We start from the raw sequence: 72,089 nt of genomic DNA, 5'->3' as shown, positions 1-72,089 counted from the left end.
TGTCGACAACCGCGTTTTGGGAAGCGTCACGGAATCCGTGCGGTGTTCCCGACTCGGCTTTGACCGCAGCGGCCCATGTCCCGGGCGGCCAGGCGCTCACGCGCGCTTCAGGACAGACTCACGCGGAGGGGCCTCTCACGGTGACGGTAGCAATGTGCCGCAGGACCCCCTCCTCCCAACGACGTTCGTTGGTTCCACGAAGCCGGTCGCTAAGTGATTTGGTCGTTAAGCGAGTGTAGAAAATGCGCGTTAAAGGCTTCAATCGTTCCATCGAGAGTTACCCCCTTTTGCACCCAAAAAAACGCACTTTATAATATTTAAACAATGGATATTAATATATAAATATACTAACACCATTATAAACACATAATATTAAAAGAAACACGGTAAATCAATGCATTAATTAGTATTTACTGTACCTACAACAGCCCGTCGTTAACAGGGGAATTGTCGGTAAGCGAACACATTAGGCTCTATGGAGGCACTACACTACTATACACTACACTACTATACACTACACTACCATACACTACTATACACTACACTACTATACATTACACACTACACTACTATACACTACACATTGGGCTCTCTGGAGGCCTGTCGTTAAGCGATTAGTTCTTAACAGGGGTGGTCGTTAAGAGGGGTTCTACTCTCTACTCCTACACACTACACTATACACTACTACACACTACACTATACACTACTACACACTACACTATACACTACTACACACTACACTATACACTACTACACACTACACTATACACTACTACACACTACACTATACACTACTACACACTACACTATACACTACTACACACTACACTATACACTACTACACACTACACTATACACTACAATATACACTACTACACACTACACTATACACTACTACACACTACACTATACACTACTACACACTACACTATACACTACTACACACTACACTATACACTACTACACACTACACTATACACTACAATATACACTACTACACACTACACTATACACTACTACACACTACACTATACACTACTACACACTACACTATACACTACTACACACTACACTATACACTACTACACACTACACTATACACTACTACACACTACACTATACACTACTACACACTACACTATACACTACTACACACTACACTATACACTACTACACACTACACTATACACTACACACTACACTATACACTACTACACACTACACTATACACTACTACACACTACACTATACACTCCTACACACTACACTATACACTACTACACACTACACTATACACTACTACACACTACACTATACACTACTACACACTACACTATACACTACTACACACTACACTATACACTACTACACACTACACTATACACTACTACACACTACACTATACACTACTACACACTACACTATACACTACTACACACTACACTATACACTACTACACACTACACTATACACTACTACACACTACACTATACACTACTACACACTACACTATACACTACTACACACTACACTATACACTACTACACACTACACTATACACTACTACACTATACACTACTACACACTACACTATACACTACTACACACTACACTATACACTACTACACACTACACTATACACTACTACACACTACACTATACACTACTACACACTACACTATACACTACTACACACTACACTATACACTACTACACACTACACTATACACTACTACACACTACACTATACACTACTACACACTACACTATACACTACTACACACTACACTATACACTACTACACACTACACTATACACTACTACACACTACACTATACACTACTACACACTACACTATACACTACTACACACTACACTATACACTACTACACACTACACTATACACTACTACACACTACACTATACACTACTACACACTACACTATACACTACTACACACTACACTATACACTACTACACACTACACTATACACTACTACACACTACACTATACACTACTACACACTACACTATACACTACTACACACTACACTATACACTACTACACACTACACTATACACTACTACACACTACACTATACACTACTACACACTACACTATACACTACTACACACTACACTATACACTACTACACACTACACTATACACTACTACACACTACACTATACACTACTACACACTACACTATACACTACTACACACTACACTATACACTACTACACACTACACTATACACTACTACACACTACACTATACACTACTACACACTACACTATACACTACTACACACTACACTATACACTACTACACACTACACTATACACTACTACACACTACACTATACACTACTACACACTACACTATACACTACTACACACTACACTATACACTACTACACACTACACTATACACTACTACACACTACACTATACACTACTACACACTACACTATACACTACGACACACTACACTATACACTACTACACACTACACTATACACTACAATATACACTACTACACACTACACTATACACTACTACACACTACACTATACACTACTACACACTACACTATACACTACTACACACTACACTATACACTACACTATACACTACACTATACACTACACACTACACTATCATACACTACACTGCCATACACTACAACAGCCTGTATCAGCAGTTTCGCTGCTGTGTTTTTTCACCTGAAGACGATTGCTCGTGTTGCGATCGAAACGTCGTGATCTATTTTATTTTCTACCTACGTGACTTTACCGAAAGAACCAAAGAGTATTTAGAATGTCGCTCGTTTAGAGTATTTGGCTTCGATAAATGTCCACGTGACAAGCCACTTTGTTGAGCGATCATTTGTGGCTAGTTCGCTTATGAAAGCGAGTTCTGTAGCTCAGTGTGCCTTTCCTGGTGAAATAAAAAGTAGTGTTTTTTAGTATGTACTGTATTTTCAAATTCTTTCGCACCGCGCGTAGCCAACCGTGCTAATCGGACATGCACGACCACCTTGAAAACTTCACACACGCACACACACAGCATGCACGGAGACATGCCAAAGCCAAAGATCCCCCATATAGGCCAACATGCTTGCGGCAAGCGTTGTTAGCGAGCACCTGTGAAGTCCAACATAACACACGAGGAAGTGGGTGGCACAACACTACGCCCGAACGCCTTTGTCTCCCCACTGCTCATGTTTACACACTGCACCATCGGAGATGCTGCAAAAGCTTGGCAGGTCCCTCCTAAAAAGGCATTTGAGAGTCAGCGAGGCTTACCTGGGTAAACCAGCGTAAGAAGAACAACAATAATAATATAATGCCGAGCGAAGCGCAGTGATCAACAACGCTGCTCGCGTATGGCAAGTACTGTATGTACAAACCTCACGTATAAGTTCAAGTCTGCGAGCCGTGCGATAGCTTCGGGGGTATCGCGACTAATACTGCCTAGTGCGGCGGAGAGCGGGCGTCAGATGATGCAGTGGTTCACGATACGGTGATTCTATTGTCTGGTTCGGGTGGCCGCAGTCGCACCGTGTGGGTTGCCTTTAATTCTCCACCTGTGGAGGAGGAGGAGGAGGTGTGTGGGGCGCAGCAGCGACCGGTTGCTGTTCTGAAGCGGTGGATGGAGCACCGTTAGTTTTGTTGGCAGATCAAAGCCGTGCGGGGCAACTGCGGGGTCGTCGGTGAGGCTTCTATTTGGAACCTCCGCGGGACTCCACAGTGCTCGCCAGCCAGAAGAGGACGAAGAAGAAAAAAGCTCTCGCTGAACGTTGCCCGGCTCGCTTGCGTAAGCCTGGTGCACGTCAGTGGGTGACCCAGACGAAACAAGCCCACCGCCCCCCCAGGGTATACTGCGCGAGGCGGTGGAGCCCACGCGTTGCTCTGCCGCGCTGCTGTGCGCTGCGCTCGTGGGTCTCATTTCACCGCTTCATCTCGCACGAGAGTGGCTGTCGCCCTCGTCGATGCCGGACGCTTTGTCGGGAGGAATCAGAGGGGTTGAGATGGGCGCTCCGCTGCCAACAATCCGCGTGGATTTTTTCTTCTTCTTTTTCTTCGTCTCGGCAGCGCGCTGCTGACGACGCCCGTCGTGCTCAACGGGGCCGTCGAGAGGGAAGCGTCGCGGACGAGGCAGATCTGCACATTGCACGGAAGCGACGCGGACAACAAAGAGCAAATAAGTCGCAAATGTCGAACGCCGATTGACATTTTATGGGATGGGTGACGAGAGAGAGAGAAAAAAATGCAAAGTCTGGTGGTTAACGTTGCCACTTTCGCTTCGCATTAATTCCCGTTAATATTTCATAATCTTTCTTTTTAACGGCCATTGCGAATGGCTGCGTGGGGGCATTTTCTCGTTGGCAACGAGTCCCCCTGCGCCTGCGCCGATGGCTGATTTTTTACAGCTTCGAATTTTTCGGCTGCGTTTTTGTGGACAATTTTTAACGAGATTAGATTTCCTGTTCACAATTCCTCACCTGGTATGCAGTAGGCACATAGGTTCGATACCGACCCTGTATATTTGGAGTTTGCGTGTCTCTCTCTTCGTGGCCGCGTGGATTTTTCTCCGGGTCCTCCGGTTTTTCTCTCCACATTTAGAATCATGGTCACGCGTTTATATTATTTGGCTACCGCTATAAATTTCCACTTGATAAGCCATCTTCGTTGAGCTATCATTTGTGATAGCCAGGTCATTTCTGACAAAAGCTACATAGCTCAGTGGGCCTCACCTCGTAAAGTAAAATAAAAATTGTTTGGTTTAATAGAAGAGCTACGGGCCCTGGAACTGCTTCTTCCACCCCTGTCAGTCCGCAGCAATAAAAACAAATAAAGTCTCCATCTCATGCAAATGAGCTCTGGACCACCCACGGCTCGCGAGATTCCTCTCGGAATACTCTTAAAGGGGGTGGGGGTGGGTTTGGCTCGGTGGCTGGGGTTGGTAAACAAGAAAGGATGGCGGAGGAACGGGGCGAAATGAAACATATCAGCCTTGAATCTCAAAACGTTGAATCTCAGCGATCAGTTTGGCTTCTTCGTGCGCCCGCCAAATTAATTTTTCAGCTTCTCACCAGCGCTCGCGGCGGATTAATTCCCGGTGTACAGTGCGTGTGTAATAAAGGACTCTTTCTCAGTGTCGATCTCCTTGTCCTTTATTTGGGTTCGTATAAATCTCGCTCACACGGCGTCCTCGCTCAGGCCCGCGTCTCCTCCGACGATCACTCCACAGCCACCCTGCTGCTCCGTTCTGCAGCCTCACTGCTGCTCCGCCCTGCAGCCACACTGCTGCTCCGCTCTGCAGCCTCACTGCTGCTCCGCTCTGCAGCTAGCCTTCCACAGCCCGCTAGCCCTCTGCATCCTGACACCGATGGCTGACGGTGCCGACGTCTCCCGACACGTGGCGATCGCGCCACTCTCCCCGCACTGCCCAGCGTGGCCTTTTCCTGTTTCACTCCGTCTCAACTCCCCGATTCCCTTCCGGTTTTCTCCCTAAATCCTCTCCCCCACGTGACCCTAACTCCTCCCTCTCCTCACGTGACCCAGACTCCGCCCCCCTCAATCCTTGCTCGCATTACACGTGTATTAATAATCTGTCATGTTCATCTCCATTGCTCATATTTACAAGCGGACCCGCATATAAATAATGTATAGTGTTGGAACATGGCGCTATTACAGCTAGGCCCTTCTGGAACACATCGTTCAGTTGTGAAAAAAAATGTGAGAAGTTAGAAATTCTCAAGTGAAGGATAAGTTTGTGTAGGACGGGAGGGGGGGGCGGTTGGGGGGACAGGGGGGTAGGGGCGGGCAGACGGCACCTACCGGGCCGAGGGCTACTTCTCGAAGGTGGTTGTGGCTAAGGGCGGAGCCAGCCCCGCCACAGAGGATATAAACCGGGTCCCCCAGAGGGACCGGCTGCTGTGGTTATCCTGAAGAATCTTCGGTCTACGTTCTACGTCCAAGAAGAGGCACCAACACGTGGAGCTGGACCCAAGCTGGGGTCCTGTCTGTTGTAGCTAGTCCCAGTGTAGCTAGTGTAGTTAGACTGGTGATCAACCACCACAGTGTGTAGCTAGCCTGGTGGTCCACCACTATAGTGTGTAGCTAGCCTGGTGATCCACCACCACAGTGTGTAGTTAGCCTGGTGGTCCACCACCACAGTGTGTAGTTAACCTGGTGATCCACCACCACAGTGTGTAGCTAGCCTGGTGGTCCACCACTACAGTGTGTAGCTAGCCTGGTGGTCCACCACCACAGTGTGTAGCTAGCCTGGTGGTCCACCACTACAGTGTGTAGCTAGCCTGGTAGTCCACCACAGTGTGTAGTTAGCCTGGTGGTCCACCACTACAGTGTGTAGTGGTCGTCCACCACCACAGTGTGTAGCTAGCCTGGTGGTCCACCACTACAGTGTGTAGCTAGCCTGGTGGTCCACCACCACAGTGTGTAGCTAGCCTGGTGGTCCACCACCACTATAGTGTGTAGCTAGCCTGGTGGTCCACCACTACAGTGTGTAGCTAGCCTGGTGGTCCACCACCACAGTGTGTAGCTAGCCTGGTGGTCCACCACTATAGTGTGTAGCTAGCCTGGTGATCCACCACCACAGTGTGTAGTTAGCCTGGTGGTCCACCACCACAGTGTGTAGTTAACCTGGTGATCCACCACCACAGTGTGTAGCTAGCCTGGTGGTCCACCACTACAGTGTGTAGCTAGCCTGGTGGTCCACCACCACAGTGTGTAGCTAGCCTGGTGGTCCACCACTACAGTGTGTAGCTAGCCTGGTAGTCCACCACAGTGTGTAGTTAGCCTGGTGGTCCACCACTACAGTGTGTAGTGGTCGTCCACCACCACAGTGTGTAGCTAGCCTGGTGGTCCACCACTACAGTGTGTAGCTAGCCTGGTGGTCCACCACCACAGTGTGTAGCTAGCCTGGTGGTCCACCACCACTATAGTGTGTAGCTAGCCTGGTGGTCCACCACTACAGTGTGTAGCTAGCCTGGTGGTCCACCACCACAGTGTGTAGCTAGCCTGGTGGTCCACCACAGTGTGTAGCTAGCCTGGTGGTCCACCACTATAGTGTGTAGTTAGCCTGGTGGTCCACCACAGTGTGTAGTTAGCCTGGTGGTCCACCACTATAGTGTGTAGCTAGCCTGGTGGTCCACCACTACAGTGTGTAGTTAGCCTGGTGGTCCACCACTACAGTGTGTAGCTAGCCTGGTGGTCCACCTTTACAGTGTGTAGCTAGCCTGGTGGTCCACCACTTTAAGGTGTAGCTAGCCTGGTGGTCCACCACCACAGTGTGTAGTTATCCTGGTGGTCCACCACTACAGTGTGTAGCTAGCCTGGTGGTCCACCACTACAGTGTGTAGCTAGCCTGGTGGTCCACCACCACAGTGTGTAGCTAGCCTGGTGGTCCACCACTATAGTGTGTAGCTAGCCTGGTGGTCCACCACCATAGTGTGTAGTTATCCTGGTGGTCCACCACCATAGTGTGTAGTTAGCCTGGTGGTCCACCACTACAGTGTGTAGTTAGCCTGGTGGTCCACCACTATAGTGTGTAGCTAGCCTGGTGGTGCACCACCATAGGGTGTAGTTAGCCTGGTGGTCCACCACCATAGTGTGTAGTTAGCCTGGTGGTCCACCACCATAGGGTGTAGTTAGCCTGGTGGTCCACCACTACAGTGTGTAGCTAGCCTGGTGGTCTACCACCATAGTATGTAGTTAGCCTGGTGGTCCACCACCACAGTGTGTAGCTAGCCTGGTGGTCCACCACTACAGTGTGTAGCTAGCCTGATGGTCTACCACCACAGTGTGTAGCTAGCCTGGTGGTCTACCACTACAGTGTGTAGTTAGCCTGGTGGTCCACCACTACAGTGTGTAGCTAGCCTGGTGGTCCACCACCATAGGGTGTAGTGAGCCTGGTGGTCTACCACTACAGTGTGTAGTTAGCCTGGTGGTGCACCACCATAGGGTGTAGTTAGCCTGGTGGTCTACCACTACAGTGTGTAGTTAGCCTGGTGGTCCACCACTACAGTGTGTAGCTAGCCTGGTGGTCCACCACTATAGTGTGTAGCTAGCCTGGTGGTCCACCACCATAGGGTGTTGCTAGCCTGGTGGTCCACCACTATAGTGTGTAGCTAGCCTGGTGGTGCACCACCATAGGGTGTAGTTAGCCTGGTGGCCCATCACTATAGCATGTAGCTAGCCTGGTGGTCCACCACTACAGTGTGTAGTTAGCCTGGTGGCCCATCACTATAGCGTGTAGCTAGCCTGGTGGTCCACCACTACAGTGTGTAGTTAGCCTGGTGGTCCACCACTACAGTGTGTAGCTAGCCTGGTGGTCCACCACTACAGTGTGTAGTTAGCCTGGTGGTCCACCACTACAGTGTGTAGTTAGCCTGGTGGTCCACCAACATAGTGTGTAGTTAGCCTGGTGGTCCACCACCACAGTGTGTAGCTAGCCTGGTGGTCCACCACTACAGTGTGTAGCTAGCCTGGTGGTCCATCACTACAGTGTGTAGCTAGCCTGGTGGTCCACCACTACAGTGTGTAGCTAGCCTGGTGGTCCACCACCACAGTGTGTAGCTAGCCTGGTGGTCCATCACTATAGTGTGTAGCTAGCCTGGTGGTCCACCACTACAGTGTGTAGCTAGCCTGGTGGTCCACCACTACAGTGTGTAGTTAGCCTGGTGGTCCACCACCACAGTGTGTAGCTAGCCTGGTGGGCCACCACTATAGTGTGTAGCTAGCCTGGTGGTCCACCACCATAGGGTGTAGTTAGCCTGGTGGTCGACCACCATAGGTTGTTATCTGGTTAAGGGGCAGTTACCCCTTTGTGTTAGTATCAATACATGTGTTGCCTCCGAAGAGTACGTCTGCGACTCAGTTGAACTCACTACATTTGTATAACACTGGAGGACAGGTCACACATGTGGCCTTGACGTGACGCAGCTACGGCCATGAGCTCGCCCACGTGAACCTTGGACATTGTGCAGACGCAGCCGCGCAATACACGGTTTGGCAGAGAAGTCCTCGAGAAAACTTACAGATGCTGGCGATTTATTCAGTTCACTTGGGCGTATAACTGCACAAATGCGTAACAATGCGTAACAATGTAGACTAATGAAGAACGTGTAGTTGGTTTAATCCACGCACTATTTTAGAGACTCTAAGTAAATCTGTATCTAACTCTCTCTCTCTCTACGTATTACTACTAATGCGTTATTTATTAATTATGTATTTTACCAGGTAGGGCCCACTGAGATATGTAGCTCTTTTTCAGAAGCGACCTGGCCACAAATTATAGCTCAACGAAGTGGCTTATCATGTGGAAAGCTATAGAAGCACGATACTTTAAACGCGTGTTTCTAAATGTGGAGGGAAAACCCGGAGGGACTCGGAGAAAAATCCACGCGACCACGGAAAGAGACACGCAAACTTAAAATATACAGCCCTCAGGGTCGGGATCGAACCCACGACTATCCTGTATGCTAGGCGAGGTGGTTAACATCGCGCCACCGTGCCCAACGTCTTCACCGGTGTGGCGCGGCACCAGACAAGGCGAAGATCCCCCATGTAGCCTTTGACAGACTGTTGGAGCAAGTGTTGTTAGCTAGCACAGCACCTATGAAAGCCAGCACAGCACACGAGAGGGTGGGTTGCCAGCACCACGCACGGCCGTCTTTGTCTCCCAAGTGCTGATGTTTACACACCGCACAAGGTAGACTCAATTGAGGCTGAGTCGATCTACGAAACGATTCAGATAGTCGCCCACTGTTATCGGTCGTGAGTGGGAATTGAACTCGGGTCGCTGGGTTCATTGCGCAGTGCGTTAACTGCTACTCTACCGCTCCCCACAATCACTCACTGGCGCAACAGCGGCGTTTGGCCAAGTCGAAGCAGAATAATTCGGGCATCGTCTTAAGCCCACGCTGAGAAAAAAAAATGGTCAAGCCGATCTCATGAAATATGCATTTTTTTCTGTCTGTGGGGCTCTCTTTTTATTACCACAACCCCTATTGATTTATTACTGGCGCTTCACGCGCTGCCCGTTTGACATTTCGACTCTTGTTTTATTCTTGCCCTGAATTTCGTGAGCGGCTGCAGCAGTGGGACGGCGACTGTCCGCTCGTAACGAGAGCACGGAACCAGCGGGGTGGGGTGGTGGTGCGGTGTGGTGGTGCGGTGGTGCGGGGTGGTGGTGCGGTGTGGTGATGCGGTTTGGTGGTGCGGTGTGGTGGTGCGGGGTGGTGGTGCGGTGTGGTGGTGCGGGGTGGTGGTGCGGTGTGGTGGGGGGTGTGGTGGTGCGGTGTGGTGGTGCGGTGGTGCGGTGTGGTGGTGCGGTGGTGCGGTGTGGTGTGGTGGTGTGGGGTGGTGGTGTGGGGTGGTGGTGCGGGGTGGTGGGGGGTGTGGCGGTGCGGTGTGGTGGTGCGGTGTGGTGTGGTGGTGTGGGGTGGTGGTGTGGGGTGGTGGTGTGGGGTGGTGGTGTGGGGTGGTGGTGGGGGGTGGTGGTGGGGGGTGGTGGGGGGGGTGTGGTGGTGCGGGGTGGTGGTGCGGAGTGGTGGTGCGGGGTGGTGGGGGGGTGTGGTGGTGCGGGGTGGTGGTGCGGAGTGGTGGTGCGGGGTGGTGGGGGGTGTGGTGGTGCGGGGTGGTGGTGCGGAGTGGTGGTGCGGGGTGGTGGGGGGGTGTGGTGGGGCGGGGTGGTGGTGCGGAGTGGTGGTGCGGGGTGGTGGGGGTGTAGGTGGTGTGGGGTGGTGGTGCGGTGTGGTGGTGCGGTGTGGTGGTGTGGGGTGGTGAGGGGAAGTGGTGCGGGGTGGTGGGGGGGTGGTCAGCGTGCATGGAAGTGTCGGCTAAAAAAAACAATCACCCTCCAGTGGGACTTTCAAGAAACTCCTTTTCGTCGAGGCTCTTCTGCCGGCACTGGCACGAACAAGCAATGGCTGGGCTGCTTCCTTTAGCTTTGTACAACGCGCGTGAACACCAATTTTACCCGCAACATGCAGCCTCAAATATTTATTCTACAACGCCATCGTCAATTTGACCACACTGGACATTGTCAAGTTAGTTTAACACCTAGTAGGGCTTTCGCGAACAAAATTATCCATAAGTTTTTTTTTGTGGTTAAATTGCGTAAATATAAATGCGTCGTTAAACCCGCTACCACCCGACACAGCCAATTAGTAAGGTTTGTCACTTCAACAAAAGATGCCAATTAATTCAGTGTTGTGGGTTTACTCTGCAACATTCCGGTGTGCTGAACTAGTAACGAATTGGTACGTTTTGTTTATGCGACAAACCTTACTAATTGACTGTCGGGTGGTGGCGGGCTGAACGACACATTTATATTTTTCTTCTTGTTGGTTATTTTCGGTAAAGTCACGTAGAAGGGAAGTAATAAAATAATAAAAATAAAACATAATAAAATAATTCTCACGACGTTTCGGCTACAACGCAAGCAGCCGTCTTCAGGTGAAGAATGAGACACTGCCAAGCTAGGAGCTTATATATAAGCTGGGTTGGAGGTGGAAGAAGAGCGCCTTAACAAAAGCATGTGCATATCAAGAGGAATTTAGCATATTCATGGGAAATGCGTAGGAGGTGGGCGGGGGGGTTTCAAAGTCATATTATGCCCATGCATTATGCAGGATCAGCAGCACCAAAGGGAGGGGGCAGGGGGTAGCATTAACAAAGGGAGGGAATGTTAATAGTATGTAGAAGCAATGAAACATGTGAATGGGAGAGCGGTGGCAGGAGACCTGCAGCGGAGCAAATAATGCATTCCCTGTGGAGAACACAAGATACACAGTTAATGCCAGTGAGTGGACTGCGGTCTGAAAGTCACCGTAAACGTGAACAACAATCAGTTAAGATCCGAAATGGTTTATTACGTCCTTCCAATGATTGCTGAGCCAGAATCCATCTTCTCGGTTGAAATTGTCTCTGTGTTTGTATATCACTCCGTGATCTGGTCCCGTCTGTAAAAGACGTGGTTCCAGACATACAGTACCCTGGCGTCTACAAACTAAGTTGCCTCTGTGTTAGCAGTTACATTGGAGAAACCAAATGACATGTCTCGGACCGCATCCGTGAACATAAAGCAGACCTGAAACACGGTAGGACAAACACCTCAGCCTTGGCAGATCACTGTTACAATTCAGTGGGCTCACATGACATTGACTTCTCCAAGACAGAGGTTCTCTGCAAGCCATCTGGCTACCATGAGAGATTCGTTCATGAGGCGATCCACATATACAAACACAGAGACAATTTCAACCGAGAAGATGGAATCTGGCTCAGCAATCATTGGAAGGACGTAATAAACCATTTCGGATCTTAACTGATTGTTGTTCACGTTTACGGTGACTTTCAGACCGCAGTCCACTCACTGGCATTAACTGTGTATCTTGTGTTCTCCACAGGGAATGCATTATTTGCTCCGCTGCGGGTCTCCTGCCACCGCTCTCCCATTCACATGTTTCATTGCTTCTACATACTATTAACATTCCCTCCCTTTGTTAATGCTACCCCCTGCCCCCTCCCTTTGGTGCTGCTGATCCTGCATAATGCATGGGCATAATATGACTTTGAAACCCCCCCGCCCACCTCCTACGCATTTTCCCATGAATATGCTAAATTCCTCTTGATATGCACATTCTTTTGTTAAGGCTCTCTTCTTCTTCCACCTCCAACCCAGCTTATATATAAGCTCCTAGCTTGGTAGTGTCTCATTCTTCACCTGAAGACGGCTGCTTGCGTTGTAGCCGAAACGTCGTGAGAATTATTTTAATATGTTTTATTTTTATTATTTTATTACTTCCCTTCTACGTGACTTTACCGAAAAAAACCAAGAAGATGAATCCCTGCAGTCACGAAAGCTTTAAATTGACACATTTATATTTATACGATACAATCACAAAAAACCTCTATGAAAAATTTTCAAGTTAATTCAAGGAAGCCAGAGTTCTCATATTGGGCCGTGTGTGTTTATGGGTTTTATTTTTCCCATGCAGAGGCTAAAAACAACTCACGTTAGTTTCCTGTGTGATGGACGCGCGGATGTTCCGAGTGACCCCAATCGTACCGCAAGGGCTTTCGCCGCCAAAACGTTGAAAATAGCACCGGCGAACACGATGCGCACACGTGGTCTGATTTTGATCTTTGGTTGTTGCTTGTTTGTGCGAGATGTGATCTCCCTGGCCTGCTATGCAGGAGGTGCGTGGGTTCGATCATGGACCCTGGCGATGACTGAAATAGTCATTTGGAGACCGCGTGTTCTTTCTCTCTCCGGGCTCCTTCGGCTTAGCCCTCCACATTTATAAATAACACCCGTATAGATTCTTTGGCTGCTGCTATAAATTCCTACGTGTGGTGACGATACGAGCCACATCGACGAGCTACCTAGTGTGGTCAGATTGTTACTTGCGAAGTGGACTCTACATGGTAATATGAAACAATTTAGTTTAGTTTAAGTTAGTTTGAGCATGAGGGTATGTTAATACTTTAAGGCATAATACACAGGCTCTACGTTGAGGAATTGTTGCGTTAAGCCCTGCACATCCGCACTATTTTATTTCGTGATCAATGTGACTCTCTGCGCGATGAGCATCGAGGCATCGGCGCTTATCTCCTGTTAACAGTCTTGAGCCAGTGGTGGAAATTACACATTCGCATGGTGAGGGCGAGTCTACCCATAAGACAACTTATGGACAGACACACATTTCATTTACGTGATCTGACCCGAAAAATATAGAAAATATTGAATCCAGACGACACATTGATGACCCAAGTGACTCTTGCAAATGAGGCTCATACTGGTCTCTTGAGTTCTCGCCTGGCTAAACAAAGTAGCCTTGACCCTCTTGACCCTCTGTTGACTTCCTGTAGAATGGCACTTACTCTGGTGACCCTCTGTTGACTTCCTGCAGAATGGCACTTACTCTGGTGACCCTCTGTTGACTTCCTGCAGAATGACACTTACTCTGGTGACCCTCTGTTGACTTCCTGCAGAATGGCACTTACTCTGGTGACCCTCTGTTGACTTCCTGTAGAATGACACTCACTCTGGTGACCCTCTGTTGACTTCCTGCAGAATGACACTTACTCTGGTGACCCTCTGTTGACTTCCTGCAGAATGACACTTACTCTGGTGACCCTCTGTTGACTTCCTGTAGAATGACACTTACTCTGGTGACCCTCTGTTGACTTCCTGTAGAATGACACTTACTCTGGTGACCCTCTGTTGACTTCCTGCAGAATGACACTTACTCTGTTGACCCTCTGTTGGCTTCCTGCAGAATGACACTTACTCTGGTGACCCTCTGTTGACTTCCTGTAGAATGACACTTACTCTGGTGACCCTCTGTTGACTTCTTGCAGAATGACACTTACTCTGTTGACCCTCTGTTGGCTTCCTGCAGAATGACACTTACTCTGGTGACCCTCTGTTGACTTCCTGTAGAATGACACTTACTCTGGTGACCCTCTGTTGACTTCCTGTAGAATGACACTTACTCTGGTGACCCTCTGTTGACTTCCTGCAGAATGACACTTACTCTGTTGACCCTCTGTTGGCTTCCTGCAGAATGACACTTACTCTGGTGACCCTCTGTTGACTTCCTGCAGAATGGCACTTACTCTGGTGACCCTCTGTTGACTTCCTGTAGAATGACACTTACTCTGGTGACCCTCTGTTGACTTCCTGCAGAGTGACACTTACTCTGGTGACCCTCTGTTGACTTCCTGCAGAATGACACTTACTCTGGTGACCCTCTGTTGACTTCCTGCAGAATGACACTTACTCTGGTGACCCACTGTTGACTTCCTGTAGAATGACACTTACTCTGGTGACCCACTGTTGACTTCCTGTAGAATGACACTTACTCTGGTGACCCTCTGTTAACTTCCTGCAGAATAGCACTTACTCTGGTGACCCTCTGTTGACTTCCTGCAGAATGGCACTTACTCTGGTGACCCTCTGTTGACTTCCTGCAGAATGACACTTACTCTGGTGACCCTGGAGGGATGACGGGCTGAGTCGATCCCCAACGCGGGCCCTTCGGATCGCCGTCTGCTCAGTACAGTACTCCGAGGTCAGGGCTCACCTGGGCTGGTCGGGTGGCTTTCGCCAGTGCAGCTCCTAAACTTTGGAACGCTTTGCCTTGGCTAATAAGACAATGAGAGTCGTTAGCTACATTGATAGTTTATCTTGAAAACTCACCTCTCTGAACTGGCATAAACCATCACGCAAACTCCAGTCATCCTCGCAGCGACTTTTGGCGAACCATCGAACAAAGACGGTCACCGCAGCCGTCTGGAACGCTCTTTCTTCCGATATTAGGAAGCCACTGGAGCTATCATCTAGATTGAAAACTCATTTCTTTCGAACGCATTTTTGTGTTTAGTTTGTTGTCCTTCCCCCGTACCTCCGATTAGCACGGTCGGCTACGTAGGGCGCGAAATAAGTTCAACGTACAGTACATACATGCATGAAACACAGTGCCGGATTAAGCTAGTGTGGGGCCTGTAGAATATGTTATAAAGGGGCCCTAAATAAATACATAAATACATAAATCTTAAAACACATTTTTTACTTTCATAGTAAAGTAATTGTATTTTTTCATTTGCAATACAGCCAGATAATACGACAAATCGCTAACCTTAAACACCCAGTCGTTCATAAAAGTTGAAGGCAGTATAGTGCTATAGTAATATAGCAAGTGCAGAATCACTGAACCGCAATTGAAAGCTTAAAAGTATTTAGCGCGGAACCCTTGAAAGTGCGGGGTCCAAGTAGCTACTACATGTGTAGTAGCTACTACATGTGTAGCTACAACACATGTGTAGCGTGTACGAGTTTAGGTAACACATCTAGATTACTACATGTGTAGCTACTACACATGTGTAGCTACTACACATGTGTAGCTACTACACATGTGTAGCTACTACACATGTGTAGCTACTACACATGTGTAGCTACTACACATGTGTAGCTACTACACATGTGTAGCTACTTCTGCTACGAGGGAAATCCGGCACTGATGAAACACCGGCGGTGGAGTCGTGCGGCCGTGTCTTGACTGTACGAGCACGTGTCTCGCAGTGGTCCATCTCCGTCGTCATCATTTGGAGGGACTTTCCATGACGTCTCATTCCTTGCTCAAAGGGAGTCACTCCCGTGTGCGGTGTGTTACCTCAACTCGTACACGCTGGGGCTAATTATGATTCTACAGGGGTCGTCCGGAACATTCTGCGGGTGAACTGCAAAAGCTATCCGTTACACCCTCGGAACAAATCGAGCATTAAGGCAAATTAGCGAACGCAAAAAAAACGAATACAAAACGAGCAGCAGCTGCAATTTCTGGACGGAGTTGCGGCAGCGTCCCCTGAGCGCCTGTCAACTTTCTGCAAAAGTTTATTTTGAAAACATTGTGGCTTCCGGCCACATTTGTCCATTGCAACTTAATCGTTTTTGAGTGGCCTCACGCGACGATGTTAACAAAGGCTCCTTCAAAAACGGCCCTCTCGAGCCTGGCGTTAAAGCCGCGAGCAAAAACAAGTAATCCCCAAGTCACGTCGCCTATCCCCGCCAAGTCCGCACCATCACAGCCCACCGCGCACTCTCAAACTCTCCCAGCAAACCCAGGAGCCCTCCTAGCGTGTCAACTACCTCGCCTGGTATACAGGAGGTCTGGGCACTCTTAGCGTGTTAACTACCTCGCCTGGTATACAGGGGGTCTGGGCACTCTTAGCGTGTCAACTACCTCGCCTGGTATACAGGGGGTCTGGGCACTCCTAGCGTGTCAACTACCTCGCCTGGTATACAGGAGGTCTGGGCACTTCTAGCGTGTCAACTACCTCGCCTGGTATACAGGAGGTCTGGGTACTCTTAGCGTGTTAACTACCTCGCCTGGTATACAGGAGGTCTGGGCACTCCTAGCGTGTCAACTACCTCGCCTGGTATACAGGAGGTCTGGGCACTCTTAGCGTGTTAACTACCTCGCCTGGTATACAGGAGGTCTGGGCACTCTTAGCGGGTTAACTACCTCGCCTGGTATACAGGGGGTCTGGGCACTCTTAGCGTGTTAACTACCTCGCCTGGTATGCAGGAGGTCTGGGCACTCTTAACGTGTCAACTACCTTGCCTGGTATACAGGAGGTCTGGGCACTCTTAACGTGTCAACTACCTCGCCTGGTATACAGGAGGTCTGGGCAGTCTTAACGTGTCAACTACCTTGCCTGGTATACAGGAGGTCTGGGCACTCTTAACGTGTCAACTACCTCGCCTGGTATACAGGAGGTCTGGGCCCTCTTAACGTGTCAACTACCTCGCCTGGTATACAGGAGGTCTGGGCACTCTTAGCGTGTCAACTACCTCGCCTGATATACAGGAGGTCTGGGCACTCTTAACGTGTTAACTACCTCGCCTGGTATACATGAGGTCTGGGCACTCTTACCGTGTCAACTACCTCGCCTGGTATACAGGAGGTCTGGGCCTTTTAACGTGTCAACTACCTCGCCTGGTATACAGGTCTGGGCCATCTTAACGTGTTAACTACCTTGCCTGGTATACAGGAGGTCTGGGCACTCTTAGCGTGTTAACTACCTCGCGTGGTATACAGGAGGTCTGGACACTCTTAACGTGTTAACTACCTCGCCCGGTATACATGATGTTATGGGTTCGATCCCGACCCTGACGCCTGCTGCTGTATATTTGGAATTTGCGTGTCTCTCTCCCCGTGGTCGCGTGGATTTTTCTCCGTGTCCTCCGGTTGCTATACATCTCCACATGATAAGCCCACTTCGTTGATCGATCTTTTGTGATAACCAGGTCGCTTCTGAAAAAGATCTACATAGCTCAGTGGGCCGTGACCTGGTCAAATGAAATAAAATAGTTTAGTTTCCTTTGACCAGGCGGGGGCACGCACACGCCTTGAAACCCCTCCGATCAAGTGCAGCGGGCCCCGCAGCTCGGCCCACGCCGGCTCGCCAGCGATCCCGCGACGCGATATTGGCACCGCGATGTTTGCTAAGCAGACAGCCCCATTAATAACGGCGCGATAACCCGGGGTTGCATTTCTCAAACTCGCGGCGTGGCCACGACAGATGGGCCCCACATATTTCTCTCCCTTCAGGTCACGGCAGCGCGAAAGGTGGAATAATCTATAAAGGGCATTATCGTGATGAATTAGCGCCGCGGGTGCCGCTTTTGGGCTAAAATAAAGAGCAATTATTCAGGGTAAACATGCTACTCTCGACAGATCGCTATCTTGGCCACCAGCGTATTTGTCTGCATTACACCGTGCTGCAGCTGTAACGTGGGGGGTGGTGGGGGCGTTGGGGGTAGGAATCCATTCCCTTCTGCACATGAAATGTAATTCAATATCGATTTGCAAAAAGGGGGCGAGGGGAGGTGGGAGGACAGGGGGGAGGGGGAATCACTGAGTGCGTATAAATATATCACGTGGTGCGCGGCACGGTGTTCGTCGCACGCGGGCGTGCGCGCGCATTCGCCGCGCCCGTTTATTCCGCGAGGTTCGTGGTGACAACAATAATAAGGGGTTTGTGGTGGGGTTCAGAGAGAAGCCGCTCTGGATCCACGCCTTCAGTGGCGAGAAGTCCTTGCGCTGTTGGGATCAGGGAACCTCGACCATCTGGGGGTTGCGCGTGGAGTCTTTTTTATCTAACGGGGCACGGATTTCTATAAACATCAGCGTCAGAGGGCTGAGAAGCCAAACATTTGGATACGTGGGGTTTTTTATATGCAGGGAGGCCAGGCCTGGGCTAAGGTCACGGCGTCTCGGGGCCCTGCTTATGTCATTGTGGGGCCTCACCATCGCCAACTCCCCTTCTGCACCCACATCATCAGCATCTGTATTCATACTGAAGGAATCCGATGAGCTATGAAATTCTTCTTCACATATGTCACCCAGCCATCCCAGCAGCTGCATGAGCGTGGAATGCTGTCCCCCCCCCGCCCCGTGGAATTGACTCCATTGCCTGCCTGGATAGCCAAAAAAGAAACTAAGCGAAACATTTACTTATTCATTCAATGTTAGGGCCAATCCCACAGGCGTTGGCACCGTGAATCACCCACAACTGCTGTTTGTGCACGCGCGTGCCCTGTCGTGAGAGCGTCCTGAGCGTTGTTGGTGCTCTCACTTTGACGCCTCCTTCGCCGTGCATTTGTTTGGCAACAATCTCAACGGGTTTACACTCAATACGCAACATGTGCCTGTTTTTTTACGTGTGGCTTTTTGTTGTTGTTTAAATCGGATTGTGAATTGTACATGAAATAAACGTGTGTTTCACTTGTTGTCCTTGGCTACGTACGGTGCGAAGGAAGTTCAACATACGTGCATACAAATGTGATGATGATGATGATGGTTGTCATCCTACTGCTGCTGTTGGTGGTGATGACCCGAGAGGAGGCTGTTTTGTGTCCAAGACAGAGAGAGCATCGCAGAGCCAGGGAAATTCACAACGAACTGAGCGCGTTTGCCATGATTTGTTGTTCCAGTGGTTCTGTCGGCGTCCTGTCACGACCCGAAGCGTCGGTTCAGAACCCGAGCAGCGACGTTTCAGAGAACGGCCCACAGAAGGAGATATCACAAAACTCCTTATGAGTCCCGTTCAAATGAACTTTTATCCACGCATTAGGGAGCAATGTCCTGTAATTTCCTACACGCCCTACGACAGAGGAATGTTCACTGTATGGAAATCTAACTGATGTATTTCATTATTAGAGCTGGAATTTATCATCCAATTTTTTATTTAAAATATAATTGAACGTGATTTTGTTGTTTAGTCATCGGTGATTGGGCTGAGACAATCAACTTGCCACTCTTGAGAGCCCGGTTTACCTGGATTTGAATTCAGGATCTACTGGCTCAGTGCTCTGAGCCATCCAGCCACCCGGCCAACAACGACCCAGGCATCCAGCCAATCAGCCACATAGCCACCCATCCACCCAATCACTTAGTCACCTAGCCACCAAGGCACTGAGCCACCCAGCCACCGAGTCACCATCCACCCAGCCACCCAACCATCCAATCACTTTCCCACCCAGTCACCTTGCCACTCAGCAGCTCAGTCACTCAGCCCAGTCACCCAGCCACTCATTTATCCAGTCACCAGCCACCCAGCTATGCAGCCATCCAGCCACCTAGCCATCCAGCCACCCAGTCACCCAGCCATCCTGCCACCCAGCCATCCTACCACCCAGCCATCCAGTCCCCAAGACATCCTGCTACCCAGCCTTCCAGCTCCACAGTCACACAGCCATCCAGTCCCCCAGACATCCAGTCACCCAGCCATCCAGTTACCTCTAAGAGCTCAGTGTTTAACGGAGCATTCCTGACGCGTCCAGTGCTGTGCTGTGTATTCAAAGCTGCTGGTGGTGGCGGTGGGTGGTGGCGGTGGGGGGTGGGGTATTACGAAGGGGCCCCTCCTGTCTGCCTTTGAGAGTCAATAAAAAGGCGGGGACGGCTCGCGCTGCGCGTGAGCGATTTGCTGCCGCCGGTTGGGCCGAGGCGTCGAGAGGGTCGAGGCGCCGCTGGGACGGGGGCCTTGGCTTCGTGACCCCCCCCCCCCACGCTCTCACCCCGGGAGCGGCTTCGCGAGCTTCGCTGGAGACGGTCGCCAGTTCAGGATAAACGACTCACCCTCATTACAATATTCATCGGCTGGATTATTATTATGATAAAAAAAATATAATAATATTACCTATTTAAGGACTCTTTTTCAGGAGGGGTTCTTCAGAATGATTTCGCATTTCGGTGCCACATTAATCCAATATGTGCGGCAATGCAAATTGTATTGCAGTGCTTTATAACTCCTGCTTTGAGTGCTTAGTTTGTTGTCTTACTCCCCTCACTTCCGATTAGCACGGTTGGCTACGTACGGTGCGAAAGAAATTCAACATGCATACATATATGTTACATCCAAACATGTTACATCCAAACTTTGTTTGACAATTTCTCTGAGCTTAAAGTGATTACTATCCATGTTTTATGATAACAATTTACTCATTTATCCAGGAAAGCCACGCTGTATCATAGCACTCTTTATCACGCGGGTACGGCATTTGGGTTTTCATTTTAAGAAGTTTTCAGCCAATGAATGAAGAGTGCGTATTGTACACGTGGGACGGGGGGGGGCGACGCCCGTCCCCGTATAGATGGAAACAGATGGCGATTAGTCAACTTGCCGTGCCGCCTTCTCCTCGCGAGCCAGGGCATGGCACCTCAGCACCCACCACGGGAAGGGAGTTGTGCAGCCCATCTGTGCGGTGATCCACCAACCCCACGCTGCTGCCTCCACAGCAGCCGCGTGACAGCGCCCTCCTGCACCAGAGTCCTCCTGCACCAGAGCCCTCTTGCACCAGAGCCCTCCTGCACCAGAGCCCTCCTGCACCAGAGCCCTCCTGCACCAATGCCAGCCGTACCACGCCGGGTGGATTTTAAAACAAAGTCAAAAGTCAATCATAAATTCATTGTCCTGAGCCCACGCGCCAGATTACCACTCAGGAACAAAGGTTGGTCTTGGGTTCTTTAGACTCTTTTACTTGGACGGTTGTGTGTGACGATCTGCTGCTGTGTGTGCGCATTCCTAATGCGTGTATTTACACGTGGGCGGCCGTGTGTACAACCACCCTATAAGCCACGTGTGTGCGTGTCTCTAGTTCAATGTGCACTTAGCCCAGACTAAGCAGATCGGGAAAGCACAAAGATAGAGATCTCCCTATAGCCGTCACAAACTGTTGGGGCAAGTGTTGTTGGCGAACACCTATCAAGACCGGCATGGCACACGAGGGGGTGGGTGGCCAGCACCACGCCTGGCATTTGTCTGCCTAGGGGCGATGCTTACACACCGCACCAGGTACTCGTTTGAGGCTGAGGCGACGTAAGGGAGGCCCAGGACCGGTTCAGATAATCGTCACTGCTGTTGGCCGTAAGCGCGAAGCGAACTCGGGTGGCCGCGTTCGTAGCGTAGCGCACTAACCGCTACACTACAGCTCCCCACACAAAGACAAAGATCCCCCGAATAGCCTTTAAACAGACTGTTGGGGCAAGTGCTGTCAGTGAGCACCTATGAAGGCCGGCAGGACACACGAGTGGGTGGGTGGCCAGCACCACACACGCCACGTTAACTCGTCTCATATCTGTGTGGCTAAGGCTCGCAGTCAAGTAAACCACGGATCTCGCTCGCACGCACGCACGGGGATCTGAGAAGGAGTCGCCGCCGCCGTAATTGTCTTAAAAGTATGAACGGAGCAAAATAACAAATCAACTCCTGAGTGGGGAGGGGGGGGAATCAACCCACGGAACGCTTCACTCACAGCGGGGGGGAGGGGGGGCTTCTTCTCATCGTGCTCCGTCAGGCGCCACACGAGCCCCCTCGCTCAGCACGTGGTTTCTCAAATCCACAATTGGGCTCAGTGGTTTATTTTGATTCCCGCTGAGCGATGTCTACATTTAGTGCCGCGCGTGTGTATACAGAAGAATATATATAATGTATGTGCTGGCGCAGAACGTATATGCCAGAGCAGAAGGATACTCTTAAGCCCTCTCGTATATATAATCACGAAGTGTCGTTTATTGTTTCAGAAAACCCCTTACCCGAGTCTCGATACTCAGGGAGGACTGCATTGCGACGTTTGGCAAATTCCAGGAGCGAGCGTTTGGCTTCGTGTTGAAGGAAACCGGAGAGCCGAGAAAACTCCCCGGGCGTGCGAGGAGATGCACGCCAGCAATCTGGCGGCCGGCTCGGAGCCCAGCGGCTTGGCGAGTTCCGAGGCGCCCAAAGTGATCCACCAAATCCTTGCCTCTGAAAGCGCCGGAGCACCGGCGTGAGCCACCAGGTCCAGCAGAGTGACGCTGTAGTTGGTTACACTCGTGCCTCACAGCGGGAAGAGCCTGGGTTTGATGCCCTACAAAGGGCGTCTTTTCGCGCGTAGTTTTATTTATGTTTCCCGCTGTCCTGCAGAGTGTGAGTGTGTGTGGGGAGCGGTCGTGTAGCTGTTAGCGCTACGCTGCGCGATGACCCCAGCGACCCGAATTCCATTCCTGACCACGGTCAACACCAGTGACGATTATTTGAACCGGTCCTGGGCCGGTACCCCGAGGTACGCAAATGAGTACCTGGTGCAGTATCTAAACATCGCCACTCGGGAGACAAAGGCGATCGGGCGTATTGCTGTACACCCACCCCCTCGTGTGTCGTGTCGGCCTTCATAAGTGCTCGCTAACAGCACTTGCCCCAACAGTCTGTTAAGGCTATACGGGGGATCTTTGTCTTTTGTGAATGTGTGAGTGGAGATTGGAGGTAGAGGCTCGTGAAAGACGCTACTTGGGCAATTGGAGGCAGTCTCCCTCCAATAACAACGGAGGGCAGAGGCGAGACGCCCACAACAACGAGCAGTTCACCGGGCGGGTAAAAAGCGGCAAGTTGGCACAGCAGGTCCGTCTGTAAATCACGTCAGGCAGTTAACCCATAACACCTGGGTCTGTCCCGTCACCTCCTGCCCGCAGCGAGCCTTCGAGACTTTACGTGACCTCAAAGTGCACCTAATCTGTGGGGAGGTCATCACCACTTAGCGGCGAATGGCGGCTGTTGTGTTTGGAGTGGCGTTTGTACATTCTCCCCTTGTTCTCTATGGGTTTCCTCTGGGTTCTCCGTTTTCCTCCAAAAACTAAACAACAACAAAACCCATAACATGTTACCGGTAATTGGCCAAACATCCGAATGCTAAAACAAAGCCACCTGCGAATAACTCCCTGGAGGTCACACAGCGGCATCGCACACTACAAGTGTAAACAACAACAACAACAACGTGGCAGGACTCTTCTGACAGAGAGTCTTCAGATTTCAGTGAGACCTTCCTGGGTGGGAAAAAAATAACCCCAAGCGTTATGAACAACAACAACAACATTATTATAAAAGTGTTGTTCAACTGTGTCGCGCACCACTTTGCCCAGCTCGACTCGACATTCATTTTCTACTTCTGTTCGAGTTTCTCGAAACGCGCAGCCAAACGTGCTTCTTGTGAACTCCCGCGGTTCCAAGAAATCTGCCTCCTCCCTCAGGGTCCGTGTCATCTGGTCAACTCTCGCGAGGGGTTTGGGGGGAGCTCTGTCCACACAAGACCGCTGCGTTTCATAGCCGCACTTAAAACACAAAAAGCTTCGTACATTTGAGTCGTCATTTATACCCCACACCCCATCCGCCAAGCTGAGAAAACACAAAAGGAGATCCATCGCACGCGTTTGGCAAGTCACCCGGTCCTCCGCCGCTCTGCGTCAGGCGACCCGCGCAGCTGGGCTCTGAGCTTCGCTCGAGGAAGAAAAAAAACCACTTGGACATCGCTACTCCCGGTGGCGGCTGCCAGAGGCCGAGTGATTTACAGAGGGCCCTCTGCCGTGCAAGCAGCGGCCGAGCGTAGCACGCACGCTGTCGCGCGCTCTCTGAGGACTGGCCCTTTCCGAGAACAGCTCGTCAGGCCCACGAGTTGTTTGAACGGCACGTGTCACATTGAGGAATGCTCCAGCACAATATCCACCACGGGTTAAAGGAATGGTGCGCGCATATACACATAGACAAAGGTCCCCCCCCCCGTATAGCCGATGTAGACTGCAAGGGCAAGTGCTGTGAGCGAGCACCTACGAATGGCTGATAGGGCGGCACTTCAGGGCGCTGTGGCTATCACAGGACCGTGAGAGGCGGTGGCAACTTGGGCTAGGCCTTCACTCCGCAGTAGCGTAACTCATGGCTATTGATGATGTTGACTCTTGTATCTATATAGGATTTATTTCGCACCGTACGCAGCTAACTGTGCTAGTCTTTCCTCGTTTACGATAACACTCATGAAGAAGTAACGTGCCAAGCATCCCAAGGCAGGACTCTCCTGAAAAAGAGTGTTGAGACTCGGTGAGACTTGCCTGCGTTAATTACAAAGCCAGACTCGACAGGGGCCCAGAGTGACCCACAGCGACCCATCTACTCGGGCTGACGACCCGTTGAAGGCCTCTTCTCTAGGACCCAGCGAACCTCCAGCTGAAGCAACAAACTTAAGCTAAACTATAAAATATATATTACTAGGTAAGGCCCAATGGGCTATCTAGCTCTCTTTCAGAAGCGACATGGCTATCACAAATGATAGCTCGACGAAGTGGGTTGTCACGTGGAAATGTATAGCAGCCAAATACTCTTAGCGCGTGTGTTTTTAATGTGGAGGGAAAAACCGGAGGACCCAGAGAAAAATCCACGCGACCATGGGGAGAGAGACACGCCAACTCCAAATATACAGCGGGCGTCAGGGTTGGTATAAAACCCACGACCTCCTACATACCAGGCGAGGTAGTTAACATCTCGCAGCGGAGGGGGGGTGACACTCAGGGTCTGTGGGAGTCTTGGGTCGCACTTCAAAGTCTTGACAGTGGAGGCGAACGCGTGCTCTGGCTCACGGCCCAGAGCGTCGTTATTAATTACCCTCAGCCTCGTATTAATTATTCACACTCGATGTGATCTCAACGAAGCTATTTGCCACATTCGCGTAATGAAATGTCACTTGCAGCGCGGCCTGTAGCCTGGAGGGGGGGGGGGTGGATCCGTTAAACCGCGCCGTGCGGTGTGGCGCGCTACGGGGCGAGAGAGGGATGGAGGGGGGGGCACGTGGCCCCTCAGTAAGCGGGGACATCTTTACGCTCGAATCCCGTGGCATTATTTTACTGCGACAAGTTTCCACGTTATGAGCCGTTTTGTTTAGCTTTCATTTGTGGCGAAATCGCTTCTGAAAAATAAGCTCAAAGCTCAGTGGGCCTTACCTGGTGAAATAAAATAATAATAACACAGTTTAGAGTAAAACATATATAATTACATTTTATCTGTTTATGTTTTTTGGTAATTTGTTTACCTTTCCTATACTTTAATCTCGTATCGTGTGTTGTATTGTTTGTTGTTGGAACGTCCTGATCCGCCCCTACTGAACGTACTTACTACTGAACGTCTTTGAAAAAGTGTTTTATACCTCATTGGATTCCTTCACTATAAATACATATTCTACTACGGCTGAGGACCGACTGCAGTGTGTAAAATGTGAGTGAGTGCCCTTGCCTGGGTATAGTTTGGGGAGCTTGCAATACCCCGTTACTTGCCATGCCTCTCGTGTTTCCCTTTACATTTGCAGCAGTGTTGTTCAACAATTTTCAGCGACGGGGGCCACTTTCGCCGAAAGGACATCATCAGTATGTGAGGGCCGCCACACATTTGAAACCATTGGGTTTGACAGCATGATGGGGGGTGTCTTCACATGTTGTGTATTGTCGGGGGCCACACTAAAGGCCACCAGCGGTCGCCAGTGGCCCGCGGGCCTTGCAATGAAGGACATTGTGTAAATCCTACACAGTCGCTTTAGGACTGCCTTATGGATCACTGCAACTGACAGACCAATCGTCAGATGAGTCTTGGCTCGGAAATGTGTTATTTTCTCTGACTGGAAGAGACAGGAGGACGAACGCCGTGAATTAGCGAAATATTAGTTCGAGACACCCCTCTGTAAGCAAAAGCAAAGTGTGCCTGGGGTTGCATAGATAGCCCAAGGTGAAGTGACAGCTGATGGAGACGTTAGCCACGGGGTTATCAACTAAGAAAGGGAACAGCATAGCGAGGCACTGCCGCAAAGTGGACAAATGGATCAGATGAAACCACGTGTCAGAATGAATTGGCTCCTTGCTTAAATCAATAGAATATATATTGTTTGGATTGCCTTTAGGATGCAATTCTGACTGCGGTGAGATTTTAACTCCCGTCATATGATGTGCTATCCGAGGGGCACGAGGAGGCGCTGATCAGCGCGCGCACTGTGAACCCAGCCACCTGAGTTCGAATCTCGGCCACAGCTAGCATCAGGAGTGAGATATGAACCAGCACGGTGAAGAAGTATCATTCAAAAATTCCCCACGAGTGATACAGCGTAGTGAGGCATTCATCCAGCAGTGGATTGACAAAGGCTTGTAAACATTAACGTGCAATTATGACTCACGTCAAAACTGTTACTGCATAACATTGCATCCATAATCCATTACAGAAGTAAATTTAGACCTGGAGACGATGTAATGTGAAAACATTGTCTCGTTTTTTTACGTGGATAGACGGACACGTGCAGGAGACATCGCATGTCTCTTTTGATATTCATGTTTTCCGTGTCCACGCGAATGATTAATTTGCGTTATGCGTCGAACTTGAACCCCATAGAATTAGGAGAAGGTTACTGCTGTAACATCTGGCAGTTCACCGAGCATCGATTCAGGCAAGCCTGAATACCGCGTGTCGAAACCGCTCCAGAATTTTGTTTGTACTCAAGTAATACTGCTGAAAATTATGGAGCGCAAGATATTATTTTCCTGTCCATGTGGAGAGACGGATACCGACGTTGCAATTCTGGTCGACTATTTAATTGCACAATGGCACCACCTAGCGCCTGAACATCAAACAGCAAATACCGCCAGTAAATTCACTTGGTAACAATAAGCAGACTGCACACTCCACGTAACATCCGGCCAGGTACAACAATATTTTACGCATCCCATCAGCTGAACCATTTATGTGGAAGGGACAGCTCTGTGGAGGCTGTGAAGGAGGAGGCGATTTGTCCGCTCATCTATTCTGATATTTGGAATATTTTTGACAACGGGGCGAACGCATATTGTGTGTCATGTGAATAATTATCATGCAAAGTAAAACAAACTAAAACATTTTTATTTCACCATGTGAGGCCCACTGGCCTATATAGCTCTTTTGCAGAAGCGTCATGGCCATCACAAATGATTGCTCAACAAAGTGGCTTATCATCATATGTACATTTATAGCAGCAGCTAAATCCTCTGAACGCGTGATGTTGATGTTCAATGTGGAGGGGAAAACCAGAGAACCCGGAGAAAAATCCACGTGACCACGGGGAGAACATGCAAACTCCAAATATACAGGATGGGGATCGAGCCCATGCCATCCTGTAGACCATGTCGTTACCATCTCACTCCAACTTGACACGAGCAGACAGGCAGTCTGCACTTCAAATGTCTGTTTACGTTTCCAGTGACAGTCTTTTCTACATTTGGTATATTGCGATCGTTTTCACAGAGTCTCACGACTGATCTTCATTAGGGTCCTGCCAAGCTTTTTGTGGTTTTGATGTAGATTCCAATCGAGTGATTTACCGGTAAATGTTTTGAATATGATCAATTTGGACCGTCACCCCGACACAGACTGGTCTCACTACTCTGTAACTCGCTGACCCGGCTCCGACAAGACATCTGTGAAAATGAGCTTCATGGCTTTTCAGATTCTGATTCTGGTATGCACTCTTGCGAATGACGTCACGAGATCGCGAACGGCCCTGTAAAGTGCAGTTCACACAAACCGAGCATTGTTGACCTGGACGGTCGCAGGATTCGAACCGTGAATCTCGGTGGCCACATCACCGTCCCTTACAAGGTAGCATGCAGAGAGCAAGCGACCGATCCAATGAAGCGGACGTGTGAGAGAAAGATGTGGCTGCTATAAATTGCCTCGTGATTAGCCGCTTTCTTGGGCGATTATGTGTGGCCATTGTCGCTTCTGTAAAGAGCTAATAGCTCAGTAGGTGCATCATGAGACCTCCTTTGCCAGCATTACATTATGATAATAGGATATTCCTGTTTTATTGCCAGAAAGGGGAAAATAATATTATCAGCTCAGTAGACTTTGATTGGTAAGATTTGAAAAAAAAACTGTTTAGTGGTATTTGTATTTTTTTAAGTTATTTGTTCACCTTTCCTATACTTTTGCACTCCTATCGTGTTTTTGTATTGTTTGTTCTATCGTTCTTACCCCGTGCCCCTACTGGACATCTGTGAGAAATAACTTGAGAGCTCTGATTCCTCCAGTACTATCTACTATAATCACCCAGAAATGTCTGTACTTAACGCTCGTGACGTCACTCCACATCGACCAGCCCCCCTCATTAATATTTATGAACAAGTGACGTCCTCCAATTGGGCACCCCCCCCCACCCCTCCTCATTAATAATCATGAGCGGGTGACATCACTCAATATGGAATACTCCCCCCCCCCTCATTAATAATCATGCGCAAGTGACGTCCTCCAAATAAACACCCCCCCCCCCCCCACATTATTATGACCTACTATAATGAGCCAATAATATCTGTGTGCAACGCTCGTGACGTCACTCCACGTCGACCAGCCCTCCTCATTAATAATCATGAGCAGGTGACGTCACTCCATATAGAGAACCCTCCCCCCTCATTAATAATGAGCAGGTGACGTCACTCCACATGGAGAACCCTCCCGCCTCATTAATAATCACGAGCCGGTGACGTCACTCCACATCGAACAGCCCCCCTCATTAATAATCATTATTAGGTGACGTCCTCCAAATGGACACCCCCCCCCCCATTCATAATAATTAGCGGCTGACGTCACTCCACATGGGGGGGCGAGACGCCTCCTCCCCCCTCCGTCAACTTATAACCCTCACTACAAAGGCAGAACCCTCACGTCACGCGATCTCCGTAACGCTACTGAGACATTAAAGTAAAAATGACGTCATGATGAACAAGGGATTATAACCTTAAAATGAAATAGGTCTGTGTCACCACGCCCTTACAAATTGCACACGAATGGATGCAATGAATATCACGTCGCGGTCTGCTTTTCGCTTGCAAGTTTCAAATTTACTGCAATACATTTGTCCTTGGACGGGCAAAAGGCAAGTAAATCAATATTCTGATTCTCATTGAGGGTTTTGGGATGAGGCCTTGATTGCTGGAGTGGTAAGAAAGTGATGGTAGAGCGTGATGAGAGGGTTGGAGTAGGCAGGGGTGAGCCGGATTCATGAAGGATCTTCAAGATGGCAATCTCGGAATTGGGCTGGGATTGAATAAGGAGCCACGGAGTCCTCTGAGGATTGACAATCATCTTAAGCCAAACTTTGCAGCATTTAATTATAGCGCTTCAGTCAATCTCAGATGCATGTCCTCTGGTTGTTATATTGACCCTGTCATTGCTCTGAACATTTTCCCTTGTTACATTACTTAGTTTTATACATTGATTTTGTTTAATATATATAAACACATTCGTCAAAAACACTTTGAGCCTTAAGATGAACCTCTGATCTGTCATCCGGGGATGAACCTCTGATCTGGGACCAGTGGGATTACCTTTGATATGGGATCAGTGGGATAACCTCTGATCTGGCATCAGTGGGAGAACCTTTGATCTGGCATCCGGAAAATAACCTCTGATTTGGGATCAGTGGGATTACTGTACCTCTGATCTGGCATCAGTGGGAGAACTTCTAATCTGGCATCAGTGGTAGAACCTCTGATATGGTATCATTGGGAGAACCTCTGATCTGGCATCAGTGGTAAACCTCTGATCTGGCATGGGGTCAGAACCCCTGATCTGGCATCAGCGGGAGAACCTCTGGTCTGGTGTCCGTGAGAGAACCTTTGATTTGGCATCAGTGGAAGAACCTCTGATCTGGCACCTGGGCGAGAACCTCTGATCTAGCATCAGTGGGAGAACATCTGATCTGGCATCTGAGCGAGAACATCTGATCTGGCATTGGGGGAGACCCTCTGTACCCTTAGGTTTTTTCGGTAAAATCACGTAGGTAAAACATAAAATAATAATAGAATAGAATTATTTTCATTTATTATTATTTTATTTCTAGTTTTATTTTTATTTTTACCTACGTGACTTTACCTAAAAAACCTAAGAGTATGAATCAGAGGTGGGACAAAGTCATTGTTATGCAAGTCCAAGTCGAGTCGCAAGTCATCAAATTCATGACTCGAGTCTGACTCGAGTCCAAGTCACATGACTCGAGTCCACATCTCATAGGTGGGACAAAGTCATTGTTATGCAAGTCCAAGTCGAGTCGCAAGTCATCAAATTCATGACTCGAGTCTGACTCGAGTCCAAGTCACATGACTCGAGTCCACACCTCTGGTATGAATCCTTGCAGTCACGAAAGCTTCATATCTAGAACCCTCTGTACCCTCTGATCTGACATTACCGTCGCTTCGCGTTCAGCGGCCGGATGTGGCGTCAAGCGGGAAACGTTCGATGTGTCTGCGCGCGTGAGGGCTGGGGGCACAGGGGGCGGGGCGAAGGGTGGACAGGGGGCGGAGCTGTACAGGGGGCAGAAGGGCGGGGCAGCGGGGCGGGGCGGGGCACGCGGGCGGTGGTGGCGGGGGGGTATGAAAAGCCGGCGGTGGGGGGGGGGCAGAAAAACCGGACGTGACGTCGCCGGCGTCCTTTCTCGCGTGACGTCACCGCGGTGACTCCTCTGCCCCGAGTCGGCGCGTCTCGCTGGGGCTCCGCGCGCACCACGATGGGCGGGCAGGGCGAGGAGTACGACTACCTCTTCAAAGGTGAGGCCTCGTGCCCTCCACGACGCAGACGCCGCGGGGGTGACACACACACGGGGGAGGGCGACGGCGCGAAGTGCGACCGGAGAGTGAGATGAAGGGATAGGAATGCGGAGAAGGATGAGGGCGCTTCGTAGGCCGCCGCCGGGCAGTGAGTCAGAGGTGGTGGGTGGGGGGGGTCGGCCCGAGCGGGAGAGACCGGGAAGAAGTTGGCGGCCAGAGGGTGAGGAGGTGGCGGCGGCAGGGCCCGGGTGAGCGCCAAGGTGTAGAGCCGGGGGTGAGGGGTGAGGGCGGTGTTCGTTGTTGGGCGAGTGGTGAGGAGAGGGCGTAGAGGGGAGACGAGTGGCGGGCCAAGTGAGCGCCAAGGGTGAGGGCGGTGGGTGGGGGGTAAAGAGAGAGGCATGGAGTCGATGGCGAGTGGAGAGATGGGTGGTGAGACGGGCTAAGTGGGACATGGAAGCAGTGAGCGTGGTGGTGAATCGCGTGAGTTTGGGGTGATGGTCGGGGCGAGTGCTTCGAGTTGAAGATCGCGAGATCCAGAGAGACGCGCTCTGTCCGGGGTGATGGGTGATGGTTGGAGAGAGACAGCGGTGAGGGGAGTGCCCGCGTTGATGGATGAAGGCTGTGTTTAGGTAAGGGGAGGGCATTTATTTAGTGAGGGTTAGCAGCGATGTCAGCCTATGGGGGGGATGAGCTGAGGGGTTGGGGTGACGAGAAAGGGGCTATGGGGGTGAGGCGTGTAGTTGAGGATTAGTGGGGAGGGTAAGATCTGAGGGCTGGTGAAAGGAGATGACTGCGGGTTGATGGTGAGGTCTGGTTAAAGGGTGACGAGTGGTTGAGGCCTTGTATTAGGATGAGGATACTGATCATTAAAGATTGATTAGGGGATATATAAGTGTGGGAAACAGATGCGATGAGTGTTTGAGGAGAGGGATTGGGGATCAGTGGTGAGGGAGAGATGGGGGGTGAAGAGTTAAGAATGTGGGTAAGTGGTGAAAGTTAAGTGTGGGTTATGGCTAAGCTGATGTTAAAGCTTAGGATTGGTGGTGAGTGTTAAAAGTAACAGGAATGGATTAGAGGTGAGGGTTACTTTTGGGTTCGGGATTTGAGTTGTGTGTTTGTGGCAAGGCATATGGGTTAGGCTTGAGGTGTGAGGTTTAGGGGTTAAGGCTTTGTGTGTGGATTGTGAGTGAGGGTCGGGCAGATTGCTGTTTATGATACTTTTGATGAAGGCTGAACAAACACAATATCCCTACTCCATCAATTCTAGCATGCACACTCTGCCCTCATGCTCTAACTCATTCATCTTTATTGCCACGTAATATCTCACTAACCCGCCGACACTAACCTGAACTTAACTTACGAACTCATTCACTAATCGGTAAGCCCCAACATCTATCCACATAATAATTAACCCATTACACCCACCTCAAGCCTCGCCCAGTTTTGCCACTTTTGCAGAACAACAATAACTTGATTGTTTGGGCACATACGGCGCATTTTGTTTACCGTGCCGCATTCCCGAAAGCACCCTTGCAAAGAGTAACCCAGTTTAAAATAATTGCGGTCATAATCCGCCTCCTTCGGGGAGGGGCTTGTGGTCGGGTGGGTTGCGACGTGGTCAGGAATTTGGATGAACGTCGCCCCGTGCTCGAGTGCCGGGCCAGAGTGGCTCGAATGAGCTGCCGATTTTCTTGAAACCGCGGACCGATAAACTCCGCTCCCCCTGCCTTAGTCCAGCCTCACGGTGAATGTGCAAGCTCCTCCAGCCTGCTCGTCCAGTTTCTGACCAACCGATCTATGTTTTTTTTTCAACTAAAAGAGAATAATTGCGCCAGGGGTGTTTTTGTTTGTTGTAAAATTGTCCATAAAGAACCGGTTACATGAAAGTGACGGCACGAACGCAAACGGATTACGCAATGACATGGGCCAGGAAGGGGGGTGGATGGGTTTTCACATACCAATTTGGGCCCTAGAGGGGCCCTCCCTAACTTGTGTGATTGCGTGACCGCCACGTGTGATGAGCGAGGCGCGTGCTTATTCAATAAACCGCATCGTGCCGACGACGAGAACTACAAATTAATTTGCACGGAGTCGATATTCAATCACTCGAGTACGTTCGAATGTGCCGGTGCACACGCTCGGTCTCTGTTGCCGCCGGCGATTTGTCGCTGGGCAGTACTTCTCAACAACCAACTTCACTGTCATCCTTCACTGCTGTGTGTGTCTGTGTGTCTTGTCTTTTTTTACAAGTGAATAATTACGACTGTAATGTTCTCCGAGGAAAACTGTAATACACACACACAGTAAGTCATTATGTTTGTGCCACGTGTTTGTTTTAGGTCAGGCCATCTTTGTTCACATTATAATTTGCGTCCCCTTTGAGGTTTGTCAAGTTTTGTGCCAATTCCCGAGATAAATTCTTCAAACTTAACGATTACACTTTCAAACCCTACCGAGGAGGCCGTCTTGGCATGTTCGCCACGGTTGTTGCGAATCATCCAACAACCTGCGCGGCACTGGCACCATCAAAACATCGGTGGTGCCTGCACATTTTTAAAGTGACCACCCCCCCTATAACGTCACTCTATCTCTCTCAAGAGGGAGAGACCCTTGCGGATCCAACTGCTTGAAACACACGGACACCCATCGTTTTCATTCCCGGACCACTCGTTGAAATGTTGGGAAAGCTCATGGCATCGGGGCTAAGTTGTGTGTCACCGAATACTTTGTTTTACCACGGTTTTTCATAGTTTGGTATGTACTGAAGAGCAGCCTGACCAGCAAGCTGCGGGTACTGTTGCCATGCCTTTTAATATGTGTTTTGTGCTATTTGGGGTGTTTGGAGCCTCGGCTGGCCTTGGCTGCCCAAACTCGCATTAGTACGATGGTGCATTCCTTACGGTGGGACATGGCTGTAGGTTTACAGTAAATATCGCCTCATGTTTGTCGTTACAAGGTCACGCCCCAAGGAAACGGTCACTCTCCAGAGAATGGCCACGATGAGCAGAACCTTCATCTGAAATTGTTATTGCGCGATATCGACTGTGTCCTATCAACAGCACCTTCCAGCGCAATGTAAATCTCAGTAATGGTTAAAATCATGGCAGCAATTTTGACGGAGTTGGAGACAAATCTCAATCTCACATGAGAATATACTTTGTTGGAACTCAGCCAAAAAGTGTTGTCAATGCAATTGACATCGACACTTCTTCAACGTGTTGCCCAGTTGTAGAATGAGTCACGGGGATTGAAGCGGCCTTTATTTTTATCCCCAACATCTCATGTTCTCATCTTGTCCGCATTCCGTTCCTAACCAACGTTGTCCCCGCTTGCAGTGGTGCTGATTGGAGACTCGGGCGTCGGCAAAAGCAACCTGCTTTCTCGCTTCACGCGCAATGAGTTCAACCTAGAGAGCAAGAGCACCATCGGCGTGGAGTTCGCCACGCGCAGCATCCAGGTGGACGGCAAGGTCATCAAGGCGCAGATCTGGGACACGGCCGGGCAGGAGCGCTACCGTGCCATCACCTCCGCGTAAGTGGTGCTCTGCTGCCGCGTTGTGGCGCTAACTTACTGTGCCAGCCCGTGAAGTGCAGAGCAAAGCCCGGTGCACGTTCGGGCTTTTATGTATGTAGGGCGCCTGGTATACGGGAGGTCGTGGGTTCGATTTTGACCCTGACGCATGGATATTTGGAGTTTGCATGTTCTCCCCATGGTCACGTGGATTTTTATCCAGGTCTTCCGGTTTTTCCCTCCATCGTTAGAAATATGCGTTTAGAGTGTTGGCTGCTACACATTTCCACGTGATAAGCCGCTGGGTTGAGCTATCATGTGTGGCCAGGTCACTTCTGAAGAAGAGCCACTATATAGCAACGGGGGCCTTACTTGATAAAATTAAAAAAGTTTGTTTCATATATATAGTTTTTAATAGTTTTATGTATGTTGTTTTGCACCATATGTAGCCAACCATACTAATCGGAGGTGTGGGGGAAGGACAACAAATTAAACACAAAAAGCAGTTTCATAAATTGTCGAGCTTTTGATAATCGTTTTCAGAATCGAATTATCATCAATGTTATCTATGGGCGCTCCACACTGCTGGATGAAGACCTGCTGTTGACACCCCAGGCTGCACTGGCTGCCCAAGGAGCGTAGGGTTGTTAAACTATTAGTCACGGAATCGATGATCAAATCCACTTACATTTTGGTTACTAATTAGCCGATCGGCAAGCACGAATATTCAAACCACACGCTCCGTTCCAGTGTGGATTGGTCGAGTGGCAGCCATCATAAGATGCCAGCAGCAAGCTTCTATCAGTCGCTGTGTGCTACAATCGAGCACACACAATATACGTACGGGGCTGAACTTATACCATAGAGATACTTTGATCTGTGCAGCAAACGGACAATATTTGATTCATTGTCTTCTTTTGCACGCGATTATCGCTCGCACAAAAAATGTAAAAGAACCCTTGTGCCGGTGGAGTGCATGTTCATCGCGAATGGCAATCACAGGGCGATGATCTCGGGAGAATTGCCTTGGCTTTTTGTTGTCCTGTGAAACTTTCCACATGTGTGCCCGGCCTTAAGGATGCTTCACCCAGTGCCTATATTTTAACATCACGGCTGGTCAAAGTAGAAACACAAACGTGTAACTAATGTATTCAAACACTGAGCAAAAGAAGTGTGTTTTAGTGTCATGTCACGGTCTTGAAAGTCAGTTATGCTTTTCCCCGTTAAAGAAAGGGCTTATTTTTTTAAGTAAAAGTATTTTTTGTTGAACATGGGGAGAGGCACTCCTTTCCTGTTTATGGCCTTGAGCCAGTGGTAAAAATTCCACATTCCTGTGGTGTAAGTAAATTGGAAGGACAACCATCATTGAATTCCCACGAAGGGCTCCTAATTTAACGATCCTGGAGCGATAAAAGACCTCGTCGACCTCCAATCAGTACTTGAGCTCGCAACTCTAAACACTGGGCTACTGAGCAACTGTGATGTTAACATTATAGTAGTTACAAAATGCCTATAACCAAATCATCTGGAAATCCACCCATCTCATAAAATCTTCCAAAGTTGTGCAGAATTGCGCTTGCATATTTCTCGGGATGTGTGACCACCGTAAAAACATGTTATCGTAGGACTGTGGGGCCATGTGGTGGGCAGTAGAGGGCAGTGTAGCAAGATCCATTGCTCTGTCCTTCCAACCCATACAGACCGACGGTATCATTAAACATTTCCCATTCCGATGACATACACGTATAGAGTTGGAAGTAAAGGGCATGCGGGAGGGCGTGTGGCACACTTTTGTGCCAGCTATCAGTGTGGTCATGTTTCTACAGTTCTTTGCGGTGAATAAGATGTCTTTTAAAAACGGCGGCACTATGCCTCTAAATAAAGTTAGCGATAACCAATGGCGCGTGTCGGAGATTCAGTGGTGAACGGGACATCCACCCTGCAACTTGCAGACCTCTCGGAAGGGTAAAGGGTTGAACAACCCGCACAACTCGCACGGCATGGGAAGGCTCTTATCCAGCAGTGGATTGACAAAAGGGCTGTGTACAATAAAAATCTGTAAATTCGTACAGATCGCTGAGTATTTTGCAATCCTGCAGACGACAAATCCTACATCGGTTCATTCCCATTTGTCCCCCTTGCCCGCTGTCAGGTACTACCGTGGTGCGTACGGTGCACTGCTGGTGTACGACATCGCAAAGCACCTGACGTACGAGAACGTGGAGCGCTGGCTCAAGGAGCTGCGCGACCACGCCGACAGCAACATCGTCATCATGCTCGTGGGCAACAAGAGCGACCTGCGGCACCTGCGCGCCGTCACCACCGATGAGGCCAAAGCCTTCGCAGGTGCCGCCTCGTACCGCCCTGTGCCACCGCGTTATGCCGCTGCCCCCACATCTCCGCGTCCAGCTCCACCTGTGGTCGTGCTCGGGGAACTATGCTTGCCCAGAAGCATTGCTTTCGCACGTAGACGCTCAATGCTCCGTGCCACAGTATTCCTTTGTATTTCATCAAGACCCGCTGGACTGTGCCATGAGCTTCGCCTACCAGCTTCTGTAGCATTAGGTTCGTTTATTTGGACTAATTGAGTTGAAACCATGAGGCCAAGGTTGGTTCAGCAGGTGGGGTGCGGTGGTCTTGTCAAGCTTGCAGTGCAGGAGCCGATTTCATTGCTGGGCGCGTTACCTATATGCTGCGATGTCTGAGAGAATTAAGTTGTTTTTCATTCATTGTGTGTGTGAACCAGTCACGCAATGGTTCATTCACAGCTTGATGAACCTGAAGCGAGGGATTCAATGCCACGTATGGAAAACATAAGTGGCAAATGTTACCTGAGACTCTCCTGCGCATACATAGGTTGACTCTACATTAAATGAGTACCTATTTCAGCGTGAATGTCAGCACTGGGGAGACACTCCCCACCCTCCTGTGTGCAATGCCATACTTAATAGGTGCTCATTAACATCACTTAAACCTCTACAGTCCATATGGCTACACGTGCAATCATTGTCTTTGTGTCCACAGAAAACCATGGGCTCTCTTTCATTGAGACGTCTGCGTTAGACTCAACGAATGTGGAAGGTGCTTTCATCACCATCCTAACAGGTAAGCGTTCGGGTAGGCATCATTGTCCAGCATATGTAGCCTGCACATATTGTGCAGCTGCACATATTGTGCAGCACATATTGTGCAGCTACATATGCTGGATCTAAAATGCTCACGTTCACCATGACCTCAAACTAATGGGACTCGTATTGGCACTGCTCTGGATCCGACAGGCTCAAATTCGCCCTGACCACTCGCTGCCGATGGTGTAGCTGTTTTATGCAATGCTGTGCATAGCACGGTTTAAAAGTCATATTGGCAATACGCAAAGTTGAAATATGCGTTTATTTGCGTGTAGTTTATCGCTGGAAAATATATTTTAAATAAGCCATAGGTTAATGTAGACCTCCAACGGAAGGCTCTGTGTTCTCAGTGTGTCATTGTACTTGTATTCATGTTGAAATTCTTTCGCACTGCACATAGCCAACCATGCTAATTGGAGGTGCTTTGCTTATGTTTTTACTCGTTTGCTTATTTACACGTTATATTAACTTGGAGTACTATCCCACCCACCCGCAGAAATCTACCGCACAGTGTCACAGCACCACATACCGGACGGCGGTGGCTCGAGCGGAAACCTGGCACGCAGCAGCGAGGTAAAGCTCACGTACCCGGACAAGTCTCCCGACGCCGGCAAGACGTCGCGCCTGCCGTGCTGCCAGAACCTGTGAAGGCCGGAGCTCGGAGGGGCGGGGGTGGGTTGGGGGCGGGGGGGTAGAGGCCCCCAACGCCCCCCTCCCCCCCCCCCCAGCACGCACAGCGGCGCCGAACACATTTCACCAGTGAGCACGAGCGACTCTTGCCGGGAGATCGCGCGACGGATGCAGAGAAATTTTTTTAAATAAATAATTTAACACGATGGGTGGGGGGGTCTAACCGGCAGGTTTGGTTCCCAGAGTTGATTGAAGGTGAGCGTGAATGTGATATCAAGTGAGATGTGCAGCCAGACGGGACTGTGGGGGATATTTGGAGGCATTGGCTGGCTCTCACTACGCCTTGTCCACTTGTCTGTGCTTCACATTGCCCTGTTACTTTTTTTACTCCCACGAATGGGTTTCTTTTAGGCTATAGCAGCTATTATGTAAACATCAAAGTAAAAAAAAAATCTGTGTCGTGGGGTTGATAAATCTACACTACATGATGCACAGCTCATGTCTTTGAAGTAACTCGGAAAGTGAACCACATATCATCAATCAAAGATGATGCCTCGGAGAATTTCCATTGCCCCCTCACCTCTGGCGCTCGATGGCGACTGTCAAGCCGGCATTTTTACCCCCCGGGGCGTCGCTGTGAGCCCCGAGCTGCTCTGAGAGGTGGCCGCTGTGGCCCTCTGGCTGGGAGCAGCTGCCACCTTCTATCGTGGCCGCTGGGTTGGTAGCGGTGTGGCGGGTTTAGGAGAATCGGTGCGCATGGCGCGCGATCGGTGGTGCGGTGGCCGCCACAGTGCTCTTGATTTCATTTGTCTGGAGGCGGCAGATGAATCTGCTCAAATTAGCTAAAAGGTGAAACTAAATCTAACTACGTGAATAGGCTCTTTGAACAGAGTTGGAAAAAGTTATTGATTTTCTGGTCCGTTTTTTGTTGAATTTTTTTTCGGTTAAAAATTATATTGTAGTCTAGCTAATGTAAAGACACTGAAACTCTAAAATAGAAATATAACATACAATTATAAATCTCGCGCAAAATTTTGCATTGATCTGTTTGCGAGTGCTCGTCACCTGAAAAAAAAGTTTAAAAAACTACCATTGTGCCACTGATGACGCTTAGCAATGAAAACATGAAATACCGCACAACTTTAATGAGCCTGATGGTAATTTCAAGAGTGCACGCACTGTGACATCAAAAGCTGCATGCATTTTGAGCGCTGAATCTAAAAATGTATCCATCTGCTGTTATTACGGTGCCTGCAAGCCGTGTGCACGTGTAGTGGATGAGGTTCTGTGTGAGTGGAGAATTAACGTAACATCTTGGAGCATATCTTCTCTTTCCGCGATTTGTTAATCGTTAATGAGATTCACAATTACAGAGATTTGTGAGTGCGTGTACGCGCGTTTATTTAATTTCCACGCAGTTAAATAGTTTAATTGGGCAGCTTCTGTTCCTCTGCCGTGAAGTGTGGTTGGACAGCGCTGATTTCATCGTCTCCATCGTTTCACACACACGGCAATGGGCGTGCGGCATTCTGACGTGGCGGCGAAGCCCGGGCTCTTTCCCGAGCACTTCTCACTCCGACTGGTGGGAATGTGGAGGTCGTGAGAGGGCTGAGCTTCACTTCCACCTTAACCCTGTGCTCAAGTAAAGCACCCCACGATGGTGAAGTGCATGCAGGGGGGATGTCATGATAAAAGGGATGACTGAACACACTGGAGGCCTTGGTACGCTTTGCTTACGGCTGCGATGAGAAAACACTCCACCTTATCTCTCGGCCTTGCGTGACATTTTTGAGAGTTTTGGGCCTGATACAGATTGTCATAAATTCATGGGTTGGTGGCGAATGGTAAATCGTGAAAAATAAATACTGTATAAGTGGGTGCCAAAAATGATGCTGCAATGTTCATGTCGCCTGCGTGATTGGCCTTCCTTGTACCTTATCGTCTAAATGCCTTTATAAGAATAATCTTTATGTATATCAGTCTCTTTGCTCTTGGTTTGATACTCGGTGGAATCCAGCTCCACGACATGCACCTCCTCTTCCTCAACAAACGTTTCGTTTGTACACCAGTGGTGATTTGCGTTATTCTACGACCAGTGTAATAGGTGCCCTGTGGCGCTAACGTCGCGACAGTGATTGGGAAGCTCCTCGCTTGGCCATGAGCAGCTCTTTCTCACTCAAGGCCAGGTTCATGGTATGCGGCGGGGGAGCAGGGCCTCATCTTGAAGAAGCCTTTTGGAGGGAGAGTGGCGAGGTCAGCACCGTGGGCTTGGGATTGTGCTGGGCAGTGCCATTGACGTGGTTGTTCATGTACAGCTAAATTCACAATAGTGTCCTGTACAGTAAATCGTTTTGGGGAACTAAACGGTGTGTGTTTTATTTTGTCTTACACCCCCACACTTTGACATTGTTTGCATTTTTTTACAATCATGCCTGCATTTGGTCTGTTGGTTTTGTAGAAAAAAGAAAATATTTACGAATAGCAGTGGATGCACTGAGAACCTATTTTCGGAATTATAGACGCTGCAATGTGTTTGGTAAATTATAGTAAGGGTATGTCACTAAGGGCATGCATACAAATGCTGCCAGTAGGGACAGGAACCGTTCATCATATGGCTGGCAACACATTTCCTTTTTGGCTGCACTTTGAGAAAATTGGATGCACCAAATTGATTGGACATTCTGACTGTCGGACCAATTTTGGCAAATTCCTTTTGTTATGCCACAAATTCCTTTTGTTATGCCACAAATTCACTTTGACTTTGCCAGAGCTCTGAGCAAGCATGCGATGTCCAGTATATTTTCTGCAGGATGAAGACTGGCCATATTTGATCATTACTTTGCGTATACCATTTGGGTAAGGCGCAACTATATAAAGCCACGCTCGCAATAATTTAGTTATGAATATATACAGTCTGTTCCCTTTGCTAGACCACTGCTGGATGAAGGCCATTCGTCACCATGTCCAATTGGAAGTTGGCCATAGTTCACGTAAGTCAACACGTGTGTCAATAACGACCTGGAGGAAATGAAAGGTCAGGCATCCTTTGACAGGTTTTTCGAGCTGGTCGAAAGGGGTCAAGACTTGTTCAGATGTTACTCGCCACTTTGTGGCATGGAATCTAATTTGGGGGGAGGGGGTTTTCGAGATTCATAGCACAGTGCGCTCACCTCTGTAACACCACTCCGATCCCCTCGATATATATTTTGTCTTACCACACAGTTGGTATCAACGTAGGCAATATCAATTGACATCGTGCTTTGAAAATTATTGGTCTTTTTTATTGCCTTGGGGAAAATACGTAGTTTTTGTAGAGATAAAAAATTGCTTTAAATAAACCGATGACAATTTGTGTACTTTCAAATGTTATGATTACAAAACTGAACATCTTCAATCAAATTCTTGGTTCTTTCGGTAAAGTCGCGTAAGTAGAAAACATAAAAATAACATTAAAATAAAGATAAAAATTAATTGAAATAAAGGCAATAAACTAACGGCGTTTCGATCGCAACACAAGCAGCGGTCTTCATCAGGCGGAGAGAAAAGGGGGCAAGCCTCCAAATGTCGCTGCTTCTTCGGGTTCCAAAGTGAGTGGGCGTGGTAAAGAGGTGCGGCAGCAGCGCACTAATTCAGGAGCAAAACAAAGGGGGAGTTGGGGGGAGGTGAGCTTGTGCAGCACAAACAGCGTTAATGTCGCAGGGGGGAGGGGGTGGGGCAGAGATAGGGGGAGGGGGGCATTGCACCTCGCAACACCCATCCACACTGCTGACGGTAGAGGTTGACAAGAAAACACAAATCAAGTCATGACCCAAAGTGGTTGACATCTTTCCAATGATTGCTGAGTGTAATACCGTCGTCTCGGTTGAAATTGCGTCTGTGCCGGGCTGAGAGGGCTCGGGCACGCGATGCACCGTCATCGCATACACCCTCTGGGTGGGTGTAGTACCAGCCCTAGCAGGGCTTGGCGAGCGCTGGATAGCACGGGCACCACGCACAGCGTGTGGTGGGGGCTCCCACGAGGGGGAGCGGGAGAGTGTCAGCCCAAGGGCAGGGTTGCCCTGGGCCATGGCACTCTGGTTGACCCTGCAGACACGTGATCTAGAGTGTCCATAGAGAGGCCCCCAGGTAGGGGGACTCGGCAGTGATCACGTGTCCAGGGAGAGCTCTCGAGAAGGAGGTAGAAGGCTCCAGAAGGTGGGCGGGGCCAAGGGCGGAGCGACCCCGACCGTAGGGGGATATAAGGCGGGTCCCTGAGAGGGACCGGGGTCGCTGCATTCTACAAGCTGAAGCTCCACGTCCACCAGCTGAAGACCTACATCACAAGCTGGAAGCTCTACGTCTACAAGACAAACACGTGGCCACGGACCCGAGTCGGGACCCGACCCTTCGTAGCAGTAACTCCTCTGTATTGTGTAGTTAGCTGGGTGGTCACCACCCTAGGTTGTATCTGGTGAAGGGGCAGTTACCCCTTTGTGTTACGTGTTAAAAATAAATGTTGCCTCTAAAAAGAACAACGTCTGCGACTCAATTGGACTCGCTACATATGGATGGCTTCGTGAACGAATCTTTGTTGATAGCCAGTCAGCTTGTAAAGTACCATCGTCTTAGAGAAATCTATTTCATGTGAGCCAGCCGCATTAAAGTAATGATCAGCCACGGCAGAAGTATTGGTCCTGCCGTTTTTCAGATCTGCCTTATGTTCATGAACATGGTCCGAGACATGTCGTTTGGTTTCCCCAATGTAACTGCTGCCGCAGACACAGCTTAGTTTGTAGACGCCGGGATATTGCATGTCAGGAATCTTGTCCTTCACATGTGGAATCAGATCACGAATTTTGTGCACTGTGTTAAATCGGTCCTGGATCTTGTGTTTGTTCAAGATTTTGGAAATCTTTTTGGTTATCCCTGCTATGTAAGGTAAGGTGATGGTTTTGAATGGATCTTCAGATGGCTTCTTCCTCACTGTTGGGGTGATGGCTTTGTGGATTATGTAGTCGGAATATCCATTCTCCTTGAGAACCTGGTGTACATGTTTGAGTTCACTGGTCAGGTGTTCATGGTCGGAGATACATTGAGCTCGATGGTGTAGCGTTTGATGAGGGGATTCTTCTGGAATGGATGGTGGTGGGAATTAGGTTTTAGGTAGGCGTCAGTTTGGGTTACTTTCCTGTAGACAAGAGTGGCTCATTGAGCCATCTGGTCTCTTTTTACACGCTTTTATTTAACTCACTCTGTCTGTTGTCGTTGTTGTCGTCATATCCTCAAATTTTGTAACTCAATTTTAACCCACTTCCCAATGTGGTATCGACTGCAAACTTGGTATACTTATGTCATACTGATGACAATATTATATTATATCATTAAAAAAAATTTAAACCATCTTTTTTATTTTATGTTTCGCCTTGGGTCTAATTGTCCACGCTCAACTCACGTTGACTGTAAATCACCACGGTTCCTTACGTTATGGCAAGCCTCGGGGCCACTTCCTGGAGTCGTGGAGTTCTGCCATGACTCGTATGGTACATTTCATTAAAGCGTGTTTAAAAAAATATATTTTAAATATTACTTACTGATTAAGACATCCAAGAAGGGTAGCATGCCATCCTTTTCTACCTCCATGGTGAATTTGATTGCTGGGTGTATGGAATTGATGATTTTGAGGAATTGTTCCGGAGCCGGTCGGCCATGTGGCCAGATGACAAACGTGTCATGCACGTACCTCTTCCACAAGGACGGGCGTAGAGTGGATGCCTGGATGGCGTCCGTCTCAAATTTTTCCACGAAAATATTGGCTACAACCGGAGATAATGGAAAACCCATTGGGGTACCTTCAGTTTGTTTGTAGAATGTTCCATTCCAAGTGAAGTATATTGGTGAGGCAGTGTCTCACCAGGGCTGGTACATCAGCATTCAGTCCTTGTTGGACCAAATCTTCAATGATTGCAATGGTATCGGGCACATGAACTTTGGTGAACAGAGAAACTACATCGAAACTAACGAGCAAATCACCTGGGGACAGTGAGATGTATTTAATTGACGATACCAGGTGAGCTATTGCACCTTCATTTTAGTCGGTATGCAGATATGTGACAATCGTGTAGGAGCCTCATTCTAATTTTGCTTGTTTACCTCGGAAACCCTTGCCGGGCCCCAAGGCTTTAAGGAGAGTTGCAGTTGGCCAGGCCTTTTACGATGTCTACAGACAAGTGTCTCCCTTCAGATGTCATGCATAATGTTTTATGTTTACAATCCCACCGCACACACGTGGTCACCTCTTCTGTCCATCTCGGTCCCCACAATTTTCTTCCTCCAATGCAAGCTCATTCACACGAAGTCTAACCCCCAACAACACAGTCTTGCATTCAGTCATGGGTTCATTAAACATTCACCTCCACTTATCAAACAACCCCGTCTATCTTACGTGGCCTTTGATATTTCGGTCACTTTAACAAACTATTTGTTAATTCTCAAAGTCTGTCTGTCTGAGTCGGTCGCCTCCACAAGCCAGTGGGACAAAACCTTTGCGAACGCGGGCTGCGTGCACGTTTTGCCATAATCTCCTTTAACAAAATAGCACCATGATCAGTGTTTCTCTTTACTGACATTGCAGCCATTGAAACCCAACTTATCACTCATTCATGTGTGAGTCGTCTACTATTGTGTAGAATGTGTTTATATGTGAAAAAGCATATCCAGTACAATACTCATTGTAAAATAAAAATCCATGTGGTATTGCAGAGCATTGTGGGTAGTTACAAAAAAAGTCCTCCAGTTGTCTCCAGATTCAAAATATACTTGGATGAATCAACTTCTGGACTTTTTTTTAACCAATATGCCACTTTTGAAACAAAAAATAACCAGTTTCAGACGTTTGGGTTTCAAAGCATGACCGCAGACCCAACGTGTCTTAAATGGTCCATTATTGTCCGTTCTTATCACAGTACAATGCTGCCCATTGATACATTTGGTCTCCGTTTTTAATATGCTGCCAGTTGCATCTTTACATAGAGCACGAATGCGTTTGAATTATTCTAGACTCGATACTGCAATGTTATAGTATTTTCAAAAGTTTTTTTTGTTTACATAATTAATACAAACGAGGGTTGAGCGTTTTTAGGCACATGTAATTACGTGTGTGTATATACTAAACAGGGTTGAGTTAACGTACGTAAGGGCGCTATGGTGGCGAGATGTTAACTCCCACGCCTGGTCGTCGGTTCTATCCCAACCCCTGCTGTTTATTAGGAGTTTGCATGTTTCTCTCTCCGTGGTCGCGTGGATTTTTCTCCGGGTCCTGCGGTTTTCCCCTCCACGTTTATCATCAACATCACGCGTCTAGAGTCTTTGCCTTCAATAAGTTTCCACATGAGAAACCATCTTCGGTGAGCTATCATTTGTGATCGCCAGCTCAGTGGGCCTTGCCTGGGAAATAGTTTAAGTGTCCCTTTGCTTAAGTTGACATGACATTTTTAAAATATTTAATTCATAATTACGTTCGTCAATTATAACCATTGATTTTAAATATTTACATATCTCTTTCCGCCACCCCTGTTATCCTCAGCAACTAATTTCCGCGAAATAAAATCCCCTATTACCTGCAGATGACTACAAATCGCGGATAATCGCGCGATCTGATACTGGTGCCCCCATATCACCGCGGATACGAGGATTTCACACTACTGGCCTTAAACAAAGTACACACGAGGCGACGTTTCTGACAATGGCCCTTCACAGCACAGGGCCAAAGAGGTGGTAGAGTGACGTTATGAGGTTATCGGCTAATGTGGTGGGGCAGCAGAGAAGTGAGAGGGGGATGAAGCCAAATCCATTGTTGTACTGTGCTTCTATGCTTCCAACTGAACCCTCACCGAGCAGCGTGTTGACAAGGGGGGGGGGCTGCTGACAAGGGGGGGGGGGGGCTGCTGACAAGGGGGGGGGGCTGTTGACAAGGGGGGGGGGCTGCTGACAAGGGGGGGGCTGTTGACAAGGGGGGGGGGCTTTTGACAAGGGGGGGGCTGCTGACAAGGGGAGGGGCTGTTGACAAGGGGGTGGGGGGCTTTTGACAAGGGGGGGGGCTGCTGATAGGGGGGGGGGCTGTTGACAAGGGGGGGGGGCTGTTGACAAGGGGGGGGGCTGCTCACAGGGGGGGGGGGGGTGACACGCGTCCACACTCTGCGTGGACGCGTCTCGGTGTGGTCGGTGCGCGGGGAGCGGTGGTGTCGTGGTTAGCGCTGCGCTACCAACTCGCACCCCCCCCCCCCTGCAGTTCGATTCCCGCTCACGGCTAACACCGGCGACGATTGTCCGAACCGGTCGCGGGCCTCTCCTGGGTCGACTCAGCCTCAAATAAGTATCGGGCGCCGCGTGTGGTAAACATCGCCGCGTGGGGGAGACGAATGCGGCCCGGCGTGGTGTTGACCACCCGCGCCCCCCGCGTGCCGTGTCGGCCTTCGTATGCGTTCCTCGCCCCCACGGCACTTGCCCCCGAGGCTGCGCGGGGACCTTTGCCTTTGTCTCGGCGCGTGCCCGCGGCGCCCGAGAAGTGGCGGAGCGGTCCCTGAAACCCAAGAAACGTTGTCGAGACCCCCGCGCCACGTGACCGCGACACGGCGCTCCCATTGGCCGCGAGCTCGCGAGGTGAGCCCGGGCTGATCGCCGCCGCCGCCGCTGAGGAGGAGGAGGAACGCGGCCCCGGGGCTCCTGCGCGGCTCCCTCCGCCGCGGCTCCGTCTTCTCGCCCCTCCACCCCCCACCCCCCCGCACCATCGCCCCGTCGACTCCCGACCCGACGAGCTGCCGAGTCTCCGAGCCGCGAGCCCCCCCCCCCGGGGCCTTGTCCGTGGCGCCTCCTCCTCCTCCTCCTCGCTCGCCTCGGACTCGCGCGCGCCGAGGCCGCAGAGGGGCGGGGGGCGACTTCAAGTTCAACTGCGAAGGCCGCGGAGCGCGCCGTGGTGGTCAGTGCCTCGTTGCCGTCTGTTCGCTCGCACGCCGCACACGCTGCCGCTGCTGAGATTATTATTGTTGTTGTCGGCGACTTTGCTCGTAGCCGTTGTCCGTAGAGAGCGAGAGACGGGACGAGGGGGGCGAGAGTCGTAGAGACAAAGTCGTCGTGAGCCGTGCGGCATCGCGGCTGGCGGTGGTCGCGCTGTGTAGTCGACGATGTGTGTGGTGGTGGTGGTGTGTAGTCGACGATGTGTGTGGTGGTGGTGTGTAGTCGACGATGTGTGTGGTGGTGGTGGTGTGTAGTCGACGATGTGTGTGGTGGTGTGTAGTCGACGATGTGTGTGGTGGTGGTGTGTTGTCGACGATGTGTGTGGTGGTGGTGGTGTGTAGTCGACGATGTGTGTGGTGGTGGTGTGTAGTCGACGATGTGTGTGGTGGTGGTGTGTAGTCGACGATGTGTGTGGTGGTGTGTAGTCGACGATGTGTGTGGTGGTGGTGTGTTGTCGACGATGTGTGTGGTGGTGGTGGTGTGTAGTCGACGATGTGTGTGGTGGTGGTGTGTAGTCGACGATGTGTGGTGGTGGTGGTGTGTAGTCGACGATGTGTGTGGTGGTGGTGTGTAGTCGACGATGTGTGTGGTGGTGGTGTGTAGTCGACGATGTGTGTGGTGGTGTGTAGTCGACGATGTGTGTGGTGGTGGTGTGTAGTCGACGATGTATGTGGTGGTGGTGGTGTGTAGTCGACGATGTGTGTGGTGGTGGTGGTGTGTAGTCGACGATGTGTCTGGTGGTGTGTAGTCGACGATGTGTGTGGTGGTGGTGGTGTGTAGTCGACGATGTGTGTGGTGGTGGTGTGTAGTCGACGATGTGTGTGGTGGTGGTGGTGTGTAGTCGACGATGTGTGTGGTGGTGGTGTGTAGTCAACGATGTGTGTGGTGGTGGTGTGTAGTCGACGATGTGTGTGGTGGTGGTGTGTAGTCGACGATGTGCGTGGTGGTGGTGGTGGTGTGTAGTCGACGATGTGTGTGGTGGTGGTGGTGTGTAGTCGACGATGTGTGTGGTGGTGGTGGTGTGTAGTCGACGATGTGTGTGGTAGTGGTGGTGTGTAGTCGACGATGTGTGTGGTGGTGGTGGTGTGTAGTCGACGATGTGTGGTGGTGGTGGTGGTGTGTAGTCGACGATGTGTGTGGTGGTGGTGTGTAGTCGACGATGTGTGTGGTGGTGGTGTGTAGTCGACGATGTGTGTGGTGGTGGTGTGTAGTCGACGATGTGTGTGGTGGTGGTGGTGTGCGACCGTGTGCGTGTTCACGCAGCGCTCGCGAATGGAGTGACGGAAGGCGGCGGCCCCGCTACGACCTCTCATGTCTGCGGCGGACGGCAAGCGGCCGCCGCGCAGTCTCGGGGAGGGACCCAGCAGGTAGGTCACTCGGGGTCACTCGGGGTCACCGTCGGCCCGACTCGGCCGTCCAGAGCCACTCGGTGGCAAGCCACAGACGAAGACTCGGGGCCGGGGACCACTCCGCTACGACCGGGACACCCGTGACTGCCCGGAAGCACCCTGGGCCAAACAAAGGCATCCATGGCTATTGGGGACCTACTCGGGCTACCCAGGGTCACACATGCTCACTTTCTTCCGTCTAGGGCCACTGAAAGTGGGACCCCTGGGGTTGAAATGCCTTGGGGCCAGTGGTCATGTCCAGCGTCGGAGACGCGGTATAAACAATGAATGTTCGGTGGTGGTGGCTCGTGACTCCAGTTTAAGGAAGTCACAAGATAGCATCTCAGAGGTGGCTACGTGGTGGCCCAGAATAATACTACCGTGTCGGAGCACAGAGTTATGACGGCGGAAATCCTTAATATCAGGGCAGCCACCTGATTAAAAGGGTTATCGAGCCTAACGGCTTCATGGCCTCGTCATAATCGCCAATAGCCGCACAAGGCATTACATTCGTTTTTTCCCCACTTAATTCACACATTTTAAGGTTTGAGGACTAAACATTGCCCAAACATCGTTGCCATGTCACACAACTACTATATCACAGGGCCAATGAGAAGTTACAACACCGAGCGTAGTCAAAAGGCATTTGAACGGATATCGTAAGTAGTTTTGCGTTATCGTTTGGAAGTAGTTCTGTAACATAGTGTGATGCATTGCATTATGCAGTAGTTACAAGTAAAGATGTAGTTTCATCACATTGTCAATAACGTAATTAGAATATAATAATACAATTATAATTTGTGCCCCTTGTCGGCCATGGAGGTATTTTGACCTGACTTAACTACACTGGTTACTCCGAAGTTGCCGTTTCCAGGTAATGAATAAAGGTGGATCGATTGATGAGTGTAATGTGCAGATAACATAATTCACCAGGGCTGGGTTCCCATCAAACCACTTCTTAGCTGCATGGACTGGATTTGCGTGTCTGCTAGAAAAAAAATGCAGGTGAAGTCACTGGCAGTGCATTCCAGTTATATATCCCACCTTCACGATTCATCTGAGACTGCAAAACCTGAGGTGGCCTTTGGTGCCTCTTTAACTTGGAGCTGCTATGCTCGCAGTGCACATTGCCAATGCACAGATGGAGACTTACGTCAGATTATTTGATTTCGGCACATTATCCAATCACTGTGAATATGATAATATAATTTGACTTAAGAGAAATTGTGTAGTTGTACCTCTTGTGTATTCCATACAAATGCACGTTTGAATTTGTGGTCAAATTGCAATTGTTACCCTAGGGTGGAATGCGCAATTATAAATTTTAATTATTATGATGTAAAAAGTAGGTCGGGTAGGACGTCACTCGAAGGGATGATGGTGATGGCCAATTCTAGTGATGGACTGGCAGCCAAAAAAAGAGGAAGACTCCCAAGATAAACTATGCGGTCAATTAGTGGTCAGGAGCGAGATGGGTTTTACTGTCGCAGAACGGTGAGGCATGTCGACAATTCCGCAGTGGATAGGCGCTGGTTAATTATGAAATATCTTCTCATCCCAGCGTGGCGAGTGTGGAGAGTCCCTTCTGCCGGATCTGCCACGAGGCGGGCTCGGCCGAGGAGCTGCTGTCTCCGTGCGAGTGCATGGGCACGCTTGGCTGGGTGCACCGCGCCTGTCTCGAGCGCTGGCTCGCCGCCTCAAACACCAGCTACTGCGAGCTCTGCCACTTCCAGTTCCTGGTGGAGCGCACACCACAGCCTTTCTCACAGGTGGCCGGCCTTGTTGGTCTCCTCCCTCACCACGAACCGCCAACCTCACCCACCCCCACTTGCGCTTGCGACAGCCCCCGCACCCTCCCAGCGGACCCGGTGTCATTTAGAATCAGCATCACGCGTTGAGAGTATTTGGCTGCTGTAAATTTCCGCATGATAAGCTGCTTTGTTAAACTATCGTTTGTTGCCAGGTCTCTTCTGAAAAAGAGCTCTATGGCTCAGTTGGCCTTACCTGGTAAAATAAGAATATCTTAGTTTAGTAGCTCTCCTGCGTAGGCATTCATGGTACTCCTGTGTAGCTCTTTGAAGTATTTTCGGGTTGTACCACGGGTTGTTTCTGATGTTTCACTTCACGCGCTGGGGGGGCTTCTTCCATGTGGTTGCAAAACGTAGGACAGCATGCTAAATAACACACGATACAACCTGAAAACACATCGGGGAGCTATTTGGCGTGCAGGGGGCACAACTGCACAGGGGTCCGCGTGGCATTGCTGTGCAAGCTCTTTATCGCTGTTCAAATTCTCTGATTCATCCATTAAAACTGATTGTTATGCTCATAATAAATGTCACATTTTATACATAAGAATCAATCATTCATGCAAATGTTACTGAGACAAATACAACACCAAATTAAAAGGCAGTGCTAATAGGACAAAAAAAAATCGATTCTTGAATTGAACTGGCGTATCTTTCAAAACTCATTCAGTCGCAAATACGATTTATAGTTTTACGTCTACAGGCTTGTGTGACTTTTATTCGCTTGAACACTGCACCTGGGCGTTGCTGCACACCTGGGTGTTGCTGCCATTGAATTGTCGACGCTTGTTCCTGCTGTTTTGCCGACGCTGTGGCTTGCGCGCACGCGTCCTGACAGTGGTTGCGGCGGCCGAGCCCCAAGCAGGAGCGACGCACGCTGCTCAGCGACACGCTGTGCTTCCTCTTCATCTCGCCGCTCGCCGGCGTCTCGGGCTGGCTGTGCCTACGCGGCGCTGCCGACCATATCGAGTCTGGCAGCCGGAGTCGCCTGGAGGCTGCCGGCCTCATTGGCCTCACCGTCGCCCTCCTCACCATCTACCTCTTCTGGACAGCTGTGAGTTTGCATGATCCATCATCACGAGCCATGGGTAGATAGCCCGTAGGTGTCCACTGCACGTCGTCATTTGTTTCCACTTTCCTCTATCTTGTGCCCATGACGAATCAATTAACTTGTCCCTATTTTATAATTATATTTTTTTGAAACACAGAGCACGGCACTTTTAAAATTCAGTACGACTTTAAATACGTCGCAAGTATTTGCCTAATTTTCAAGGGTCAGTCTTAGTTTATCAGCAGACTTTATCCTGGTCAACCGTGCATCTGAGTGAGTACAATCAGTTGAAGAAAAAACATCAGAGCTTGAAAACATTCTTTAGCTTAAGCACATTTTATGGTGTCTCTATTTTTTTGTGGTCGGCTACAAATGAGGCAAGACAAATTAGCTCCTTACTTCAGCGCTTAACCTTGTTTTATAGCGTAGGAGCCTGGATTGGTGACAAACGTCTTGGCACTGACACAGGTGTCCAACTATCCTCCTAAGTTACCATCCTCTAAGTTACCATCCTCCTAAGTTACCATTGCTGAGCAACAATCCCAAGGGCCCAAAAAGTCCAAGCAGCCGGCAACAAATGGCATTATTGACAGTGTAATAGGTACGTGTTGATGTTTCTTGATTTCAGCAAAGCTGTAAAAACTTTGGAAAAGAGGAAATCTCAGAGTCGAGCAGTATGAAGAGCACATCCAGTAATACCCAGATTTACGTCTCCCCATTTTCCATTACTGAGCAAATATGTCATCACTTTATTAGTAACACCGCTACCTGATTTGTGTCGCCTCAACCCACGCTTACATCACTGACGGCATCATCCGTCTGTTCTCGTATCTATCACCTCTCAGCCTTCGCCGCCACCTACCCTGTAAATCGCTTTGATTTATGTGGTTTGATATTCGTCGTCGCACCTTTTAGGAACGCATCCCCAACGTAAACCGGGGTATTGCCGTATATGGTCGCCATGAGGTGAGGGACCTGGTGTTACGACCATAGGTGCCGTCGGATTTACCCATTTCGCTGTGGCCCTCCCCACCCAGGTCTCCGTACGCTATCACATCCGGCTGTACCAGGAGTGGCGGAAGACACACCACCGCGTGAAGCTGCTCACGCCCCGGCCGCCCGGGCCTCCGGCCTCTCTCAACCCGCTCCTGGGCCCTCCACACCCCGCCAAGCGCCCGTCCTCCTCCGACACGGTCGTGTGACCCCCGCGGTGGCTCTCCGCCGTTCGGCCATGCCAACGCCCCCCTACCCCCCACCCCTCCCCCGGGCGTCTGACCCAGCCGACACGTCCGGGCATATGACTCCACTTGCACGCCCCGTGTAACCTTCACCGCGAGATGTGGCCACGTGAGCCAGCCGATGCATCCGGTTAACGTGACTTCCATTGATGCTCGGGTCGTGCGACGCGACCGAAGCAGCCCGGTCGCGTGATCTCCCTGCCACGAGCAGGTGTGTTACGCCTGGATGCGTGCCCCCGTTGGTGGCACTTGGCCATTTGACGCTGCTGTCCACAACCAGCCATGTGACCAGGGCTCGCGTGTCGATGCTTCCAGCCATGTGACTTCACCTCTGCAACTTGGCCGCGTCACCACTGACATTTTGCTCCCAGCCAACGCAGCAAGGGCAGCTCGTTGGCAAAGCATTTTACTGAGGAGTAACTTTACCCGTTGACCCTGTGACGGCTGCATCCCAGGATCTCCAGACAAACTTATATGGTACAGCTGCGTTTGTGTTTCCCCCCTCACAGAAATATTAAATTGCTTAGTTAACTTTGTTGAATTTACCTGTGACAGGTGTGGCTCTTGTGGGGCACAACAGGCATGTAAATTGGGTGGGTGAAATGCCCAGTGGCAAACAGCTTTGGAATGGCAGTCATGAACGCTGGTGATGGTCAAATCCCACCTTGAGTTCTCTAGCCATTTCCAATCCTCTTGTGCCCAGGTACTGCCACACTTGGGTGTTGTGCGATGCATCGCCACGTGTTGGTGTGCACAACCGCGCACTTAAAACGTTTGGGGAATACGATCCTTGGGACAGAATCAGAACATTAGTGCACGCTTGTTTTGTAGTTACAAGTTGCATCGAGAGTTGTGGCAAAGCCAAATGTATACCGCTTGCACATTCGCTGCGCACGGGCTTGTGACGTGTGGTTATTCCACCATCTGTCGTTGGGTGGGGCAGTTAGGTGCTAAGTGATAGGCGGTGAGACCAACGGGGCGGTGTGCAATAACCAGTGATGGAGCAATGATCACACTCGTTGCATTAGGTCCTCTCTACCAAATGGGCGTGCATTGAAGCGGTTCATGAGTTGATCAACACAGCCACACTAGGGGGGATTTGCTTAAGGGATCCAAACGTTTACATATGAAAACGAAGCATGAAATATGTACAAACATGTGAGCACTTGTATGCCCCATGGGTCAAAACTGCACACTTTCCTCAATTGCCCATTCAGATCGTAATTCGCAGATGTAATGAATTCGCTGCATGGCTACGTCCATCTCGTGGGTAGGCGACGGGTGCTCCCGCTCTAGGTGCTGCCGTATATCATTATTCATGGCCCCTACTTGGCGGCTGACACCAGCTGACTGGACGCTCACGGGATGCCGGGGGCGTTGTGTCCGTGCTCGGGCCACATCGCAGGCGTGAGTTCCCTATCACCGGGAGGAAGGTCGGGTCTGTGTCAAACTCGGACCAAGCAAGAACGGCTCCTATGTATCTTTAATATCTGTGTTTCGGGGCTGCAGTGCTTAGTTGAATGGCACTGGGTGAAACTCAGCTTGTGTTACTTATCAGATAATATGGAACACTTCCCCACCCGAAGAGATTTTCAAAATGAGGTTCTTCATGAAGGTTATTTTAGGACTGTCCAATGTACGTTCGATCTGCAGTGTTGTGATGACTACGTTTGTGAGTGACACGGCATGCTGTTCACAGAGCCACTCTAGCACCTCATTGTCAGAACATTTATAAGAATTGCCCTTTTTAAAATCGACTATAACTTATAAATTTTGTAAAGTGAAAAAACACCCAAACGAGAGAATGAGGCTGATGTTGACTTATTCATCACAAATGTTGAATTGATCAGGAAGCTAAAGCATTCCTCTCCCTGTCAGGAGAACAAACTCGAGTTAAGACCAGACATGGCCCCCAACTCCTAATACCCACACAAGTCACGTGCTTGAATTACAAGTACAGCGGCTTGGCCACCTTCATGGAAATACAAATATATTTGATCACAAGTTAATCTCTCCACTGTAGGCTTTAACTAGCAGTAAAATATATGATCTCCAATTCACTTTTGAAAGTAAAAAGAAAATCAGTCCAGTGAGCTCATCACATGGGAATTCGGTGCGTGCTCATGCGGTGCTTGTTGAGCAGATTCGAATGGCGAGGTTCGTTGTGCAATAGCGGTCACCTCCTGAGATCGCATGGCTTCGCAATGGAGGTGGTGCCGATGTGTGGAAACGGAGACCTTCTTGTCCATCGACGGGCAGCTGCTGAGGCTAGAGAGAGGCCCGCCGGGACTCGTGAAGTCTTGTTCATATGTATCATAACTTTATCACGAAAACAGTAAATACGTAAATAGCAAGTGTGCAGCCTGAAGCTCGCGTGCTCAAGGGTCACGCACTTGATGCCAGTGTGTTTATTGTGATGACAAAAGCGCGCCATGAAGACTTTTCGGACACATTGTATAGAAGGCTCAGAGGTATACGGGTTGGTACAATTGCATGAAGGTAATCGGAATCGTTTGGACTGCCACTGCTACTACTGGGAGGAGGGAACACATTATTTTATTTACAGTAATTTATGCTCTCTTTTGTTGTCAACATTGGTGCTGCTGCTTCATGTATATAAGCTGAAATGAATGGAACAGATCTGGTACGTGTGTGAGCAGCACTTGGTGGAGTTGGATCGGTCTCTGACCTGTTTGGTCCATTCCTGCATTAGGACAGACCACGTCGTCACAAGCATTTTCCACTGGCCTGGCGTGAAACCCGCGTGGGTGTTTCGCAGATAATGCTTTTGCAGTGTGGATGATGTACCTAAGGGTTTGCTGTGATTGTGTTCCTTATTTACCTCGTGTTTACAGTTTAAGTTGAATTCCTGTCTTGATGTATTTTGTAAAGTGGTCGAGTGTGGCTATCCCTGAACTTTATCTTAAATCAAATGCCCTCTCACCGACCAAGAGAATCGAGCTGCCGGTGTTGAAATGGGCACGTGTTAAAGTGTCTGTACTTTGAGTGTTCATGCATCCACAAAGTGCGTTGAGTGAACATGGGACGAGTTTGACGTTATCCTCGTACCCCTTTGATGAAGGGGTTTGCGTTCGTGGTCACAGGGTGATGGATGCAGAGTTTGTGGTGTGGTTTGTTCTGCCAGATTTGAAAATGTTCAATTCTAGACTTGGCTGTTGTTATAAAAAAAAAGAAAATTGTAACAAGTCATTTGTGTTTGAATGGTTCTGTATAAATGAGTTATTGCTGTACAACGCTCTCAATAAAAGTGTGTATATGCTTGCAAAGTTCAGAGATTCCTGTGCAGTTGTGACTTATACATAATATGAAGCTTCCACTGGCAGTTCGGCTCAGTGTTCTCGCAGTACGGGTGGTTTTCCGCTGGCGATTCACTGCTGAGCCAGGAGCAAGCGGCACTGCACTGGAACCTCACCAAACATCTGAATTTGGCTTGGGCCACACTGCGCGGGGTGGTGCTAATGACGCGTTGATTGCGTGTGACGCCATCACAGCCTGAGCAAGATGGACAGCCTGGCGGCCAGAGGAAGAATACAAACTTAATTTGGAGCTTTTGTGACTTCAGGAATTATTCTTTGGATCTTTCGGTAAAGTCACGTATAAAGATAAAATAATAAATTAAATTAAATACTAGCATACGACGTTTCGATTGCAACACAAGCAATCATCAGGTATAAATTTCAATAGAAACACAAATCTAGTATACTTAGAAATGTAATGTAATACAACAGTCGGATAACATAACAGTCAACACCCTATCTGGTTGATTACGTTCTTCCTGAGAATGCTAAATTTGAGAGAGAGATTAAACACAGAACCAGAAACATAGACAGACATATAAGCAGACAGATATCACAGGGATACATAGAGAGAGAGAGCAAACATAGGCACAAAGAGAAACTACGCCTCTGTGTCGAGGCCTTAAATAGAGAAGGGGGGGGCGGGGAGAGAGGGAGGGGTTAGAGAAATTTGCATGTCCATGAGTGGAAACGGTGAGTGGCAAGGTGTAAAAAGCTTGAGAGAGGGGGCAGGGGCGGAGAGAGAGGGGTTAGAGAAATTAGCATGTCAATGAGTAGCACGAAGAGTGGTACGGTACGAAAGCTTGAAAAAATTAGGAGGCAGGGAGAGAGACACACTAAATTAACTAACCTAGCAAAAATTTCGAAATGTAATGCAATGCAACACAGAGGGTCGGTCAACACACAATTAATTTACCAATCTTTGGAAGAACGTAATCAACCAGGCTATGCGTTAATTGTGTGTTGACCGACCCTCTGTGTTGCATTGCATTACATTTCGAAATTTTTGCTAGGTTAGTTAATTTAGTGTGTCTCTCTCCCTGCCTCCTAATTTTTTCAAGCTTTCGTACCGTACCACTCATCGTGCTACTCATTGACATGCTAATTTCTCTAACCCCTCCCTCTCTCCCCGCCCCCGCCCCCCCTTTCTCTATTTAAGGCCTCGACACAGAGGCGTAGTTTCTCTTTGTGCCTATGTTTGCTCTCTCTCTATGTATCTCTGTGATATCTGTCTGCTTATAAGAGGAAGAATACGTTCGTGTGAGCGTTCGTTTCTGTGAACGTGTTGCCACATCATCTACATTCGCCTTGACGTCACATACATAAGGAAGTTACGGGAGCTATGCACTTTTAAATTTTATAGAAGGAAGCACTGAGCCGAACTTCCAGCGGCAATAATATGAATTCCTGCAGTCACGAAAGCTTTAAGTCAAGATGAAAACTAATTTCTTTGGAAATGCTTTTTGTGTTTAGTTTTTTGTCCTTCCCCGCACCTCCGATTAGTACGGTTGTCTACGTACGTTGCCAAAGAAGTTCAACATACACATCGTGTGTGACGTCAGCATGCACGGCTGGGTTAAGCAGTGGAAAAACAAACTCTCACCTGACTTGCCACAGTTCGGATGTGCCAATGGTGGTACGTATAAATGTTATATTCTGTATTCGGTCAGCGCATCAGCCTTCCAGCATCAATAAAACATTGACAAATTGTTATGGGGAGATGCCTCATGAACTGAGGTGAGCAACGCACGGAGCTCGTTTGAGAAGTGAGATACTTTGACCTGACTTACATTTCCAAATAACTCAGACATCGCATCACTTTAACACATTCCTGCGGAGGGAGCTGGTAGGAACGTTGGGTTGCTCGGTCAATGGCCAGGGTCAACGGCGGCGTGGTGTATTCCGCAAATATGGCCAACTGTGAGGGCGGGCACAAGCCGGTGTGAGTAGGTTAAACGTTGAATTTGATAAGGGCACCACGGGGTGACCAGCCCCTCCCCACCCAGCCCCCCCACCCAGCCCCACCCTCCCCACCCAGCCCCTCCCCACCCTCCCCACCCAGCCCCTCCCCACCCTCCTCTCTCCACCCAGCCCCACCCCTCCCATTTTTGGATTTACGACGGACAGACGGACACAATAATCCCCTGTGGGCTGGTGTAACCAGGAGGTTCCTACCAGTAAAACGGTGTACAATGTATGTTTGTCATTGTGAAGGTGAATATTAATTTGGGACAGTGGGTGGGGAACCTTCTTTCCCGAGTGAGGGCTCAGACCTCTGCTGTGTTGCACTGAGCTGTCTAGATCTTTTCCAGAAGTGATTTGGCCGCAAATAATAGCCCAACGAAGTGGCTTATTTGTAAATGTATTGTCGCCAAATACTCTAAACACGTGTTGAGTCTGTAACTATTTTTTATTTTACCAGGTGAGCTATATTGCTTTTTGAATCCTTTATATTAAGTTCACTGGCTTGCTTGCGTGCTTACGACCGTGCAAATTTTTCGGTCGTTTTTTAACCCACTTCCCGTGATCCAATCGAGCTGACATTTTGCACACAGACTCGTTGTGCGTGACCATTTATTTTCGTGAAACATTTTTTCAAAAATTTTACACTTTTTAGGAATTTTTTTTTATATTTAATTACCAATTGCTTAATGGTGGCAGGCAATCATCTGACCCATAGGTGGCAGCCATCTCAAGCCAGAGGACGAGAGGACTCTAGCCGCCACGCATATAAAGGATTTATAGTGAAAAGCTTTGTTTTTACGGGTTAATTTTTTCTGAAGCGACCTGGCCTTCACACATGACGGCTCAACAAAGTGGCTTATCACGTGGCAATTTATAACAGCCAAACAACTCTAAACGCGTGATGTTGATTAAAAATGTGGAGGGAAACCCCGGAGGACCCGGAGAAAAATCCACGCGACCACGGGTGGAGAGACACGCAAACTCCAAATATACAGCAGCAGGCGGACCAGGCGTGCGAGTTAACATCATCTCGCCATACTGTGGTCGTTTATGCATAGTCCTGTAACAGGACCCTGCGGGGTGGGCTGGTAGGAATAATACTAATACCGGTACAGGGATATCGACCGCACACACACGCGCACACACACGCGCACACACACACGCACATACGCGCACACACGCACATACACGTACACACGCACACACACGCACACACACACACACGTACACACACATGCACGCACGCACACGTAATGAAGTTGTGTTGCTACGCTTCCAGTTCGCCGTGAATAACGATCCGAAGCCCAATAGCGCCCATTCATCACGCCGCTCGAGTGGGCCGGACACGCACACACGCACGCACACACACGCACACAGTCACACATATACACACACGCACGCACACACGCACACACAGACACGCACACACACGCGCATACACACGCACACACACGCACGCAAACACACACGCACACACACACGCGCATACACACGCACACACACACGCACACACATACACACACGCACGCACGCGCACACACGCGCACACACACACACGCACCTCTCACCTGCAAGGCAGCAGTCGCCGCTTCTCCTCCCACATCTCTCGTCGCGGCAGCTGTAACGATGGTGCAAGTTTGTTTTTATCATCAATTCCTCCTCCACCCCTCCCCGCCATTGTTCACCCACCAGAATAAATGAGTTCGCCCATAGTCAGTCGATCAAAAAGTTTTGCCGTGAAGCGCCGGAAGCGACGGCCATCTTGTTTAATTCACAGATCGCAGGGGGAGCGGGCGGCCATCTTGTCGGACAGGGTCATGCCAAGTGTTTGCAGTAGAGGGCGATGTTGATACACGGACGGACGGACGGACGGACGGACGATATAATCTATTGGTGGTCTGGTCCACTTCGTTCCTACCAGTATAAGTGCATTGTATATGTATGTGTGTTGTGTTATATTGTGTGCTGTGTTGTCTATTGTGTTGTGTGGTGCCACGGCCGCGGAGTAACTCCGCAAGCACCACGACTCCCCCCTTGGCCCCTCCACTGAGCACACACACACACAGCACACACACACACAGCACACACACACACACCAGCACACACACAGCACACACACACACGCAGCACACACACGCACGCAGCACACACACACACACAGCACACACACGCAGAACACACACACAGCACACACACGCAGCACACACACGCACACAGCACACACACACACAGCACACACACACAGCACACACACGCAGCACACACACCAGCACACACAGCACACACACACCAGCATACACAGCACGCACACACGCACACACACAGCACACACACACGCAGCACACACACGCAGCACACACACACAGCACACACACACGCAGCACACACACGCAGCACATACACACAGCACACACACAGCACACACACGCAGCACACACACGCACACACATACAGCACACGCAGCACACACACACAGCACACACACACACAGCACACACACACAGCACACACACAGCACACACACAGAACACGCAGCACACACACACACACGCAGCACACACACACGCAGCACACACACACAGCACACACACAGCACACACAGCACACACGCAGCACACACACAGCACACACAGCACACACACAGCACACACACACAGCACACAGCACACACAGCACACACGCAGCACACACACACAGCACACACACAGCACACACACGCAGCACACACACAGCACACACACACGCACACAGCACACACACACACAGCACACACGCACGCACACGCACGCACATACACAGCACACACACACGCAGCACACACACAGCACACGCACACACACACACAGCACACACACGCAGCACACACACACACTCAGCACACACACGCAGCACACACACACACACGCAGCACACACACACACGTAACACACACACACGCAGCACACATACAGCAGATGCACACACACACAGCACACACACACGCAGCACACACACACACTCAGCACACACACGCAGCACACACACACACGCAGCACACACACGCAGCACACACACACACGCAGCACACACACACACGTAACACACACACACGCAGCACACACACGAAGTGTCCTGGCGGGGGATCGCCTGGCACATCGGGTTTTCATCCAAAGGGTCCCAAGGAGGAAAGTCCCGCGGTTTCCCGGTGCCAGGAGATTGGCCAACCCTCGCAGGACAGGTCACATTGCGGTGACCCTGAGTTGGCTTCAAGGTGTATGGGCGCAGAAAGGTTCACCGGGTCAGCCGCAGTGAGTCATGCACGACATCGGGGAGGGGACTGGGTGAAATGCAGGGCGTTTCTAAATGATGGACCCAATTTCAAAGCAGTATATTTCACGATGACAACATGTTGCAATTACACAAAAAGTTACAAACGGTTTAATGAGTTATCAAGTTTTACTAACCATTTTGTAAATGTTCTATGTGCCCTCCACCCGCTGTATAGTTGAATTCGTCCCAAACCCCTCTCAAAGTGTCTTCCACTGAAGTCACCCCTGCCGTGATTCTGTTTTTGAGGTCTTCCAGCTTAGTCGCTAATGGTGGCACAAAAACACCACGGTCTTTGACGTATCCCCACAATAAAAAGTCGCAGGGTGTGGTGATGTCTGGGGATCTTGGGGGCCAAGAGTGTAGCGCCAAGTCTTGGGGTCCCGTGCGACCTATTCAACGTTGAGGCAGCGCGTCTTGCGAATGACTGAGGCTGGGGGCTGTTTGTGCGCTGGGAGAGGCAGCTAGCGGTAATCAATTGAAACTCTATGCCCCGCCCTCTCTATGCCCCGCCCTTTCAAGCGGTAAGGGTTTCATTCATGGGCGGTTCGTGGTTGCAGAGATATCGCGATTTCAATTCGGGTCCATCTGTTTTAAAACACCCTGTATCAAGCGAGCAGACTGAGGTCAGGGGGTCGCAGCGCCACGACCTTCCCCAGAGCGAGTCCACACACCGGCAGGGTGGGTGCTCGCCAGCCGGACGCCCTTCCAGAATTAACGGGTTGAGTCAGAAACTAACGAGGACGGGCACATCGACAAGAGGTCGCGAAGTCTCCGTGGCAACGCTCCTTGTGAGGGAGGGGCACGAGCGAGGATCATTGCCGGGAGGCAGGTGCACGATTGGCCGCGGGTGTTTTGAAGTGAGGGGGGTAAAGAGGGGAACCCGAGACATTCCAGACAGAACTCTTCCTCACCATCTTGGTCGCCAAGACCCCACCCCCCAGGCATCCTGCCTCCTCGAGCCGCTCGCAGATTCCGTGTGACGCCGCTACGAGGCAGCGATGGGCAAGGGTTGTCGTCACCCTCCCTCCCACTACTCTCACAGAGTCCAGCCGCGAGGTGCGTGACAGCGCGCGTGAGTGTTTGGGGACTTGGGTAGCAAGTAGGCTCCGGGTCGTGTAGGGTTTGGGGGCCGTCCAGAAATGACGTCACGCGATTTTGGACGATTTTTGACCACCCCCCTCAAATATGACGTCACAAAGCTCTGCCCCCCCCAAAATAAAACATGCTTCAAATCGCTTTAAACTATTGTCATCGTAATGCGTATTTAATGTGGCGCTGCACTCTGATGTTGTAGGAGAAAACATTTATTAAAACGTATATTTAATTAAGTAGAACGTGTTGTCTATATTTATTTAAAGTTGCGCATTTTCTCAAACCCCCCCCCCCCGTCACACATCGTCACAAATTGTGTTATGTAGTGTGTGGTGTTGTATTTTGTGGTGTGTATTGTGTGTGTTATATTGTGTGTGTGATGTAGTGTGTGTTGTGTTGTGTTATATTGTGTGTGTTATGTGTTATATATTGTGTGGTGTTGTGTGTTATGTACTGTGTGTGGTGTTGTGTATTGTGTGTGTTATATTGTGTGTGTTTATATTGTGTGTGTTGTGTTACATTGCCGTGTGTATATTGTGTGGTGTTGTGTTATATTGTGTGTGTTTATATTGTGTGTGTTGTGTTACATTGCCGTGTGTATATTGTGTGGTGTTGTGTTATATTGTGTGTGTTATATGTGTGTTGTGTGTTTATATTGTGTGTTGTGTGTGTGTTGTGTGTTTAACTGTTTATATTGTGTATGTGTGTGTTGTGTTATATTGTGTGTGGTGTTGTTATATTGTTTTATATTGTGTGTTATATTGTGTGTGGTGTTGTGTTATATTGTGTGTTATGTTATATTGTGTGTTATATTGTGTGTTATATTGTGTGTGTTGTGTGTTATATTGTGTATGTATGTGTATGTGTGTTGTATTGTATGTGTTGTGTTATATTGTGTATGCATGTGTATGTGTGTTATATTGTGTGGTGTTGTGTTATATTGTGTGTGTTGTTGTGTTATATTGTGTATGTGTTGTGTGTTGTATTGTGTGTTATATTGTGTATGCGTTGTGTTATATTGTGTGTGTGTATGTGTGTTATATTGTGTGTATGTGTGTTATATTGTGTTATATTGTGTGTGGTGTTGTATTATATTGTGTTATATTGTGTGTGTTTATATTGTGTGTGTTGTGTTACATTGCCGTGTGTATATTGTGTGGTGTTGTGTTATATTGTGTGTGTTATATGTGTGTTGTGTGTTTATATTGTGTGTTGTGTGTGTGTTGTGTGTTTATATTGTGTATGTGTGTGTTGTGTTATATTGTGTGTGGTGTTGTTATATTGTTTTATATTGTGTGTTATATTGTGTGTGGTGTTGTGTTATATTGTGTGTTATGTTATATTGTGTGTTATATTGTGTGTTATATTGTGTGTGTTGTGTGTTATATTGTGTATGTATGTGTATGTGTGTTGTATTGTATGTGTTGTGTTATATTGTGTATGCATGTGTATGTGTGTTATATTGTGTGGTGTTGTGTTATATTGTGTGTGTTGTTGTGTTATATTGTGTATGTGTTGTGTGTTGTATTGTGTGTTATATTGTGTATGCGTTGTGTTATATTGTGTGTGTGTATGTGTGTTATATTGTGTGTATGTGTGTTATATTGTGTTATATTGTGTGTGGTGTTGTATTATATTGTGTTATATTGTGTGTGGTGTTGTGTTATATTGTGTTATATTGTGTGTGGTGTTGTGTTATATTGTGTTATATTGTGTGTGTATGTGTATGTATGTTGCCGTGTGTAAGTTTATTGTACGCGGGTGGGATGTCAGCAGGCGCTCAACCTACAACGGAATCGATACTGCGAATCGACCGAGCTGGAACCGACGGAGCTAGAATCGATCGAACTGGAGTCGACCGAGTCGGGAATCGACCGAGCTGGAATCGATTCGTCCGCCGCGCCGTCGATCTGATTCTGCTCGCGCCACGTGTGGCCTCGTCCCGACTGTCGCTGCGTCGCCTGCAACTTGCGGGCAACATGTTTTGGGGTGAGTCGCCTCTCCTGCTCGAAGCCGTGAACTCTCTCGCTCCCTCTGCCTCCCTCCCGTCTTGCAGGGCAGTGAACAGGCGTCGCCACGAGTGGTTTGTGTTCGCGCCGCGTGGCTAGGGACGCCGGGCCGCGTGCCGCCTGGCTAGGCCCCAGGCCACGTGCGGCGTTTCGCGAGTCTCGGTGGAGAGATAGTTTAGATGATTATTGTTGTTGTGATAATGATTGTGTGTGTGAGAGAGAGGGGTGGTTGTTAGAGCAAGCGGCTGTACGCTTAGTGGTAGACGCTTTGTCCGCACTAAATGAATAATCCGGTGATGTTGCGGCTTTGGGACAGCGCTGCTCAGCTACAGAATCCAGGGATTCGTCGGTAACACCGCGTGTGGCCCTGAAAGGAAACGTATATAAAGTGCGACTATATATATAACATGATGCATATTAATTTTCAATGCAATAATAGATGAAAGACAATCTCCCGAAACGTGATTTAAGTAAGGGACATTGCCCGAAACATCGCCTATTGTAAACTTTCCCATTTAAGGCCACGCCGTGTTATGAAGGAGTGGTTTTATCGTCGTGAGAATACATGAAGGAGAGCGAGCCGGGAATGAGATTTACACATCTGCAGGTGGGCGCCACGTGGTGGGAAGGAGCAGAGCGCAGGCCCAAACCCACTGTCGGCTGCCAGCAACAAAGCGCACTTGCGAATTCCCTCCCGTAGTCTTACACCAAGCTCGTATAACCTTGATACAATCAAGGAACGTGTTGAACTCGCATCTATTTTAGAATATTTGTCTGCCATAAACGTCCACGTGATGAGCCACTTTGTTCAGCAATCGTTTGTAGCCGAGTCGCTTAGTGGGCCTTACCTGGCAAAATACAAGAAGTTATTAATGGCATCACTGCACAGACGTATTCACTGTCTTTTTTTATTTATCCATGAAAGCCATACTCAATCGTAGCGATTTTTTTGCAGGAGGGTCCTGCCGCTACATTGGGTTTTTATTTGAGTGTCCCGGGTATCCCCTAGGTCGACTGAGCCTCAAATGAGTAACCTAGTGCGGTGTGTTAAACATCTCCACTCGGGAGACAAAGGCGGCCGGGCGTGGTACTGGCTACCCATCCCCTCGTGTGCCGTGCCGGCTTTCATAGGTGCTTGCTAACAGCACTTGCCCCAACAGTATGTTAAGGCTATACGGGGGATCTTTGTATTTTGTTAGCGAGAGTGTGTGTAAGTGAGAGCGCGTGTGTGTAAATGAGAGCGTGTGTGTGTAAGAGTGTGTGTAAGTGTAGCGGTTAGCGCGCTGCGCTATGAACCTGGCGACCCAGGTTCGATTCCCGCTCACGGCTAACACCAGTGACGATTATCTGAACCGGTCCTGGGCCTCCCCTAGGTCGACTCAGCCTTAAATGAGTACCTGGTGCGGTGTGTAAACATCGCCACTGGGGAGACAAAGGCGGTCGGGCGTGGTGCTGGCCACCCACCCCCTCGTGTACCGTTCTGGCCTTCATAGGTGCTCGCTAACAGCACTTGCCCCTACAGTCTGTTAAGGCTATACGGGGGATCTTTGTGTATTGAGAGCGTGTGTGTGTAAGTGAGAGCGTGTGTGTGTACCTGAGGGAGTGGAGGTGTGTGTGTGTGTTTGTAGGAGAGCGTTTTCCCGTGAGATCGAGAGAGTCTCCTGTATTTGCTACCCCCATCACCCGTGCAGGTCTCACTCTGGAGCAGGGGAAATGCTACTCCCAGGAGGTCAAGGAGTCGTTCCACATCACCATGGCTGCATTGGACCCTCAGTCCGACCACGGTAATCACGATCATTATGTACATAGCGACGAGCTGGAATCCAGTGATCTCAGTGCGCCATCAGAGCCCCCACCTCGCTCTCGAGCCTCCCACGTTCTGTCCTTTTTTATTACATGCTTTTATTTAACTCACTCTTATCCTCAAAAAATCGTGTAACTCAATTTTTACCCACTTCCCAATGTGCTATCGACTGCAAACTTGGTATACTTATGTCATACTGGTGACAATACTATATTCTATCATTAAAAATAAAACATTTAAAAAAAATATTTTTTATGTTGTATTTCGGCTTGGGTCTAATTGTCCACGCTCAACTGACGGTTGGCTGTAATTGGCCACGGTCCCTTACGTTGTGGCAAGCCTCGGATCCACTTCCTGGAGTCGTGGAGTTCTGCCATTACTCGTACGGTACATTTCATTAAAGCGTGTTTTTAAAAAGTATTTTTAAATATTACTTTTATTAATGACGACAACCATAATATTTGCAATGATAGGACGCTTAAATGCCTCGGAATCTCAAAAGCGCCTTACGTGTCACCTCATCTTAACCCTTCAAAATTGACCCCCAAAGGGGGAAGCTGCCCCTGTCAATGTGCAATGCTGCTTATTGCGCATCCACAGGGCGCCACGGTGGCGAGGAGATGTTAACTACCTCGCCTGGTATGCAGGAGGTCGTGGGTTCGATATCGATCCTAATGCCTGTATATTTCGCGTTTGCATGTTCTCCCCGTGGTTGCGTGGATTTTTCTCCGGCTCTTCCGGTTTTTCCCTCCACAATTAGAATGAACATCACGTGTTCGAGTATTTGGCTGCTGTAAATTTCAACGTGAAAATGAGCCACTTAGTTGAGCTATCATTTGTGGCCAGGTCGCTTGTCAAAAAGATCTGTATAGCTCAGTGGGCCTTACTTGGTGAAATAAAAAAATTAGTTTAGTTTTACTGTGTTTTTTTTACTCGGCACTGGCCTGCAATTGGTCAGCCACTGAGGGGGTGATGATCGCTTCGCTATGTGTACCTTGTAATCCAAATTGAGTAATTTACAGGTACATTTTTTTTTTGTAAAAAATAAGCAGATGCTATCCATGGTCGTTTAAATTTTTACCTGGTTCAGCAAATAAACTTGAACCACTTTGGACTTTGATACAAAGTGGTACTTATTTTAAAATCCTTTATATTAAGTTCACTTGCTTGCTTGCTTGCGTGCTTGCTTGCTTGCTTAGGACCGTGCAAATCTTTCGGTCATTTTGTAATCCACTTCCCGTGATCCAATCGAGCTGACATTTTGCACACAGACTCGTTGTGCTTGACAATTAATTTTCGTGAAACAAAATTTCCTAAAGTTTACACTGTTTAGGGAAATTTTTTTAAAATATTTAATTACCAATTGCTTAATTGTGGCAGACAATCATCTGACCCATAGGTGGCAGCCATCTCAAGCCAGAGGACGAGAGGACTGTAGCCGCCCGTTTCATGATGACGCAAATGTTGACTAACCACATGGCATGAAATCCCTGCCCCCACGCTGTACAGTGAAGACTATTTATAGAGCAGTTAAATTGAAGCCGCCAGGTTCTTGAAAGTGGTAAAACGGGTCAACGCTAGTGCCCTCGGGAATATACGGGGCATGTCAAGAGGTGATCTTTCATTTTTTAATCCTTTATATTAACTTCACTTGCTTGCTTGCTTACTCAAGAAAAACAGAAATGAATAATAAAATGAAACCGATGCCACGCATATAAAGGATTTATAGTGAAAAACTTTGTTTTTACGGGTTATTTTTTTATTAACGCAGGATGGATGTTGGGTTTAGTCAACCCCCCCAACCAGAGAGGCACTCTACCCCTTATTTTCTTTCGTACGACTGCTGATGTAGACGCAGACCAACAACTACAATTTCCCGTTCAGCTGGGCAAGCCCAGATAAGCGCGTCAGGATTAGCGGGGAGTGTATCATCGCTGTCTCCTTCATATTTGTGGATCACGGCATTGCGTCGTTATACGTTGTAAGGTCTGTTCAGGATGACCACAGTCAAACTACTGGAGATGTTTTTATTTTCTAATTGTGCATCAGGTATCCGCATCTTTCGTGGTCTGTGCAGTGGCTGTGGTTTAGAGTGGACCATGAGCTTTGTGGAAGATCAAACCCAGGGGATCTTCTGCATTGGATCTTTCACGGCAATGTGTTCGTTAGTTCATTTGAACTCCATTCAGCTCTCCCAAGCTTCATCGGGGTTGAACTCGCATCGTTAAATGTTAAGCTCTACTGCTGATCCACGGGGTCTTTTGATATGAAACAAAGTGGCGATGAGGATAGCAAAACCCGGAGCGGGCCTCGTTGTCCATGGACGGGTGGGGGTGAAATGTCAAGTCTGGGACAGACGTTGACAATTGCATCTGCGCTTGAATTGTCCCTCTCTCACCGAGCACCCCTCCCCCCTCCCTTCCCGTGTGTAACGTAGGCGCCAGCACGGTGAGCGTGCTGGTGAACGTTTGCGACGGTGGCGACTTTGTGGCGTGCACCCTGCAGCAGGGCCACTGGCAGCAGTCGCTGGACCTGGTGTTCGTGCAGGGTGAGGTGGTCACCCTGGCCTCCAGGGGTCGTGGTAAGCGCTGGTGACACTGGGAACACGATTCCATAACAAAAATACTTTCGTCCCGTTTGGTTTATTTGCCTCGTATGTTCTTTGTTGCTCTGTCTCACGCCTGACTACAACATGCCAACCATTATCAGCCTTGATCTATCCACTGCCGGATGAGGGTCTCGCTGAGCTGCCGCCGCCGCCATCGTTGGCAGCGCTGCGATGCAAAAATATGTCGCGCTCCGACACACGGGCTCATGTTATTGCTTCATCTTGCACGTCGTGTTGTGCGCGTTCCCTCCTCTGCGCTCGTCTTAGCCCAGCTGAAGAGAACGTCGTGTGTTTGGTGTTGCAGACACGTGTCCGTTTAAAATAATGACGCTTGTGGTAACGAGAATCTGAAGTCGTACGGAACCCGCCCGCGCGAGGGTTGAAAGCGCGCTGGTTGGCGGCGCCGGTCCATGTAAAATACCCGCGGGCTGCGATGGTGCGCGCCGGGCTTCGCTTGTGGACGACAGCAACTCCCCCGCAGCCCCATGGTGCGGCCGCTCGCCGTGAGCGGACGCACAGGGGCACGTGCGGCGGGACAGCCGCTCGCAGACGCAACGGAGCGCCGTGCTGGCACCGCCGTACAGGAGGGCATGTGACCCCCAAAACCCACAGATGGGGCTCGTAGCTGAGAACCTTGGCTCGGGAGGGTGGAGCACCAATAGGGTACCGTTTAAATACAGGTTTTTCGTGATTAAAATAGGTTATTTTTCATAATATAGGTTTTTTTGGTTAGGTCACATAAATATAAATGTGCCGTTAAACCCGCCACCACCCAACACAGCCAATTGGTAAGTTTTGTCACGTCAACAGAAAATGGCAATTCGTTACTCGTACAGCACACCGGTGTGTTGGAGAGCAAATCCACAACATTTACAATCTTGAGTACGACGTTTCGCTCGTAATTACAACTAGCATCATCAGGCGGACAGCCAGATTTGTTGCAAGCACAGTGTGCTTACCATCACACCACAGCAGATCTCCCCCCCCCCCCCCCTCGTAAAGGAAAGGGGCACGACCCTGAAACCGGTGGGGCTCACTCTGTCTACACACAATGGGTTCCACAGTGTCGGATGAACATTTAAAACACTTTAAAAGATGCAGGTAATCACGAGTGATAATCGTGAAGTGGCTTTTCAATTGGCCACATCGCATGAACAAATTAGGACTGATGAAGGTGCCAATACCTCGCTCATAGATTGATTATAAAGTCGTGCTATTACAAGGCTGCCAATGGCTTAGCCCCACATTACTTACAGGGACTGATCTACTTCTATACACCACCAATGAGCCCCTTGACACTTTCTGATCTTCTTGGTAATCCGAGGTCAAGGCTCTGTTCCTAGGGGTGATCAGGCTTTTGCCAGTGCAGCTCCAAGACTATGGAACGTGTTGCCTTTTTTGAAAATGGCCTCATTTTTGGTCGTTTACGCTGACTGTCTAATTTCCCTGCTTTACATACATGGCACATTGGGATCCTTGGATTAAGTTTGCCTTACAAATGTAGATTATTATAAAATACCACGGTGTCGGATGGAACTCTGAACCGACCTGTTAATCTGTGCCGGGTTTCGTCAATGGGCGCTACCTTACAGCCCTTGCGCCATCGGTCTTTATAACGGCCGCGTGGGGATCTACGTACGTGCGTGTGCAGGCGTGGTCCATCTCACAGGCTACCTGTTGGGCGACGAAGGCAAGTCCATCCTCGACACGAGCAAGCAGTGGGAGAGCAGCAGTCAAGTCTCAACCGGTAACGAGCTCCCCACGACTTCCCCGTCAGCGCCACCCCGCGCTCGGCCCTCTCGCGTGAGGGCTGACTGTTTCCCCCGCCCCCCTCTTGGTTTCTCTTTCCCCGTTTCTCCCCGTTGTGTCTCGAGACGAAGACTGAAAAACGACACTGATTTTTATTTTAGCAGGTAAGGCCCACCGAGCTCTACAGCTCTTTTTGAGAAGCAGCGTGGCCATCACAAACGATAGCTCAACGGCGTGGCTCGTGGTGCGGACGCGACAGCAAGATCGCCAAGCGGCGCCAGCTCTGAGGACGGAAACTAAACCCAGGCGGCGTGTGTGTCTTGTGTGCGCGTGTCTGTGCGTGCATCTGTGTTCCCGTGTTTGTCCACCGGCACGCGAAGCCAACGGAGTCAAGCGGCCATCGAGAAGCACGAAGGTACCACCCCTACCAGCCAAAAAGCTAAAAATTGAAACGCTGGACAGCCTGGAGGCGGACGGCAGCGACGAGGACAACGACGATGACTACGTGGAGGAGGTGGAGGAAGGTAGTGATGAGGAAGAGCAGGAGATGGAGGATGTGGAGTCACCAGTTGCGAAGAAAACACAGAAAGCGGATGTCACCAGTGAAAAGGTGAGCCTAGAAAGAGGTGCATTGTGGGAAAAGTGCATTATCATCTTTGTACATTTTTTTTCATCATTGCGATTTGTATAATTGTTGCAATTGCTTTTCGTTCCTCTCAATTTTTTTACGGACAGGCCAAAGCTGACAAGACGCCCAAAGCAAAGGCCCCACAGTCAGCCAAGGAAGCGGCCCCAACCCTAAAGACCCCGCAGAAGCAGCAATCGCCCAATCAGAAAGGTGAGCGGCCCCGCGTTACCCCGGCGCCCCCGCAGGCTGTGCAGCGTGCGCGGGGTGGCGCTCGGCGCGTCTCGCTTGGCACGACACTCGGCTCGCAGCAGGAGGAAGCGCGCCCATCTCGCTCGGGGTCATCGTGGGTGATCTCGTCCGCCGCTCGTGAGCGTTGTGAAGCATTGGTGCTCATCTCCTGATTACAGCCCTGAG

General features: G+C 49.4%; 3 protein-coding genes across 3 annotated transcripts in view; all 3 read left to right on the top strand.

Annotated features, from left to right (window-relative positions):
* Positions 1-31,316: 31,316 nt before the first annotated feature.
* LOC144945994 (ras-related protein Rab-11A-like) lies at positions 31,317-41,082 on the top strand. The gene is made up of 5 exons (XM_078874707.1): positions 31,317-31,450; positions 34,786-34,981; positions 37,113-37,306; positions 37,985-38,065; positions 38,585-41,082. Exons 1-5 carry the CDS (start codon positions 31,411-31,413, stop codon positions 38,734-38,736), a joined length of 663 nt encoding a protein of 220 aa, XP_078730833.1. The 5' UTR covers positions 31,317-31,410; the 3' UTR covers positions 38,737-41,082.
* Positions 41,083-46,922: 5,840 nt separating this feature from the next.
* LOC144945993 (E3 ubiquitin-protein ligase MARCHF3-like) lies at positions 46,923-56,481 on the top strand. The gene is made up of 5 exons (XM_078874706.1): positions 46,923-47,671; positions 48,973-49,076; positions 50,659-50,866; positions 51,744-51,959; positions 52,994-56,481. The coding sequence occupies exons 2-5, from the start codon at positions 49,021-49,023 to the stop codon at positions 53,156-53,158; spliced, it is 645 nt and encodes a 214-aa protein (XP_078730832.1). The 5' UTR covers positions 46,923-47,671; positions 48,973-49,020; the 3' UTR covers positions 53,159-56,481.
* Positions 56,482-64,751: 8,270 nt separating this feature from the next.
* Positions 64,752-72,089, top strand: part of LOC144945992 (uncharacterized) — a 12,441-nt gene continuing 5,103 nt past the window's right edge. Inside the window, exons 1-6 of the mRNA XM_078874705.1 lie at positions 64,752-64,866; positions 66,578-66,670; positions 69,128-69,271; positions 70,950-71,045; positions 71,428-71,657; positions 71,783-71,885. Of these exons, the coding sequence (XP_078730831.1) occupies positions 64,857-64,866; positions 66,578-66,670; positions 69,128-69,271; positions 70,950-71,045; positions 71,428-71,657; positions 71,783-71,885 (676 nt within the window). The 5' untranslated portion in view covers positions 64,752-64,856. The remainder of the gene's footprint in view (positions 64,867-66,577; positions 66,671-69,127; positions 69,272-70,949; positions 71,046-71,427; positions 71,658-71,782; positions 71,886-72,089) is intronic.

The sequence above is a fragment of the Lampetra fluviatilis genome, chromosome 39 (assembly GCF_964198595.1).
Source record: "Lampetra fluviatilis chromosome 39, kcLamFluv1.1, whole genome shotgun sequence".
Taxonomy (NCBI): Eukaryota; Metazoa; Chordata; class Hyperoartia; order Petromyzontiformes; family Petromyzontidae; genus Lampetra; species Lampetra fluviatilis.
The sequence above is the reverse complement of the archived record's forward strand: the minus strand, read 5'-3'. Positions and strand labels throughout refer to the sequence as shown.

Coding starts and splice junctions, on each gene's coding strand:
- LOC144945993 (XM_078874706.1), top strand. CDS start 49,021: ATGTCTGCGGCGGACGGCAAGCGGCCGCCGCGCAGTCTCGGGGAGGGA. Junction 49,077..50,658: donor CTCGGGGAGGGACCCAGCAG/GTAGGTCACTCG, acceptor TTCTCATCCCAG/CGTGGCGAGTGTGGAGAGTC. Junction 50,867..51,743: donor CACCACAGCCTTTCTCACAG/GTGGCCGGCCTT, acceptor GCGTCCTGACAG/TGGTTGCGGCGGCCGAGCCC.
- LOC144945994 (XM_078874707.1), top strand. CDS start 31,411: ATGGGCGGGCAGGGCGAGGAGTACGACTACCTCTTCAAAG. Junction 34,982..37,112: donor TACCGTGCCATCACCTCCGC/GTAAGTGGTGCT, acceptor GCCCGCTGTCAG/GTACTACCGTGGTGCGTACG. Junction 38,066..38,584: donor TTTCATCACCATCCTAACAG/GTAAGCGTTCGG, acceptor ACCCACCCGCAG/AAATCTACCGCACAGTGTCA.